At 47.0% G+C, this 72,089-nt stretch overlaps 1 pseudogene; it reads left to right on the top strand.

The window, feature by feature from the left end:
• The first annotated feature begins 30,728 nt into the window (after positions 1 to 30,728).
• Positions 30,729 to 54,905, top strand: LOC146205319 (uncharacterized; annotated as a pseudogene).
• Positions 54,906 to 72,089: the final 17,184 nt, after the last annotated feature.

The following is a 72,089-nucleotide window of genomic DNA, read 5'->3' as shown; positions in this document are numbered from 1 at the left end:
TAAAATGACTGTTGAGAATAAACGCCATGAAATTTCAATAAAAAAGAAGTAAGCGAGTTTCCAAAGATATCAAGGTGAGGACAAACAGAATTTAATAAGCTTTCGAATTCTGCAGAGGGGCGTGAAAATTCAGCACTGGAGAAACTTGAAATGGTCATAATCCTTTGTGTTCTTCCGCGAAAATTGCAGTGGCAGTTGCAGTTGCAGTTGCAGGCAAGTGCCTTTCCAAACAACAGATGCATACTCCAGGAACGGCAAGCACATACAAGTGCCGCTTTAAGAAGAAAAGTGGAGTATGGAACTCTCTCGAAAGCCTGCAGATGAAACGAAGTGTACGCATAGCCCGCAGTCCAATGCATTTAGTACGAGAGAAGCGGCAGGCACGGTCGAAAAGTACACCGAGGTCATTAATTTCATCAACCCTGGACAGCATCACAGTAAAAAATAGAATAAGGGTAAAGAAGGCGAGTAAATGAGACAACCCCAGCTTTGGAAGAATTGAAAGTAAGCACATTCTTTGTGCATCAACTAGAGAAAGCAGATATGTCCGAATGCAAGTACAAGCAGTCTTGGGAAAAATGCATTACCTTGAATATTATATATCATCAGCGTAAAGGAGAAAAAGAGATTTTATGACCGTGGACTAAACATCTTTAATAAACACAGAGAAGAGACGCGGGCCTAATACTGAACTTTGAGGAACACCACTGTAGCAGGGTAAACGAAGGAAGTCGGTCCATTGACACTGACAAAGCAGGCGCGATCAAGGAGATAGCTACGTAGGAGGGCTACGATTGAGACCTCTATCCTGGAGAACCCACGCTTTTCGAGAAGTAATGAGTGAGTTACAACGTCGAAAACTTTGCTCAAATCGCAGTACACCAGCGTCAACCTGACCCCTCTGAAGGACTGCAAAAGAGGTATACACGTCATAAACGTCACTAGAATAGCTGTAGCAGAACATCCTAATATGAAGCCATGTTGATTGGGTATATATATATTTATATATGATGCCGTGTTCAGGATGGAAGGAAAGTTCCTTATGCAAGGCTATTACAAAAAGCTTAGAGGTTGCACACAGAAGGGAAATGGAACAAGAATAGGAAACATCAGGTTTGTTTTCTGATTTGTAGACAAGGAAAACGCGTACCATTTTACACACGTGAGGAAACTCGGAAATTTACTAGCAAGTATTAAATATTGTGGTTAAAATGGGTACGAAGATACTATACTGAAGGCTTTTATTGTGACAGCTGGAATGCCATCAGGTGCAGTGAACTAATTGGTCTCAGACGCTCGAGACAAGCACCTATCAACCTCTCATCAAACAACGGAATTATAGGTGCACCAGGTGCACGGGAGACATACGGGGTCGCGATATGGAGATTTGTATGTGGAGGAAAAGTGTTGAGCATGAGCTGATGGCAACATCTCGAATTTCGACCCATTAGGGTCGACTAAATTAATACGCGAATCAGATTTATTAGAGCGCCTGCCAGCGTACTGCCAGATTCACTAGGGTGATTCGAGGCATTCTTCTCCAAAAACTCAAGATAGGTGTCATGGTCCCACTTACAAAGGCGTTTGCAAAAAGAGCGCTAGCGGGAAACTCATGTGCCTATATCAAGCCTAGTGCGTTGGCTTTATGGGGAGCCCTCCTTAAGATTTAGCGAAGTTCTCAGTTTCTCGGAAAGCCAGAAAGGAAACTTGTTACAAGCAGGAGTATGCAGCGGTATGTACTGATGCATACCATTAAAGAACTATTTCAGTGAAGCCACGGACTTGTTCATCGGCATCACTGATTTCGTATAAAAGGGACCAGTTCAGAGAAGAAGAAGAAACCAGAGACCAGCCTATTCCCCACGTGCATACGTGAAATAGGGCGAATTCCCCACAGGCTCCGAATTAGGAAAAGGTTGTGCGTAGACTGAGGTCATATAAGTGGAGAATGAAATTTGTCGCAGCGACTCAGTGATATGTCAGAATTCGGGACTTGAACGCTTTCAGTATTACATAAAAGAATATCAAAATATCAATAATATTACCGCAACAGTTTTCGAATAGGTTGTGTTGCTGCAAAGAGTTAAAAGCTAGAAGGTCTAATAATAATAATAATAATAATAATAATAATAATAATAATAATAATAATAATAATAATAATAATAATAATAATAATAATAATAATAATAATAATAATAATAATAATAATAATGTCTTATTGTACAAAATGAATACAAGGTTCCAGAAGCGGGGCTGTCAAAATCACCAATGGCTTGAAGGACTAAGCCCGGCAAAAATATTTGCAATATATTTGAAATATTTGCAGCGTTGTTGCCATGAAGATGGTTTACCAGTGACCATGTTTTAGCGGCATCCCTCGACGACTGGCGAAATTTTAGGGAAAAGTATATGCGCTTCGTGGATCTTATCAAAGCGACTACTCGATTCCTTGTGGCTTTGTATTCGAGACGTAGGTCGAGACGTAGGTTTTTAATTTTTGAGGCAGGTTTACAACGTTTCCAAAGCATGTCTCTGTATGAGATGGCACGCAACATATGTCCTCGGTCAATCCTTGCTGTGTTTCTTTTATACAGCGTGCTTAGAATTATTTCCAAATTTTTTTATTTGGTCGCAGAAATCATTATAGACAATCTGTGGGGAAATAAAACTAGTTAAGACCATTCAATCAATCAATCAATCAATCAATCAATCAATCAATCAATCAATCAATCAATCAATCAATCAATCGATCAATCAATCAATCAATCAATCTTATTTTCGATGGCATAATGAAAATTAATAATGAATATTGAAACGAAAACTGTTGATCAGGTTATCTCAGACCCTCTGGTCAGTTACAGTGATGTAATAACATATTGGGTTGAATGGACAGAAGTGCAGTTGGCAAAGGAAAATGTGGAGACGATCGGTGGGCGACGAGGTAGTGGTCCCCAAAACGTTCCAATATAACACAAGAAGCAAAAGATAGGTGTTCGCAAAGCGACGCGGTCTAGACACGACGTTGTTAAATGGTCACCAACTATTTATTCACGAATGGGAGCTTTTCTATTTGCAACAGTGTACAACGATAGGAGGGACAAGTAGTCAGATACACAACCAGATGTATAGGGCACAATATATTTACATTCAGGTCTCCCGCAAGACAAAATTCTTCCACTGAATTCTATGACATAAACATTTACCCGAGTTCCAACAGGAAGCGGGAAACACTGTTGCTGAGTGGCCGATAAAGAGCTACAAAAGTTAAATACCAGGCGGCGCAAGCTATCGTCAGCGCTAAGCATTCTGCGGGAGTGAAGTTGAATCAGTGGGTGAAATATCAAATGTGTCTGTTATGAAGACAGCAGTTCTTCCTCCTCGTAAATGAGGCCGCGTCACAAAATGGCACTGACAGCCCGGAACTGAAAACGCGTGCATAGAAAGCTGAAAACGACGGAATAGAAAATTATTAAGCAGGTCTCAAAATAGAACACGAAAATCCTATAGGCGGAGCCTCTGAAGGTGTATACTGTCGTTCACCGAGTCGAATGTCTTGGTAACGTCCAAGACAAGCGAGCAAGTAAACAGGTTATCTTCAAAGCTCTTGTGAAGGAGGTCGCAAAATTCTTCTAGAAGGGACACTGTGCTTCAGCCTGGCACAAAATCAAATTGGCGTTACGATATGATCGAACTATTGATCAAGTAAGTATAATATAATAGTCCTCAAGTGCTTCTCGGGGATTTGGGTAATGGATGGTAAAATAGAAATGGGCCATAGCGCTCAATGTTACCTCTTTGCCCACCCTTGAAAAGAGGTCTAACAATGGTCTAACAGAGGTCTAACAAGCAAGCCGATATGAGACGATGAAATCAGAGGGGAATAAGGAAACACACACACACACACACACACACACACACACACACACACACACACACACACACACACACACACACACACACACACACACACACACACACACACACACACACACACACACACACACACACACACACACACACACACACACACACACACACACACACACACACACACACACACACACACACACACACACACACACACACACACACACACACACACACACACACACACACACACACACACACACACACACACACACACACACACACACACACACACACACACACACACACACACACACACACACACACACACACACACACACACACACACACACACACACACACACACACACACACACACACACACACACACACACACACACACACACACACACACACACACACACACACACACACACACACACACACACACACACACACACACACACACACACACACACACACACACACACACACACACACACACACACACACACACACACACACACACACACACACACACACACACACACACACACACACACACACACACACACACACACACACACACACACACACACACACACACACACACACACACACACACACACACACACACACACACACACACACACACACACACACACACACACACACACACACACACACACACACACACACACACACACACACACACACACACACACACACACACACACACACACACACACACACACACACACACACACACACACACACACACACACACACACACACACACACACACACACACACACACACACACACACACACACACACACACACACACACACACACACACACACACACACACACACACACACACACACACACACACACACACACACACACACACACACACACACACACACACACACACACACACACACACACACACACACACACACACACACACACACACACACACACACACACACACACACACACACACACACACACACACACACACACACACACACACACACACACACACACACACACACACACACACACACACACACACACACACACACACACACACACACACACACACACACACACACACACACACACACACACACACACACACACACACACACACACACACACACACACACACACACACACACACACACACACACACACACACACACACACACACACACACACACACACACACACACACACACACACACACACACACACACACACACACACACACACACACACACACACACACACACACACACACACACACACACACACACGAGCGCGCGCAATGCACACGCACACACGAGAAGCTACCCAGTGTTTTTATTTTTTATTACTGTCACGTGCCTTCTGGACAGTTATGGGTCATCAAAGTAGCAAGTGCAGGCTAACCTGTGATCGAAGCTAGGAAGAAAAACAGAAATATAAAAAGATCAGAGCTATACACCGAAAAAAAATGCAGCAGAAGCTGGTAGCTAGCGCAATAAAAGCGCTAGCTGCAAGTAAAAACAAGAGTGGACGATCCCTGGTGGGAGTCTTTAATTAAAACTCTTAACAAGATGCAAAACGTTATATGAAAGCGTCTTCATTGTTGCCTGTGTTCGGTTTAATTAGTGGCACAGCAGTTACCGATTATACGGGCGATCGTTAATGCTCTGCCTATGAACAATAATTCACCTCACGCCGCGATCGGCGGTGCGTTCGATACCGGCTGGCTTCTGTGCAGAAAAGGCTTGTTTCCATCCGTGGCAGCCTGATCCAACCGCCACCCTCCTCCCCCTGGTCGCTCCCTTCGCACTTTTTTCTTCACAGGCTGCAGCGAATATTTCAAAGGCCAGCGCTGTTCGAGGAAAAACGCAGGCCTGACCAGCTACGCCTGTGCGTGTTAGATTTTTGATGCTGCAGAATCTGTCTGCCCTTTTCTCACCATTTCGCGCTCGATGTGTTCACGTTCGCTCTTTATTCTTCAAGGTTCTCAAGGTGCGCTGCATACTGCTGTTCTGCGTGTGACGCTGTGTTCGCGGAATACCTCTCATGTGTGATCGTGTGGTTTGCGTGATCTGCGCACCAGACGGTAGCCGATCTGGGAAGGCTATTTGAGACGGTGGTCCGATCCCGATGTACAACTATAAAGCTGCAGTGTGCCAGTCGGTCACGAATGTCTCTCATTTGATGGAAGTCTCGCAAATCTAGCCTTTCCTCCCTCGACGCAAACACGAAACTGACATTTGCTCAAAGCATGTGCAAGGTTACGTGTATACAACGATCACAATATTGCAAGACTTAGGAGATAAAAAACAGGAGGAGAAAATATTTATTATTGAGATTCAGGAAGTGACTGCTGGAATTGAGCGCGGAAAAAATGCATCCTACGCCACCTAACCTCACACTCGTGCCCCCTCGTCCCTCGCAGCTAGTTTTGTACTCTCGCTCCTATGCGTATTATCTTACACGTGCCACACATAGATAGGAACTGTCATCAGGTGCCGCTCCGCGGTATATCTCGCGCATCACTACGATCTTCGCCGATGCAATTTCGTGGGACTTAAGCAGTGGAACTCCTGCGTCAGCTTACGTTTATCGTTTTTTTTTCTTTTCTTGAAATACATCACTTGCTTACACCCCATTTTGCTCTTCATACCGCATGCCTGTTAGCTCGACTTAGCTCGACCCCAGGATCTATACACCACAGTATACTCCCGTTTAATCCAAAACATCCACAACCAGCGAGTGCCGTAAGCGAACACCGACTTCTCGTACACAAGTGAGCCTGTTGTGAAGCAATGTTTTTGCCCCTTTTTTTGAGTGTGATATAAATGGTACGTTCGCTTTTGTTCTTTGTTTTGCTTGATATTTCAACCATCGTTACGATCAGAGCAGCTTACTATATTGGCATTCGGAGTCTTGCTACCATTTATTCTACCGGCAGTGGAAATTGAGGGTTTCGCCCGTGATGACCTCAAGATCAAGCTGCTAGTATAAGAACGCCTGATTACACGTAAGCTCTTTCCCCTTCTCGAAAATATCGCCGCCCCATGCATGTAGGTGGTCTTAATTCTTCGGTGATTACAGCTGCTCGAGCAGAGGCCCACCGTAGGGGGCCTCGGCCTACAAGATATATCAAAGAGACATTTTTTGCTGGTTCCTATCTATGCACGACACGCCTAAGATAGTGGTGAGGGTATAGAAGCTGCCTGCGAGAGAAGATAGACAGCAGGCGTGGTGCCGTTAGATAGCATGGAGCGTGGTTGCCACGTCCCACAGCAATGTGATCACGACAGTACTGAAGCAGGAATGTTTGGGTGTCGTGTGACATGGTTAGTCTATATACTGCCATCATCATATAGTGGCGAAGTTAAAGACAACATTCTATCTTGCTGGACCCTTTGGCCGAACCGGACCGTTACTGGCCGCCATAGGCAATTGCCACAACGGTTGCGGCGTTGCAATAATTCAGCTATACAATCTCGAAATGAACGCCATATATTCGCGTCGTTTTCGTTTTTGTGAAGAAGGGAGGAAAAATCATTCACCACATGGTCAGGTTGGAAGAAGCCTGAACCTCGGTCAAGAGCTGCGGATGGGAGATAAGCTCTGACTTACGAACACGAATCAAATTGCTATACGTAGGCTTAAGTGTTGCAGTTTTTTCAAGAATCTCAACGTTGTGCAGGATGTTCAGTGAAAGCGTCCTTCAGTGAACAGTCCCCGAAACATGTTTTCGTCTTGTTCGAGCTGTTAGTAGATATAAAAACTCCCTATGCACCGCAGACTGAGCTGATGGCTGCAAGGGTTTTCAACATATACATGCACTCTCAAAATACGATTTCCTATATATATCGTGTTAGTGTCGATGTAAGCTTTTTTCAGCATTTCGTTTTATTTCAGGAAGAGTTTAAGGATATTTTTTTCTTAAATTTCTCATGTAATGCATCCTTGTTGTCAATTGCTTCAAATATAGTTGATGTATACATGAGGCGGGGTCTCCTTGCTCGGTGGGGCTTTTCACTTTAATAAATGGGAAGTTACTTTAAGTGTTTAAAAACAGACAGACTAGAGTGTATATTACGCCGAAGTGCTGGTATCGGTTCCGCAAATCAAATTCCAGGTCTCCTGATTGTTGACACATCGGAACGACTGGATATTGCTCATGCTGCCGCGACTTTGAAAGTGATGCGTCGCATTTTTATTTAACTGGCATTCCACGATGGTTGCTGCTATTAACGTAGACTATGCCTGCAATCAGTAAATGAACGTTATAGTAATGAACTTTTATAGTTAGGGTCCCACTCGAGGTTCGTGTGGCTTCAGGGGCTGACGACAGGAAACCAGCTGGTCGAGGCGAGCGGCAGCCATCGAAGGCGCCAAGTAGAGGGTCCCATCCCCTCACGTGCTGCGGCGGTCAAGTCGCCTTCACCTCGCCTCGTCGAAATGGGGATGAGGGAGAGTGACCGACCCATTCATGTATAATTACCCGCCTAGCGCTCGCAAGGGTGACCGCGAGGAAGTCTTCCTTTCTGCAAACAGAGGTACGTAGCTTTTCGCTCGGTTTGTTTCAACTTGGTGATGAATTCCCCCACCGGCACAAGGTCGCTATCGCCACCAAGGAAAAAACTGCAAGCAGGTTCGTGTGACGCCTTCAGATATGGCAGTACTGAAATTACTGTAACAAAATTACTGTAATTTAGTTACTTTTCCGGTAATTCGTAAGGTAATAATTTATTTTTCTAGTCTGATAACTTGAAGTAATGAATTAATGTAGAGCAGTAATTTCGCACCAAAAGTAATGAATTCCATTCGCAATTACGTTTTACTAAATTTAACCACTGCTCTTTCTAACAACACTATGTACGCCTCGTAGGGTGCCTCGAAAGCAGTAACGATGCGCCGCAAGTCTATAGGTCAACTTAACGAATCGGTGAAAAACGAGCAAAAAGCAGCAGGATGTACGGCGTCGAGGGGCCGGCGAAGGGAGAGATGGTGCAAAACGTTAGAGTTTAAAGCTAGTTGACAGCGCAGTGGCACACTTCTGCTGCGTCGGCTTAGGCACAGCGGGGCCAGGTTACACTCACCGTTTCGACGCGAGTGAGGGTTCAGACAGGCGGATGTGTCCCTGTCCTGAACATTACTCAGCGCAAGGTTCCGCGTTCGATTCTTGGGACCACGCAATCAATCAATCACCTGCTTCACCGCTTCATACAATGAAGACCCCGGGCCAGTAGGGCAATGGGTAAAGATGCCGTTTCTGTCTTGAGTGTAACGAAATTGACGGGCGTTGTACCATGTTTGCAACACTACGCCAGCCGCTCCGCCTCTTCAGCGTGGTTGCACCTCCGCTGTAGTGCCGACTCCACAAACGACCTTGAGCCAAGAAAAAGAAGATAGGAAGAAGAAGGAACCGCTGGTGTTAACAGCTCGGTAATTGCCACCCTGATAGAGACGAACAGCAGCGAGATGCCCGCATCGAAATCTTGCACTCCATATCCGATTCAGCAGCATTGAACCCCTCTGATTATTTTTGGTTTTACTGCTGTTGCCTTATCTTTAAAATAGCGCTTTCTGTAGGAAAGAGGGGGTTGGGTTAAAGGGAGGGGATTATAAAGTTGGGTTTGGTTTATGGGGTTTAACGTCCCAAAGCGACCGAGGCTTTGAGAGACGCCGTAGTGGAGGGCCCCGGACATTTCGACAACCACCTGGTGTTTTTTAACGTGCCAGATATCGCACAGCAGCTTTTCGCCTTCAAGGCGGCCGTTGCGGCCGGAATTCGATCCCACGTCCTCGGGCACAGCAGTCGAGCGCCTTAATCACTGCACAACCACTGCGGGGGCCGGGATAAAGTAACTTAAGAGTCATCCCATTACTTTGCAGAAGTAATTTATTGTAATGTCGTTACTGGGGGGGGGGGGGGGCAGTAATTAGTAATGTAATTTAATTACATTTCTTCGATTTTCGGCAAAGTAATTATTAATGTAATGCAGGCAAGCACGTCGACGTTAAAGCAACCTTGCAACCCTTTTGATAATCGAGAACGAATTTTCGGTCTGCAGCCGTTAAATCTTGCTGTCACGAACATTTTTATTCTACTATGCGTATTACTACATCTCAGTGCGAAGCAGAGAACGGTGGATCGGCGCGCTTGGAAGCTGGATTCCCTTCCTTTGACTCTATAAACCTCGCACGCACCCTTCCCAAGTAACGCGTATATATATATAGGCATACATAGTTGTCGAAAAACAGCGAAAGTTAATATAAAATAATGAGCAGATAAAAAACTGCCACTTAGCGTCGGTAGCCCGGCCAACCATGTGGGCCATGACTGGAAGCAGCTGCCTCTCGGGAAAAAGGAAAAATAAAATAAAAAGGGTGATGGGGACACTTAACCTCCACCTTTAAGGACACTGCGCGAAGGAGTTATTGGCTCTTGTTTGGTGGATCCCTTCGCGGATTCTCGTTTTCGTATGCATGTCTTTTGCTGCTCGATTAATCGCTGATGACTTAATTAGCAGCATTGTTATTCTACACCAGGGACATAGCGTCGAGAGAGAGGGGGTGGGGGGTTGCTTCGGTGTCAAAAAACTCCTCGAAATTTTCTGAGCGCTGCCTCCCTCAATCTTCCCTCCCTATTGACTTTTTTTTAAAGGTAGCGTAAACACCCCCTGTAAAATATTCCCGGCTACGCCACTGTGCTATATACACATATCCATTCAATTATTATTATTGTCCTAAGCTACAGCGTTAAGTGAAGCACCACCTGATTAAGGTATAACGCCCTCCTTTAACTACTCCGCATATCAACGCGTCTGCGTGGCCTTGGGGCAGCATTTCTATAACTCAAGATCCTGGAGTCCAGGATTCCCATCTCACCTTTCCATACCAAAGGCAGAGCCCGAGTTGGCTGCTCCCTCCAATTCGACCGGAAGAGCAGCAGTCAATTGCCGGCTATGACACCTGGCAGCTATATAGTGCCAACTACCGGATTTCCTGAACCTTTAACACTACCGCACTAAAGGTAGCACGTATGCGTCTAGAATTAGGTTTCAGAGGTTGGGATAAGTTGAGAAAACTATTCGATTCGAGCGTGCTATGTAGGAATCGCGAGAGGAAAAGGGAGTAGGGTCAGCGTCCTGATACGATGCACGGGCTATGATGGTCGCCGTAATGAAGGGCCCCTCATTAATTTCGACTAAGTGGAGTATTTTAAGGCCCGCTGACATTCCAAGGTAGTATAAAGTGCTGAAACGCGGCCGCTGGGGCCAAATTCATTGTTTCGAAGAGGCTGAACGCTAACTTTCGCAAGCGCAATTTTTTTTCTTGCCTGTTATACATTGCCTTTTGAATTATCCTGCGGCTTCGGACATACCTTCCGAATGCAGGTAGCTGAAATACACTCGGCAGCCACGTCCGCACATCACTACCAAGTTTCCGCGCGCAGTGATGCCGCAACCAGCATACGGTGATACTGCATTTCAGTAAAATCACGGCAGATATTTTGACCCTGAAAACGTTCCGAATACAAAGAGACATAAACGACCACCATCATGCAGAAAAGAAGAGCATCCGCTATAACCTCTTGGTTTCCAAATTGCTTGCTCCGTTTCGGTTCATATATACGACACAATATCTAACCTGCTCTTGACACGGCGCCGTCAATATATGTACTGGCATCCCGTCAAACCCAAGCATGTATTTTGAGCAGTGACGCCTACACGCCACGCAAGAACCAAGAATTACAATGACAATGAAAACTTGACCTTAGTGCGCTATTAAGCCTTCTGTTCCAAGAGTGTTGTTTTGTCCTTCTGAGAAATAAAAGAACGGCACACTCGTGGCCGAATTTCTTTTCCCTGCTTGTAACGCCAAAAAGTGTTCGGAGACTTTTCACTTAGAAGCACCCGACAACGCTCGCAGCCCGCGAGTCCGGCGGCGCGTAGGATTCCCAGTTCAGCCGCACAGTACTCTGAAAGCGCGGGTTCACACGCCAGCAACCACGCTTTTCTTCCGAGCCGAATCGTTCATCTCTACGGAGATGGCTACACAACACGCAGATGCACTGAGAGTGCAGTGCAAAAAAAAAAAAAATAATAATAATAATAATGGAAGAGTAAAACCATTCAGCCGCCCTTGGGTTACTTTCAACTCTTTTTTTTTCTTTTTTTCACGCCGGTATTGTTGGAAGACGAAAAGAACATGACAAGATCAGCAGCCGAGGGCTCTTAAGCGCGCGTTGCTATTTCATTTTTTTTTTTTTTTTGCATTTGTTTCTGCGTTATTTGAGCCCGTTATAAAAGGCATAAATGGGAGCAGGCAAAGAGTGCGCGCAGCCCGAGCGCTCGAAAAACGAGCACAAAGCAAACGCCAGCTGGTGCCAAGCGAAAGGCGTCAGGGATTCGCATTATTATGCCTCCCGTTTTTCGCCGGCCCGTTTCTGTTTAGCTTCTCCGGCAGCGCCCGGGCGATCTCTCTTCGCTCGGCTCTCGCGTGCAGGCCCCCGGCGTGAGCACCGGCGGCCGCTCGCTGCTCGGCGTGATCTGCGCACGCTAAAAGCCTGGCCGCCGTTTTGTCATCTGTCACAGCTACAGCGCACTATGATTTGCTGTCGTCGCGGCAAGAGTCAAGGGGTAAATGCATCCGCCACCCTTTTCCGGCGCTTGATGGCGTTTAAACCCCATCCAGAGTGGAGTTAAAATGTTCTCTCGCGCCAGTGGCATGCGGACGCTCACGCTCGGATGGAGCGCCGAGAAATGGCCACCGCCGGGAGTGACTGCCATGCATGCCGAAGCGCGCCCTGCTCCTCCTCCCGTCCTCGGTTCCTGCGCCCGCTTCAGCGCCCCGCGACAAAGCCACTGACCGAAACAACACTTTCTGCGGCACCGCGCGGCGTTGCTCGTGCTGCGAGACATTTCCGCTATGTCCGCCATTAGAGGGGGCCGCCCTTTGCCGAACGTGCTCCTAGCATCGCGCAGCCCGTACTTTTTCGTTTTTGCCGCACCTTTCCTTTGGATTTTCCCTTGAGAACAAGCACGCCAGAAATCTGATTTCCCGCGCCAGCAACAATGGCTCGGGTTGTATTCAGGTGCATTATCAGAGTAATTTACCTCTTTATGAACAGTTTCTGCGAATTATTCGTTTTGGCGTTAATTTTCTTCTTAATTATTGTATTGTTCCGCGTTTTGAAATGGTGTATTGTCTTATTGTCTTGCAGCTGGTGTTTCTTTGCTGCAATCATTCGTGTGTATATATATATATATATATATATATATATATATATATATATATATATATATATATATATATATATATATATATATATATATATATATATATATATATATATAATGCGGGCTCAGCGCCAGCCAGATCTGTGCAAACAGCCACAAAAAATAAATTTAGTCAAGAACCGCCGCAGAAGCCTTGTTATTATTATTTTTTTTTTCTATCGTCCAACAAAGTTGGTGTTCACACCCTGTGCCACTTATGCAGTGATTGCTCATTTCGCCTCTAAATTCTGCTTCCTCATTTGTGAAGAAAACAAAATTGAAGTTCGGTTCGAATAAAGTGGTTGCTATTCGCAGCAGGCCAGTTCCAGTTCGATGTTCTTACGTCAGGATGGCACGATATATTTTAACTTCACCGCTTTCATTGCTAACAAAAGTGCCTTACAACAGTAGGTGCAAGATCCAAACGCTGAGAGGAGTCTCTGGCCCGCATGTATGCTTGACGTGGGGATTGCATACTTTACTTCCGGCACATTCCGCCAGTAATTAACATCTCCGAAGAGCTCATAGTAATTTTCAGGCATTCATTTCTAATCACCATTGAAAGCTGTGTTTAGATACAGAACAGTGGGGAAGGGGGGTTTAAGTTTTGACGCGTCGTTTTCTTTTTTTTTTTATGCATATTGTTGTCTAACGCATCATTATCCTTGGGTTGGACAAAAACCAAGACCTTAATTTTACCTTTATTAGATCAAAAGATCTAAGTATCAATAAAACATTCTGCTGGGCGAGTTGGTTAATCGTTGAAAAGAAATGCTTTTAGCGCGAAACAAGTTGGAAACGGACGAGGACATAACGCAAGACACGAAAGAGCGTTTCTCTCAGCTGAGTTTATTAGCAGAAGAAACAGCCTTTTATATACCGGCCTGTTGCGCAGAACCTGCATACATGACAAAGAATTCGTCCATGCAACACATGCCGAAGAGGCTGTTGATCACACACCCTCTTCGGATAGCCTATCTATAACAGCTTCACCGAAGGGCTATTCACGCAATCAGACCCCTTCTTTCTGATGTAGAATGCCTCAGTCAACACCCGTCATAACCCGGGTGTTGCAACGGTGCACATGTTCCCGGCTGATCACATGACTTACAATGAACAACCAAGTTTGTCCCGTTCGCTGCTCAAGGCATCTTTCATGTTCCCAAAAGCGCTGATTTAAACAACGGCCAGATTGACATACACTCTTCCGCAAGTGATAGTTATTTCTTAAATTATTCCAACCTTGCAACCCGCACGTCTGAAATTATGCTTCGTTGGGCATGCTCTCTTTTTTTATTGACCATTTTACTCTAGGGTATAGGTTTTTCAGCTTGTAGGGCGCTGAAAAAACAACTAGAATGTGGCATTTGTTGGCCACGTTTTTTAATTTGTGGTCCTCGCGGTGAGAATACGGTATTACCTGAGGCCTTTGCCTGGTTCTCCTGTCATTCTCTTCCCTATCTGCTGCATCCACTGCTCGTTCTTTGTTCTTAACTTTTTTGCAACATTGTTTCTGCCACTGCAGTTAAAAGGGTTGAAGGAAAGCACGCTGATAGCAGCCTAGAAATTTGTTGGTTGAAGCTTTCTTCAATAGCACGGCAACATCATGCCACAGGAATGCAAAGCGCGGAAACGGTGTCAGATGTTGTACCGGCAGCAGGCTGTCATTCTGTCTGCTTAGAATCCGGAACGTTCGTGTTCCACCGTCGGTCTTTATGGATGGTTGCATGCGTGATACGCGATGTCACACAATCACCAGGTAACTGTACGAAGGAGGGTGAGAAACCCTGACACGACGTTTGACGAATTGGGAAGCTTCAAATTGATGTCAAGAGAAGTTCCAGTGTATCTCTTTCAATTTTACCTGCTGGTAGGGTTTCGGATGTTTTCCTATTTGATTGCTATCACACTGCGTGTCAGGCGTGGACCTTTCTACAGACACAGAAGTCCGCCTCCGCAGAGGGTCGCAGGCGGACTTGTGTGTCTGTAAAATTTGTCCGTTTCAAGTCGTTGTTATTGCTTTGTAATAGTTCGTGCTTATAATTAATTTGTCTTTGATGTCTTTACAGTTCTCTCAAAACCCGTAAGTTCAAACAAGAAGAAAACTTGGAAAAAACAGATCTTTACTGCATGGGGAGTACAGAACCCTAGAGAGTCATGAGCCGCTCTTGGACCCGCGAGAGCCATAGCTTGACCACAAATGGCGTGCAATATTAAGAATGACCTCTTCTAACAGACGCATATATCACGGCTAAAACATTGTAGTCTCCGTAACGCTGAATGGGAAAGGTAAAGCCAACGCGAGCTCAAGCTCGAGCGCCGGTCTTTTGAGGCCTGGAATTCCACGCCTGAAAGTGTGGGCGCGCGCTGACCAACTTATGTGCAGGTATCCTCTCGTAAGCGAGTGCGATTCGGTCGTTTTTGCGACCCAGATATCGCAGCTTGAGCCATTAACAGTGGTCGCAGCGCAAAGCTCAGAACTACCACCCGTGCAGAACAGCTCGATCGTGGGCAGCTGCAAGTTTGTTTTTTAACTATTATACCAGTTCTATTGAAATGACATCCTCGTGAATGTTCAGTCATATGCATACAATTGCTGTCGGCCATGAGGGCGTGGAGGTTTACGCATTGCATTCCTCCTGGCTGCCAGCCAGTGCCGCTGCAGCTGTAAAACGTGAAGGAACAAATGCCGACAGACCGGAAGGAAGGAGCAAGATGACGTGCAAGTACACGCTGTGCACAACGAGAAGAAACTGCTGGAAGACAGAGGGTATGGCAAAACAACGTGAACAAGGAAAGTGGCGAGGACGGCATCAGGCGCGGTGAGGGCCGGAGCAAATAGGCGCAGGCAGCCGAGGTGCGAACACGGAGCCCATTGTATTTTACAGCCGCAAGAGCGCCAGGTGCGCCTCGGATCAATCCTGTCGGCGACACGATATTGCTGGTCAGCGAACGCGCCCTTTACGAGCACCGTGGGAGCCAGCGCGCGGTCCCCCCGCCTATGCAGCGGCCCGGCGGACCTGCCGCGCGTTTACGGTGCTTCGAGAATGGTCGCCTCTTTTGGGGTTCGCTTGCGCGCTGTTTACGCACAAGTCGACAGGTCGGCAGCTCCGCTGCCGCTTTGCAAGGACGTGGCGGATCTATGGGCACGCAATAACGAAGCAAGCCTGTACATGTCTAGCGTGGACATACAGCTTCGCCCAGCTGCTTGCCCAACAGGACCAGGGCAGCCTGTGAAAAGGAAAGAGAAGGCACAGGATGCCCCATTTGCGCGAGACAAATTAAGCATGAAATATCTCGGAACGCATTCGCCGTCATGAATTGTGTAACCTATACCAGTCACATGCGGGCAACAGCAGGTAGATATACTTTGTGTTCACGCTTTCATTGCTTACCGGAACCTGCGCTGAAGTTCCCACAGCGATTGCAATGCTTCAACACACTGCAGAGTAAGATGTCCTGATCAGGACGCAAAATGCTTGTAAACTAGGCCGTGTAGAGAGCCCTGAAGCACTGAACTCAATCGGTCAGGTGCCATGCCTCTCATAGTGAAAACTGTACGTGTCCTCACTGTTATCGCCACCCCATCGACTGTCGGCAATAGTTCTTGCTTGCGCATTCGAACATTCATAGCACCACTCAGCCCGTTCTGTAGTCTTTCACTCCACAAAGACCGAAATTTGATTCCTTTTCGACATGGTGCAGTATATGTAACCGCGAAACAACAGCCCATCTCTTTGGCGTCTTTTAGTTTAGTTTAGTTTATGGGGTTTAACGCCCCAAAGTGACCCAGATTATGAGAGACGCCGTAGTGAAGGACTCCGGAAATTTCGACCGCTTGGGGTTTTTCAACGTTCACTGACATTGCACAGCACACAGGCGCCTTGCTTCTCGCCTCCACAGAAAAGCGGCCGCCGAGGCCGGGATTCGATCCTGCATCCTTGGGCACAGTAGTCGAGTGCAATAACCACTGCGCCTCCCCGGCGGGGCTCTTTGGCGTCTTTTCGCGGTGTCAAAACGAGACGAACGGGTGCGCGCTGGTGCTCGGTATGATACGCTGGTTGTGAATAAAGCGGAATGGTGAAAAATAAACTTGAGGCTTCAGCTCAAACCGGTCGGGGCATGACCATGGCGACGTCGAAAAGATACTGATTTCGCAGTGCTAAACTATATATCTTTTATCTGAAGGATGAATGACCTGGGAAAATATTTGGGTAGATGGCGTGAGGGCGGGGCGACGTAATAAAGATGATCATCACAGGCAAGCAGGGGTTGCTTCGACGCCGGGCGTAGGAGCGTATTGCCTGTTGTGCCACGGTGTTGTGCTCCGTGTGGAAAGGGCATCTTTTACCAGCGTCGAGGGCAGAAGAACTTGGTTGCCGAGGACCTGCGTTCTGTGTACCGCCGCGAGCGTGTTGCGCGGTGCTTTCTTCTGTGCACATGTGCGTGTAATTCCCTACCGTGGATTAATGTGTTGGATCATCGCTCTGCATTTGCTGCCAGTCGTCTCTTTCCGGTAACGAGCCACTCAAGGACCAAGGACCGTGCAGGGGTCCTAAAAATTTCACTCAAGATATTTCTTTGTTTTGTAGGCTTCTATGGAGGAGTCCTCTGTACAAGATCCACCTGACCGACACTCCCAGTCTCCCTCCAAATGAGATTACGTTGTTTAAAGGCACCTATGGCCTCCGGACCTATGGCTTCAGAACACCGGCGATCCTGTGCTCTAAAGTGTATGATTTTCATGCATCCCAACTTGGTAACTGCCCGAAAAATTCCACTAAAATTCAAGCGGAGCGTCGCCAACCTTTCCTCTTAACATTTTTTACCATTGTTTGCCAGATACCGTCCACTCCCTCATGTAATGTCGCAACCGAGACCTTTGAGGAAATAAATAAATAAAAAAATAAATAAAAAGCTTCGGAATAAGAGCTATCTTCAAGACTTTACCTGTTGTCAGTGCAACTTAGTGGTGGTCGATGAGTTGCAATGATAATTAAAATATAGTCTGCATATGGACCATGATATCGCCGTTACATCTCATTGGCCTAGCCCCACCCGCACAACTACACCAGGATGGAAGCTTGTAATGAAGCCTGTTTCATACGTATTTTCTTAGTCGGACTCTTTCATGCTCATGTCCGCTCCTTTCGTTTGTAGAAGAACGTATTTCTGATTTGTAAACTATTTATTTTCAGCAAATTCTACTAATAGCGTGAAGTTAGAGCTGCACGAAGGAGAGACAGCGAAGGAACGAGACACAGAGAAGCGTAGTGTGCCCGCGCTATTGTGCGTTTTTCGTCTTTTCACTATCCGCGTCTCATCCGCGCAGCTCATACTTCCAGTTTAAAAGGAACCAGCTAGCCTGATAGGTTTTATTCCATTAATAGCCCTTTCCAGCTGTTCTTAGGATATGTCATCATTTCTACAGCCTGGCCCTCATGCCTATCTTCGCACTTAGGTCACCAGGAAATATAAAGAGTACTATATGTTTACTTTAACTGTTGCCTATTAACTCGTTTTGCCCCTCACTCCTTCTGCAATTTTTTCTCGATGAAAATCAGGCTTTAGCGATTACTACTTTGGCTTGGTTTATGGGGCTTACCGTCTCAACAGACGCAGGCTATGAGAGACGCCGAAGTGGAAGGGTCCTGAAATTTGGACTACCTGGGGTCCTTTAACGTGCACTGACATCGCACAGCACACGGGCGCCTTGCTTTTCGCCTCCATCGAAAAGCGGCCGCCATGGCCAAGATTCGATCCGGCACCCTTGGGAACAGCAGTCGAGCGCCCTCACCCCTGCACCACCGCGGTGGGGCATGGTCCACAATATATCGTAATGACTGAAAAGCTTAGAATAAAAAGAAAAGGTGCTGAGTTCGTTGCGTGTGTGATAGTTTTAGCATTGAACAGCGAATTAGGGAGAGAAGAATGTGAAATTGTGATTTACCTTGTTACGAAACCGGTCGCTAGGCGCGCCTCGAAAGCTAGGCTGGTCGACGCTCGCTGAATAACCTTCAAATTGCGCTGACTGTACAAGGAAACACCCCCGTCAGATCCCGCAGCCACGGTGCCCCAATGGCACTGCGCATGATCCTCTCACGCATGTACAAACTCGCACACGGCTGATAATGCTATACGTCAGTTGTCAGCTGAGAACGGCCTATCGGGATCCAGGCCGTCGGCTAAAACAAAATGGTGGAAGACGAAGGCGGAAAGCGCAGAGGTGTATTTCTCAGACGCCGACTCACTTTCGTTATGGCGCCACCTTAAATGCTTATCGGCTGTAGCGGCCGCTCTCTTCTCGTGCGCGTAGTGGCTTCGTCGCTGCTTAGTCGGCGTTATATGCCTTCCTCGCTCCTTGTGCAAATATTTCAGGAGAAAATTCTGCAGCCCTTCGACTATGAAAGTCAAGTCCCCGAGCAAATACTTTGTTGTGGCTGCTCCAACACGACAGTCGCACTGTTCAACACGTTTGAGCATGAGCTGAGCTTCAACCAGTGCATCAAGTGATATCGATACATGGGTGCCTATATCATTTACTATTGCGGATATACTCATCTGCTGATATTGGTGTATGCATTGCTGCAGTTACTTACTTTCGAGGCTGGGAGTATTCCTAGTGACAGAACTGTGGCTCGTACAGAAAGCTTCAAGGTGCATTAGAAACAGCTGGGAGAAATGCATGCTCCACAGCATAACATCCAAGGTGTGCCTGAATAGACATACATTAGTTTTTTAACATTTCTAGGATTACAGGGTGCATCACCTGACCGAAGATAAATCAATAACAGTACACATGTATAATCACTGCTACTCTGCAAATTTTAAACAGTGAGACGTTACATTGTCACGTTGAGACATTAAGTTATCAGTCAATGTTTTCCTACATTAGTAATGCGAAATACACAAATAGACATGACGACACAACAGTGATAAGACACAAGTTTTAGGCAAAGATGTGGTAGTCCCGAAAACTACTTGCAGACTGCACTGCACCAGGCCGGACTATAGTGCAGTGCAATGGTAAGGATCCCATGTTCGCTGTGAAACTGCTTATAGCTATGATCGGCTACGAAATGAAAAAAAAAAAAAAAAAAATACCGGCAGCATTAATGTGCTGGGAATGCGAAAGTGCGCTTTCAAGAAAAACGTGTTCGTTTGATATTACTAAGACCTCCAGGGTCACTTCACTGTTGTGAGGAAGAGTATGAGCGGTCACCTGCAGGTGGCGAGCGCCTTTCTGCATATATGAAGGGCACATAGTAACAATAGCATGCCACACAAACCTTAACTGCACATTTAACTCTTTTCAGCTAAAATCGCGCAGCCAGAGCGATATCTTATGTGTAGGCTTGCGTTTCTCCTACAAGGCATGATCACAAGCTGTTGCGTCGCTGAGAAAATGTAATGTAAGACAGGTAAACTATTAGAAAATAAATATTTTCATTATCATTTCGTTCAGCTGAGCACTAGTTACCGGTTTCCAAGAGTGCTGCCCTTTTCTGAGAACTTATGGGCACATCAGCGGAACTGCTGGCCAAATTTCGATAGCATATATCCTTTTCATTTTTGCTTAATTGCCATATGAACATTTCTCGCAAAATACTGACCTTCACAGTGTCGGTGTTTGTGCATCTCTGGATCACCAAAAACCGCCATAAGAACAAAGCAGCAAAGTCACCATGCAAAGCATGAGTGCAGCCTATTACTGGTACTGCTATATATGATGCAACTTACAGGAATGGAAACGATATGTGCAGTGAAATGGTGATACATATGTAGACCTGTGCACATGAAGTTAGCTCGTCACCCATGCTCTGGCCACTGTAGCATGTAAACATGTGGTGACTTTTAAACAAGACGTACAGGTGTCGCTTTAAACGTGTATGTAGGCCATTCATTGAACGGTTATAAGTATTCTTGCATTCATATGCCTTCAATGGCAAGCATCAGACCAGCTGAAGCAGGGCTAAATTAAAATTTACAAAGTTCCATGAGCGATACCTCCATTTCCTGCTGTGATGGTCCACCAATTTCAGTAGGCCAAATTGCGGCCTCACTGCAGCTGTATGTACCACCTGCGCCGTAAAATGTAGTGAGAAATGCTAGGAGTAACGATACTTGTTTCAGCGGGAAACACACACACACACACACACACACACACACACACACACACACACACACACACACACACACACACACACACACACACACACACACACACACACACACACACACACACACACACACACACACACACACACACACACACACACACACACACACACACACACACACACACACACACACACACACACACGCATGCAGTTGCCACATAGACGACTGTATGCAGCACACTAAGGTTGACGGCAGATTGCCTACAGTCCTCAAACCTATACTCGCTGCAACAAATAAAGGCAGTGCAAGAAATTTGCACGAAATCCAGCCACGAAGCGGCAATTCCACGGAGGATAAGCGCACGCAGAATCACGTCGCTTGTTGGTGCGTTTCCCGACTAATTCACTTCGTTGGCTACCTTCGTGTACACCAGGTGCTGTTTTATATGATTGTTTGCACACTAACGAGATATATCAGCCCCCAAAGAGAGCATGAGAAAAGGTACACCTGCGTTGTACTGTGACCGTTTTCAGATCTATTGCAGTACAGTTTCTATTTAGAATCGAACTTATATTAAAAAATAACGATACCAGGCACCTTCACTGACGCATATTCGCATTATTTGTTATGGAATTCTAACGAGGCCGAGCAGGCCACGTTGTAGCATTCCTTGGCTATGCCGCGCTGGACTCAAAAGCATGCGGCGTTAGTGACGGCCGCCATAATCACACCGAATGTCTGATTTGCATCAGCGAGCAATATCAAGCTCCTTTACGGGGTGCGTATTCGAGCAGTGTATTATGGAGCCTGCCAGTGAAACGACAATTCAGAAAACTAAAGACTTCGCTGCATCATTTCTGGGCTCGCTGAGGTGCGAGATTTCACCGCTGTCTAGGAACCGTCATTTATCACGTACCTTTGAACAAGTTCGTTCAACCCCTTCGGGCGCCAATTAAAGTTTTTTGAAAGGAAAAATCTTTTTTGCACCAGGCATGATCAGTAGGCCATGCAGAATTCAAATATAAAAATTATGCAAAAGTATTTATATTTTATTTGCGTCCACATATGTGGACGCAAATAATGCTACATGAATAAAAACATTTTAGCATTTTCTGCATTTTATACATAATTATTAAGCATGAATAAATGTTTTCCTCTCAGAATACCTTTCGCTTTCAAGACTATGACACCTGCACGCAAATAAGCGTATTACGTATACTGCTTTGCACGAAATAACGAAGTGCCGCGGCCACTAACAATTTCGGCATTAAGACACCGTGTCCACATTTGTGGACGCGAAACTTTGAAAGTCCACTGAAGCACTTTTTCAATGTCTAAGATAACGAAATCTGGCACGTAACATCTACATTCCCTTATTGACACCTTCATTACAAGAAATAGTATTATTAGGCTCGGTTTAGAAAGAGGCATGCAATAATTAGAGCTGCTGATTCGTCCTAGTGTAAAACACTGCGACGTCCATCTTTGCTTGCAGTTTACGAAAACATTTCGTTGTAGCAACAAGATATGGCGCCATGTACTCGACAGGGCGGGTCTAAATGTTACTGGTGCCAAATTCAAAGGCAGAAATTCGCATTCCATGGAAAGATACAGGGAAATTTGGGTCGCCTCCACATATGGTGACACAGCGCCTGAAGGGGTTAAGGTAACCACCTTCACCATGTAATACTATCCTTCACGCACCAACCCGCCAGTAACAACTCCTCGAGCAAATCTAGTTAACGCATGGATGATGCGTGCAGCAAAGGGAAGAGGTGGAAGGCTTTGCAGTATACTACGCACGTCATGAGAGCGACAATATGCATCGCGCAGGTGTGCATCCACAGCACATGACGTCACGTACCTTGTTAGCGGAAGAAGTGCTGACGCAGCACCCCCGGAGGGTCCAAGGATTTCTCGATACACAAAGTTCACCGCCTAGATGTCATTACGAGCCTTACTGTAATCAACACAACGGCATACGAAAACGTTTGACACACACAACCAGTGTTCACGTTGTGCACAGGTGTTTTGCAAATAGCGACACGAAAACAACTTTGAACCATCGCGCCATACTGCCAATGCCTCCCTGCACGCAAAACACAATTTCGTTTCGTAGGCCCGTGTCAGCTTGCAAAAGAGGTTGGTTGACAATGTAATTACTGCTAAATAACAATACCGCGGTCGTTCTACGAAACAAAAAAAAAAAACTTCATTTTATCTATTTAAGTACGCGATTATGGCATCTTGTTTATTTTTTTACTCACTAGTACTCATTAGCTTCAATATTGCAACTCACTGCGTAGATGTCCTTCGAAGCGAATCGTTTTGGTTGGCGCCATTGGCAACAGGTTTCTGGGCGAATTTGGTCCCAAGCATGGTAATCCTAAGCAACGCAGCCATGCGAAGGGGCAAAACATTAACTCTGTTCAAAATTTAAAACAAAAAGAAACAGCTCGACCGCCACAGGCGTACGATTAAAAGTGTTAGCTCGACTGAAAGTGATGGCGATGCCAAAATGTATCAAAATATAATTATTCGACCGATTCACGCGTCATCCAACATACTCGGCCACCTCTTCCTCTTCGATTTTGTTTGGACGCTTCTTAACCAACGTAAACACAGTGGGATCGTAGCTGAAGTAGTTGGCGATGGAGTAAATTTTGTCTGCTTATGTGCTCTTGTGATTGGCAAACGATCTAGAGGATGACACCGCTCCTCAATTTCGGCGGGCACGCTTGGATTCTTGATCCACTCGTATAAAGTGATATTGTGTAGCATCCGAGGATCGTCAGACGCCGCTCGGAGGCGGCGGTATAACGCCGACGCACTGAGACCCGAAGGTCCAGCCTCCGCGTCCATTGCGCACCGCATCTGAGTGTGTTCCCCTGCTTCCCCGGGGAGGAGCTCTTACAGCGGCGTTTATCACGTGAAATTCCAACTACTTCGTCATAACTGACGCTCAAAAGGTCGTCCCCATTACGGTTTCGAGGTATAATGGTCGTCGGTGCGAATCGCTTACACATGTTGCATCTCAACTCGAATAATAATTCTGTGCTCCATATTGTACCAAATTGTTTGCCACCACTCCGAACCCTCTGCGACAAACGGGTGGGCCGCAATTTTGACAGCAATGATAGCTTTGAGTGGCGCAATCTTGGCGCCGGTTGGGCCGGCATAATATAGCGGAACGTCAACATAGGGTGAAACTGCAGACCCGGCGTCCGCGTGCGCGCGAGGAGGTAACCGTGGTGACGTCACATCTTAATATCAGAGCGCTTGAATCATACCAGTTCGACGAACGGACGGAAAAACGTTATGGTCCAATGGATACAGGTTAACCACTTACAGGCCACCCCTCGCCTAGGCAACGGCAGTTAGCCCTTGAGCTCCGGTGGCGTCTTCGGTCAGTCATATTATACCCTTGTCACACGGGCATGCTTAACCGCGGTTACCGATAACCGTAGTTATCGGTAACCGCGGTTACGGTTGTTCACACGGCAGAACCGAACGCGGTTAGCCCGCTAACTACGGCTGGCGCGAACCGAGCTTGGCAACCTCGGTTTCATCGCTCAAACTAGGGTCTACTCAAACCGTGAACCAGAGTAAAGATGGCGGCGTCTCTGAGTGGTACGTGCGTTGTGCCTCCTGCAACTCTGTCATCTCCGGCTGCAGCTACGAGACTTCTGTGGTCGCATGAAGCAACGATGATTTTAATACGGCTGTGGGAGGAGAGGCTCCACGCTTTGCGGGCCTGTACGAGAAACGCACGCATTTATGCGGCGATTGCTGCCGACCTCAACGCTGGCCTGCAAGCCATGGACGAAGGGCCCTATAGCGCATTCACGTGTAGCTGCACAACGTGCATATACCTTGTGGATAAAAACATTACCGTGTAGTGTTATTAAGTCGTTTATTGTAAGAAATTAATGGCAATTTGGTTGTCTATTTGGAAACCACGTGATCGCTGTCAAACCACCGAACGGGGGGCCTAATTCCCGTGTGGCAGCGGCGAGATGACGGTTTCCTGTAACCACGGTTCTTCCGGCTAACCGTAGTTAGGCATAACCGCGGTTAGCGTGTCCGTCTGACTAGGGTATTAGAGAGATTTAGCATACCGTGAACCGCGATCCGCCACCGTGACTCTCTACCGCTCGTGGGCGGGGCGCACAAGCTGATTGGTTCCGATACGGCAGGTCTATGTGCTGACATCCAGTATGTTGCGCCATCTATTGACATCAAAGTGATCTGGGCATGCGCAGTGGAACGCGCGGTGGCGGATCACAGTGGCGGATCGCAGATCACGCGGTATGCTAAATCTCTCTATTAGTTGGAGTTGAGTATACGGGTCGAAGCTGGAAAGTAGCGTCTCCCAGTGTTCAGAGTCTAATTAATTAACTCGCTTGTGAAGCTTGAGCGTAGTCCCAGGTAATATACGATTTAGATCGGCCCTATCATTATATTTTTGTATTTGTCAGAGTATTGTTCCTCATAGAAGCTGCATAATTGGGGGTTTGGAAATGAATTAGTTTGGAGTCGTCTCCAAACCGATGCCTGTTTTTTAGTAAAAGATTTGTCTGCGGGGGTCGGTATCTCAGTCTGGCAAGCCTGTAGTGCTGTAAAATCTCTGTATACTCGAGTAGCCTCTTTTCTCATGAAACGCTCTGCTGGCTCCAAGTGACCATGTCGGAAAGTAAGACCTCGCTGCCTCGTCATGGGCTGCCTCGTTCCCAGTAAAGCAGGAGTCTATACAATGCAAATTTGCCAACCAATTTGGACGTTACGTAGAGTACGCTCTACCTCTGGGAAAACTAGTCTCATGATGTAATTTTTGTTGATTGATGTTTTGGAATCACTGACGGCGGTTTTTGCCAAGGATCTTACTATGGCGAAGGCGACAGCGACCTCGTCCCCCGTCTGTGTAGGTTCCCCTGTTCGTCAGTAACGGCTGCGATACCATTCTGTCTATCACAGTCTGCTGCGTCAATGTACACGACCGAGTTGTCTTATGAAAGAGTTTCCTCAGAGTTCTGGCTCTCAGAGTTCGCTCCGTACAGTGTTCGGGGTGGATGTTCTTTGTGATGGGTAGAATATTATTTGTTCGCTGCGGATCTCATTCGGCAGATCCACTGTAGTTCCACGCTGTTTCTCGCATATGATGTTTTGCTTGGAAATGATGAATCGGTCAGTTGGTGTGGCAAAAGTGGCGTTCATATTGCGAGATCGTAACTGCATGCCTCCATGATCTCTCCTAGCGTACTGTGTACGCCTGAACCTAGTAGTTGCTCGTTCGACATGCCGATTAGGAGCCTGTTGCTTGTTTAATGCAATTTTAATGATGATGTTGACATTGTCCTTCTCGGCCGCCATGACTCGGATATATGGACAAATGTAGGCTATGTGGTTAATCGCGAAGGGCTGTACTAACCTGAGGAGGTTTGTTTCTCTCATGCCGGGGTGTCTGCTAAGTCTTCGAACGAGTCGCACCAGTTGCTGTGCAGCGTCTTAAAAGGCGTTAATTGTGCCTCCGTTAAAACAATTCTCTTGTAGTATGAGACATAAAATCCGGATTTTGAGGAGCTAAGGTATGGGTTTATTTTTCAGGTGACTGTAAATTTATCAACAATGTTAAAGTTTACGACTTCCCCTTAATGGCTGCGGGCGCTGCCCCTATTCGTAAACAGTTCAATTTTGACCGATCGAACCCGCCGTCTTTCGATACATGGGCCCTATGGAATGTGTCACAACTGGTAATATTGAAGAGCTCTGATGGATGGATGGAATGGATGGATGGAATATAGGAGCGTCCCTTTTGAAACGGGGTGGTAGCAGTAGCTATCATGCCCATTTTTCTCCCTATATCTTAATTATTGATTTAGAATGGTTAACTAAACCATCATTCTATTTATTAAATTTTTGTTCCTACATTACTAACATTATGTCACTTCTCTGCTTTTAAGCCACCAATCTTCCAGTCGTTTTTTTGCTAGTTTCCACCGCCGGTTTATTCACCCGGCCACTGTTATCTCTAAACCCCAGAGCTCCAGGAAAAGTGATTGTGCCTGCATCAACTTCCGGATGGATACCATTACATTCGAGTATAATATGGTCAATTGTTTCACTGGAGTTTACACATACAGCACATGCGTCATCTCCGTTGTTAAATTTCTTTTTGTAGCTGCGTGTTCTAAGGCACCCTAATCTAGCTTCAAAAAGTAGGGCACTGCCTTTTGAGTTATCAAAGAAATCTTCCTTCCTGATCTGCATTTTCCACTTTCGGTATAATTCCACACTCTGTTTCTTTTCCATCGAATTTATCAGTATGGTGGCGCGCCATCTAGTGGTCGGGCTTGGTGGTCACGGGTGGCAAGTGATCACGTGGTCTGCCACCATCTTCAACCCTTCGAAGACAGACAACAATTGTAGAATATGAGTAGTAAGCGCTAAAACATTTAAAAAAAAGTAACTAGCTTTATGGTGATAAATTTATTTTATCTCAAGGGCTATGATGAGGGCTGCAGAGAGCAGGTAAGAGGCAGACTGATTTAATCTGTTCAATAATTTTAAATTCATTAATATCTTCTGGAAAATTTATTGGGGTATGTTGTATTAGCAAAACTGGAGATAATTTTCAACAGTATATTGCGAAGAAATATTCTTTAATTAATATTTATTTATATATTATTTATTTATTTATTTATTTATTTATTTATTTATTTATTTATTTATTTATTTATTACAGATCCCTGCAACGCCCGAAGGCATTATTGCAGGGGGAGATGACAAATAGCATTGCCAGAAACGCCACTAGAACAATAAAAATACATAAAAATGAAGAAAATAACACGACACAAGTGATAATGCAGAATAAGAAACATGCATCTAAAGGGGGCAACTGCGCGACGAACAAGGTGATGAAAACACTCAAAAACGAAGTGATGAAGGAAACACACGCAAGAGAACTGGGCGCTAAGTCACACATTGATAAAAAAGCCCGAAATGTAGCGAGCGTTATGACGCCCACAAATGCCATCCTAATAAACGTCTTCACACTGTAACACACCGGCAGTCGCCTGAGTGACTTAAATCACTCCACCAGGTATTTCGTCACTCTGCTAGCGCCACGTGAGAGCCAAACAGTTTCACGGCATTCCGTTGTCAATTTCGCTTCGACCGCGGCCTCGCGCAAAAACGCAGCGTCGACACCCAATGCGCACAGTCGTTTCGCAAATAATCCGGCCTCAAAGCGCCAAGGCGGAGCAATGTACGCCGGACGCGCCCGCTGGCGCTTTGGTCCTTGCAACGGGTGCTACAATTTTTTATGAATAATTTTAAGGCGAAAGCCTTTATGCGGTCATAGTCGCGGTGGCCATCCGTCCGTTACATCCAAAAGATGATAGAAGAAGAAGAAGTTTCGTGCGAGGCGGTAGCTGGCATCTGCCATAGCCGAGCAGTAACTAGACGAGGGGCTTCCTGACATTACGTTGAGCAGGAGCTCCCAACTCAGGCCTCTCCTTTTATATGAGAGGGTGATATCATGATCAACCTGCCAAAACCTTTGCATTTATCCCTAGATTGCGCAAGCACGTTCATACGGCTCGGTTAAAGCGGGGATTCGTATGTTGGCTGGTAGCTTACGCTATCGCGTCATCGCGAAGGTGAGAGTGAAAACAGAGAGAAAGAGGTGCCATAGTGAGGGGCTTCGTATCACCGCGCGATAAAGGCTTTCGCCTCATCGCAGTTTAGTGATCCAAAGAGCCCCCTAGAATTCCTTTTTTTTTTTTTCTTGGCTACACTGTTTGGAGGACGAGCTCTAATTCTATTCTGCCCCGCCGGAGTGGTGCAGGGATAAGACGCCCGACTACTGTGCCGGAGTAGCCGGGTTCGATCCCGACCGCAGCGGCTGCGTTTCGTGGAGGCGAAACAAAGAGGCGTCCGTGTGCTGTGCGATGTCAGCACACGTTAAAGATCCCCAGGTGGTCGAAATTACTCTGTAGCCCTCCATTGTGGCTCCTCTTTCTCTCTATCCACTTTCACTCCCACCTTCCTCCCTTCCCTTAGGGCGCGGTTCAGGTGTCCACAAAAACAAGTGTGATAGATACTGCGTCTTTCCCTTCCTTTGAACCAATTATTATTATTTTAACCACAAGGCTTAGCTCATGAGTGTCCACAACGTTGAGGAATTTCACATCTACACGAACATAGATGGCCCGAGTAATAAGGTACTGAATGGGAATCAACGACGCAGCAACGCAGAGACCTAGCTGCCTTCTTTTGCCAATGTAGACGTGTGTTTACACGAAGAGGTTGGCCTCAGGGTCCTATCAAGACTACATTGACCTCGTCGAGCACAATCGGTACCCCAAGAAAGTCAACTAATACAGCAGAAGCATCATCTTCTGAGTATATTCTGAACTGAGTAGTGTAGTTGACTGTGGTACCCACGAACGTGGCTTTGGCCGGTGTTGAGTTCCTGAACCCCGCTGTTTGCCGGACGATTTCCACCCGGCCGAGCGTTCCCAGCAAGCCGTACCACGTGGCGCCAGCAGCCGGCATTTGTGGTTGCAGTGAAAACACCATTCTTCATGGCTACGTTCTCCAGCAGCGCATCCACAACGCCATCCGAGACGGTTATACAAATATTGGGACGATGTGTACCGTTGCGGCGGAAGCGGCAGAACACATCCCCATCTCCCTGCGTCTTGGACCTACGAAACTCGGATACTTGCCCGAGTAGCGATTGCCTCCTTGCGTGAAATTCTTGAGGCACATGACGGCTGCGCGTATGTTCGTGTGAGAACAACAAATTCTAAAGAGCCCCCAGCAACGGTCTTGGACCTATCCGCCTCTTCGACTGTTCGCAGCGCAGCGCAGAAGAGAGAGCCCCGCTGATTGGTGGAAATGGGTGTGATCTGAAGGACTGAACTCTATATAAGATTGACCGACCCCATTGTTTTCCTCTTTCCCCTTTATGGTCTCTGTCATTTTCATGTGACGTCTACTTCTACGCTTCTCTTTGTGTTAATAATGAGAATAAAGTTCTCTTAATATTCTCTGGTCCTGAGCCCATGTCTCTTCTTCGCTACTACGGGTCAGTCCCCCAGAAAACCCGAGCCACAGCCAATACAGGACCCTCGACACGCAACAGCTGGTTGGCAGCAGCTGGGATGGACCGGACGACGTCGTGCTGCTTCTGTGGGTGAGCGTTTGGTTTTCGCTAAGGATTCGCCAGGCTTCAGATTTTGAGTGAATAATCTTGAACCACTGGGAATTGAGCGTTCGTCAGTTGAGACAGTATCCAACGACTTCACTTGAGAGCAGAACCAAAGCGGAAAAGACAAGAAAATGGACCTAATGAAGTTGTCGAGGGCGGACTTGCTATTGTTGTGAGACGAGTTGGGAGTAGAAGGGCAGAGCAAAAAGTCGAAGATAGACATGTCTAGGAGCATTCCTAAACACGTAGAGAATAATGACCAGCTCGTAGATGCTTGGAAAACCGTTCAGGAATCAAAGGAGAAAGCTGCGCGGGAGCAAAAACGGCTTAAGGAGGAAGCCGAACGTGAGTGGGAAAAAGAAAAGGAACGTGAAAATTGAGAATCTGAGAAACACGAAAGAGAGCTAAAGCGTTTGCAGCTTGAAAAAGGAAGACAGGAAGCCGCTAAAGCGAGAGCGGCGACACCTGAAAGAGCAAGCGAGGGAGAATCGTATCGCATGGACAAATATATGCAACCATTTAAAATTGGACGGGACATAGGATTGTTCCTGGGAAATTTTGAGAGAGCCTGTGAACATGAGAACTTTGCCCGTGATACCTGGTTACAATGGCTTTTGACCGTCTTGCTCTGTGAAGTAGCTGAAGTTATAGCAAGACTTAATGCAAAGGATGCAGCCGATTACGAGAAAATCAAAGCCAGCCTTCTGAAAAGATACAGGCTTTCTGCCGAAGCCTTCCATCGGTGGTTTAGAAACAAGCGAGTGCGAGGGCTATCCGGAGTTTGCGTATGCCCTTAAGGCCAACCTGCTCGAGTGGCTTAGGAGAGGGGAAGCTTATGAAAGCAGGGACAAAATCTTTGAATGCATTTGCCTTGAACAATTTTACCAAAGCATCCCCCATGAAGTGAAACTGAGGGTTCAAGACAGGGAAAATGTCGACACAGTTGAACTTCGCGGAAGAGTACGCGACGCGAAGAAAGCTGAGTAACGAGGGTGTAGCGTCACCAGTGAGGAACGCGGTGAGAGGCCTGTCATCTCGCCGAAGGGTTCCGCAGGTAAAAAGTTCGGAGCTGGTCGAGGCATCCAGAAAAGCGCCAGAAAAGCGCGAAGAGCAGTCGAAGAGAGAGGGCGTTGAGAAAGCCGCAAAAAGAGAGTTTGAGGCTAGCAAACCACTTCGCAGCTATAACTTTAATGGTTTCGGACACTTTGCGGCTAAATGTACGAAGTCACGAGTGGTGTCCTCATGCGTCGATGATAGCGACGAGAACCTAGAGCTCCTTTAACGTATTTGCACCAACTGCAGGTAAATGGGAAACCCTGCAGAGCGCTTCGGGATAGCGCTGCGACGATGGATGTTTCCCACCAGATGACTTCAATCGTGAAGTGGCCTGGATCAAACAGGCAGTGGAAGAACACAGTGTCTGCCTATCAATGGCTAGGGTGAGGATTTGCGGGCTATTTAGAGAGCTCATAACATGAGGCCGCTGTTTCAAATGCTCTCCTACTTCAATACCCTTACCTTTTCTCGAATCGGTCGGATCCATTGCTGCGCGCGAGAGGTCAAAAACTCGGAAGCGGATCAGTACAGGCTCTGACAAGGTCCAAAACCCGCTTACTCGTCCCTCAGCTGAGCCAGATCCCTGAACGAGAGGAAGCGAGAGAGGCACAAGTTGAATCAGCACTAGAAACAAGCGCTGAGAAAGAAGAAATAACGGGATCTCAGATTCAGATCGACACACGTACGGAGAATGCGATCACACCGCAATCAGATGAGGAAGAAAGCGCTGAGGGAGCGCTATTATCCCTGGCTTCACAGAACTTTGACCGTCTGTTGCAAGTGAATAGAGAGACTCTAATAACGGAGCAAAGGCAGGATCATACCTTAGCAAAGTTACACACCACAGCCAAAGAGGGCATTGCTAGACGCAATGTAACCTTGCATGAGAAAGGAGGATTATTGTACCGATACTACCTGGACAGAAAGGGCAAAACACTTGATCAGTTGGTAGTACCTGGAAAGTACAGGGCTGACCTTCTGAGTTTGTGTCATGGGAACGTCTGGACAGGGCATCTAGGCATTAACAAAACGAAGGAGAGGCTATTAATGGAGTACTATTGGCCAGGAAGTTTCAAAGACGTAGAACGTTATGTGAAATCTTGCGCTGTGTGCCAGCGAGTGGGCAAGCTGAGAGAGACTTGGAAGGCACCTTTGAAAACCGTGGCTTTGATCTCTGGGCCTTTCTGCCGCCTTGTAATAGATGCTGTGGGTCCTTTGCCCAAGACGACGTCAGGCTACAGGTATCTTCTTACTATGCTATGCCCAGCCACAAAATTTCCCGAGGCCGTTCCCTTAAAAGAATTGAGCTCTTCCGAAATAGTTGATGCTCTGTTGTCAGTGTTTGCGCGGACAGGGTTTCCGGTGGAAATCCAAGCGGATCAGTGTACGGTCTTCACTAGCAATTTAACGACCACGTTTTCAGAGAGATGCGGAGTGAAGCTGATACACAGTTCCGTGTATCATCCTGTGTGAAACAGCGTGGAGAAATGGCACTCTGTGCTTAAGCGAGTGTTGCGCGCTCTTTGTTATGAGCACAAAGAGGATTGGAAGCACTGTCTGCCTACCACACTGTTCGCTTTACGAACAGTCCCCCACGAAGCTACCGGGTTCACTCCCACAGAACTCGTGTACGGAAGAACGCTCCGCTCCCCACTTCGAATGCTGAAAGAAATGTGGGAGGGCACAGGCGAGAGCCAGACAGTCGTAGAGTGCGTTCTTAAACTGCTGGGCTGCCTTAATGATACCCGAGAACTAGTGTACCGGAATATGAAAGCTGCCCAAGAAGCTGTCAAAGTCTATTACGACAAAGGCGCCCGCGGCCGACAGTTCAAAACGGGTAACCACTTCATTATCCTCAGACCATCGCGAAAAAATAAGCTTGATGTCCACTGGGATGGTCCAGTCGAAGTTGTACACAAACTATCATAGACGAATTACGCTCTGAAGGTTCCAGGCAGGGGAAAAGAAGTGAGGATACATCACTGTAACCTGATGAAGCGGTACGTTAAACGGAGTGGAATCGTTCACTTAACGCTGAATGAACCTGAGGAGCCAGTTTGCGAAGTTCCCGATTGGGAGGGAGATCCTGATGGCCATAGCAGCGTGGGCCAAATCATGGCCCTCTCGGTAAACACCGAGCTCCTTAGTACCTGTCAGGTAGTTGCTCAGCGAATTTGGTGACCTGTTTAGCAGCCGGCCAGGGAAAACGCATCTCTTGACACATGACATTGAGCTCACGTCAAAAGAACCAATTAGATCAAAGCCCTACAGGGTCTCACCACGACAGAAATAAATACTGGAGACCGAGATTCAGCGTATGCTAGCATTGGGGGTTATCGAGCCAGCGGAAATGGACTACACGTCACCTCTCATTCTAGTGGAAGCACCGGGAAAGGATCGTCGACCATGTGTCGATTACCGGAAATTGAATGCTGTCACTAAGCATCAGCTCTACCCAATACCAAGCATTGAAGAAAGAGTTGAAAAGGTGAGCAACCCGAGGTACATTTTCACGCTTGATCTCGTGCGGGGATATTGGCAAGTTCGCCTCTCCGGAGCGCAAGCAGGTCTGTCGCTTTCATCTCCCCAGTAGGCACATTTCGCCCACTCGTGCTTAGCTTTGGCCTGAAAAATGCGCCATTGAGTTTTTCTAAACTCATGGGCATCGTCCTGAAGGACATCTAGGGCTTCGCCCTCCCTTATTTAGATGACGCTGCATTTTTTTCTGATACCTGGGAAGAGCATCTGAAAAGCGTGTTTTCACAGTTGCGTGATGCCGCGGGGTTAGCAATGAAGGCGGAGAAATGCCGGTTTGGCCCATGCGACTTACTTGGGCCACATTGTAGGCCAGGGAACACGGCGTCCGTCAGAGTTAAAGATAACCCCGATTGTCGACTTTCCACAACCACGGACGAAAACGGACATTCGATCCTTTCTGGGAATAGTCGGGTATTAACAGCGGTACATCCCAAACTACTCCCAACTGGCTAGTCCATCAACCGATGCCCAGCGGAAAGGATCCCCCAATAACGTTCTTTGGGATGAAGCGAAAGAAAATTCCTTCAAGAGCCTGAAAGAAGTGCTAGTGTCGCGACCCGTGCTTAGGGCGCCGGACTGTGCAACGGAGTTTGTAGTTCAGTGCGACGCCAGCGATAGAGGAATGGGTGTTGTTTTAACCGTAAATTAACCAGCAAAAAAGAAACCTACAGCGCATCGGTTAAAGGAATGCGCATGCTTGGTATGGGCAGCACAGAAGCTCTCGTGTTACCTGTACGGGGCAAATTTCGTTTTTGAAACTTACCACTGCCCTCTGACATGGTTGCTACAAATGTCCTCCAAAAATGTTCGTTTGCTCAGGTGGAGCCTCGCACTCCAGCAATACAATTTTGCAGTACGGTATAATAAGGGAAAACTGCACGCGAATGCCGATGATTTGATGGTTGGTTTGTGGGGTTTAACGTCCCAAAGCGACTCAGGCTATAAGAGACGCCGTAGTGGAGGACTCCGGCAGTTTCGACCACCTGGGGTTATTTAACGTGCACTGACATCGCACAGCACACGGGTGCCTTGCTTTTCTTCTCCATCGGAAAGCGGCCGCCGAGGCCGGGATTCGATCCCGAGTCCTTGAGCACAGCAGCCGAGCGCCTAAGGTTTGAGCCGGCTGTTATGAGGATATAGTTATCTACAATCACCTCCTGTTTTGACTGTTTGTTTCGGAGCGGTTTGTTTATCGCAACTTCGGCGGGACCATGTATTTGTGTTTTGGTGTCACCAAACACCATATTCAGACAACAATCAATTACTTTCTTGGGTCAAGTGTTTCTGTTTTTTGAAAAGAAAGCCTGGTGGGTCGTGCGCGAATTCTGGACGCTTGCACGTGCAGCAGTGCGCTGGTGCACGGTATGTCCTACCTGTGCTTTCCATTGTTTGTGTTTTGTAGTAAAGGTTTTACCCGGAGCTACAAGCCAGGGGTTTTACCCGAGCCCGGGCATCACCGTGAAGGTATCCCCGTCTCTTCCGGCCTAGCGGTTGTGAACGCTGGCCCTTCGAGATTCTCCTGGCCGCGGAGAGCTGTTGAGTTCGCAGCGTCAGCGCAGAAGAGAGAGCCCCGCTGATTGGTGGAAAAGGGCGTGATCTGAAGGACTGAACTCTATATAAGAGCGCCCGACCCTATTGTTCTTCTCTTTCCCCTTTGTGGTCTCTGTCGTTTCCATGTGACATCTACTTCTATGCTACTCTTTCTGTTAATAATGAGAATGCAGTTCCCTTAATATTCTCTGTTTCTGAGCCCATGTCCCTTCTTCGCTACTGCGGGTCAGTCCCCCAGAAGACCTGAGCCACGGCCTATGCAAGACCCTCGACACGCAACACCGGTGACTGCAGCGCATTAGGCTGGGTGACATTGAGTTTTGCTTGCTTCCATTTTCTCGAGCGGGGAACCTCAGCAAAATCTCCTTCCTTTCCACAATAATGGTAGACTGAGTTCCGAGCTGGGCACTGTGAGCGAGCCTGCATGAAACACATATCTGCATAATAAACAAACCACCGAGTCGCAGTCGCGTTCAAACTTCACGCCCGTCCGGTCAGTTGTCTTGGTGTCCACACGCTGTCGCGAAGGGAGCTTCTTCGGCTTTTCGACTTTGTGCGACATCAGTGTTGACCGGACTCTGGGAAGTAGCTGGTGAGAGTGCCTTCACTGTGGTCCTCTACGAAGCGGCGATATCCTCGCTTGTTCCAGCCACAAGTCGTAAATCGTGCTTCACAGGCACCGGTCAGGCGCTGTGGCACACCATCCCAAGCAGCATAAATCCTGGTTCAAGCCAATGCGCCTTAATGACCAAAGGACGACACGAGCAGCAGTCTCTCTGAATCCACCGCCGCCTCCCTGAGAGCAATTAACGAAGCAATCTTCTGCAGCGCAGTCACAATACGACGGCGTGCAGCTGGTCCGACTCGTTCCGCCACCCCACTCTATTGTTCAGAAGGTTACAGCCACAAGTCAGGTCTTGTTTCAATGACGCCCGCAAGGCGATAGGGCACCCATCTACCCGTCGTGAAATTGGAGCCCGGGAGAACCACCTCCTGTTCTAAGCCAGTACTCCTTAATGACCGTCGAGTGACATAAGCAGCATTTTTAAATCCACAATCGCTTCCATAAGAACACCTAAGGAAGCCATCCCCCGCTGCGCGGTCACAACACGACGGCGTGCAGCTGCTCCCGTTCGCCCCGCCGTCCTTGTTTATTGTTCGGAGGAGTGGTGGGGAGGATCAAAGGACGCCCGTTTCGTTTGCCAGCTAAAGAGCTCGACTTTAATTAACTTGTCGAAGACGCGTCTCTCCATGTCGAGGTCGAGAAGATATGGATCCGTGCTTTTTTGTACTGATGTCTATGGTCAACACGCCCCGGTCCGCTGTCTCATTCCAGAAAACCCAGACTGCTCTCCAGCGGCCCTGTCCGAATGCGCGGACTTTCTGGAACGATTTATGGCCGATTGCTCGGGCTTAACATCGGAGAACCGTTTGACAACTGCGTCGTAGTAGGCTAACGAAGCCTCGTGGAGTAACAAGTGTTCAGAAGCGAACGAGCAGTTGAGTTCGTGCAATAAAGAAGCATGCGTATACTTGCACATCTTGAGAAGGTCATCATATCCTGGCGAAAGCAACATATAGACTTCGAAACAAGATTTCTACGAGCTCCACTTCGCGGTTATCGAAAAGCAGAACGAGTCCGATGGCTGTAGAGCTAGGCCTCGCTCGATGTGACGTTTGCTTCCTGGGTCATCATCGTCTTCTTGATGGCCTCTGATGGCTGATAAGGACAGAACTGCTTCAGGTAAAGTCGTGAGCAAATGTGGTATACAACTTCAGCCAGTGACAGAGCTCGGAAAACTGCTAGCGACAACGTAAAGGACAGCGAAATCGGCACATGCATGTAGATAAAATGAGGCGCCGCCACTATTGTGACGATCTTGTGGTTGCTATATAAAGTCGGGTTGCTATATAAAGTCGAGCTCCGCCAGCGGCTGAGTGTTGTATACCACTTTTGCTCATGTCTGTACATCCCGCTTCGTACACCGTGTTGCGCGGGCGTTCCCGAGCAGTCCTGCCGTGAGGACACTACGGACCGCAGTCCGAGCGAGACCAATCCATTCCAGAACAGAATTGTAAGTGCTTTATTCACAACATTCAACCGAACTCTTTGAGAGCCAGGGGGTGCCACTAATGAGCTGATATGTGGCGATTAATAGTGTTAAACAGAACAGGAAATTTTTAATAGGTTACATTCTTCATATACAATTCTGTTTGACGCAAGATTTCACACGACTGCTCAAGCTGTATCTACCCATTCTAAGTTAAAGATGTGAAGGTGGTATCTGGTGTTTGTAAACAAACAAAATGGTGATGCAGGGCGGTAACGCGAAGCGACACCATCTCAGGAAATCACAGCCACAAGGTGAAGGCAGTTGCTTGAGACAGAACCATCAAACATGCGTTAAATATAATGAGCACCACAATTGTGTCCAAATATGTGAAGCGAGGGAAAAGGTTATCGACAACCCTCACTCTGGTGCCTGTGAGCCAGCGAGGAGGAGGGTAACAACTCTCTTGATGGCTAGCACAATATCAGTTCAAGCTGATGTGTGTGTGTGTGTGTGTGTGTGTGTGTGTGTGTGTGTGTGTGTGTGTGTGTGTGTGTGTGTGTGTGTGTGTGTGTGTGTGTGTGTGTGTGTGTGTGTGTGTGTGTGTGTGTGTGTGTGTGTGTGTGTGTGTGTGTGTGTGTGTGTGTGTGTGTGTGTGTGTGTGTGTGTGTGTGTGTGTGTGTGTGTGTGTGTGTGTGTGTGTGTGTGTGTGTGTGTGTGTGTGTGTGTGTGTGTGTGTGTGTGTGTGTGTGTGTGTGTGTGTGTGTGTGTGTGTGTGTGTGTGTGTGTGTGTGTGTGTGTGTGTGTGTGTGTGTGTGTGTGTGTGTGTGTGTGTGTGTGTGTGTGTGTGTGTGTGTGTGTGTGTGTGTGTGTGTGTGTGTGTGTGTGTGTGTGTGTGTGTGTGTGTGTGTGTGTGTGTGTGTGTGTGTGTGTGTGTGTGTGTGTGTGTGTGTGTGTGTGTGTGTGTGTGTGTGTGTGTGTGTGTGTGTGTGTGTGTGTGTGTGTGTGTGTGTGTGTGTGTGTGTGTGTGTGTGTGTGTGTGTGTGTGTGTGTGTGTGTGTGTGTGTGTGTGTGTGTGTGTGTGTGTGTGTGTGTGTGTGTGTGTGTGTGTGTGTGTGTGTGTGTGTGTGTGTGTGTGTGTGTGTGTGTGTGTGTGTGTGTGTGTGTGTGTGTGTGTGTGTGTGTGTGTGTGTGTGTGTGTGTGTTATAAAAGGCAAAGAAGTCATACTTTTCTTTTATGGCACGGTTTCACTGAGCGGCTACTAGGAATTCCTCAATATGTAAAAGTGCTCTGCTGGTCAACCTGTCTGGCTTTTTGAGTTTGTTTGAGGGATTACTTGGAAAGAAATCCCGCGCCTTCTGTAGTCTCGGCAATTTAAAAGCTGCAAACAGGCTAAAAAAACAAGACGTGAGTCAAGACACATCGGTCTAAAAAACTAAAGGCCTCATGCAGCTGAACATCACCACACAAGGTGGATTTAGTTCTTCGACAGCTGCACGGATCACCGGCCTTTCAAAGCAAAAGTTGGTCGAAGGCCCTTTTCCCAAACATTTCATCCTTGGGACAGCCGAACATCACGCTCGGGGAATGCTTGATCCCATTGTATGACCGGTGAGTGCCCAGTGGCAGTGGAGATTGAACCTAGAACCTACCGCTTGCGAGGCTGCTGCTCTAACCACTTGTCACCGCATTTTTATTGCACTCATATATACAATATTTATGTAAGAAACCTCAGCCGTATTTGCTTAAGTAACCTGACTAAAATTCTTTCAATTGCTTCAATGTTTCAATGTGCTAGAGCCAATCAGGTGCTGGAACTACAAATTTAATATTTTCCCAATATCTTGAAATGGGGTTCCTTCTCTTACTGGACGTGCGTCAAGATCAGCGTGACGCACCGCCATCCCCCTTCTTCGCATTTTATGCAGACCCAACGAACGCCATGACAAGGTCATAAGGAATACCGTCCTAGTCTACAATAGGAAGATACCTGATATCGCGAGGGTTAAGCGGAGAATCTTTTTTAAGAGTTCTCTGGAGGACGTCCCAGAAGAAAACTGCGTTCTAGCCGCCCAACAAATATGCCCAATAGTTTAATTCTTTTTTGCATAGTACACACTAGACTCTCCAAGGTACAAAAATTTTTCTCTTGCAACCTTGCTTTAAAAGGTAAAGTCCCACCATTAAAGATGTTTTGGCTGCAGGAGTAATGCCCATATTTTAACTCATTTTAAAACATCTTAACCTGGGCCTGCACTGTGCATGGTCCTATACAATGGTGGAGAAAGCAATGAGTCACATATTTATCACTTCTAAATGTTTTTCCGCGTCACATAAACTAAGGTAATCTAATGAAAAGCATGTATGAAGAAAACACGCTTGTACAACGTCTCTAATATACCCACGAATAGCTTCTTTGATACAACCGGATGTAACAACCAATTCAGATAAAACTCTGCCCAGTCTCAACTGAATAACAATCCTTAAAACGGGGCCCTTATTATCCCCTCCCCCCTAAATAAAGAAAAAAAAAGAGCGGTTAGCTAACTGCCGTACAAATGGCCTAAACCAAGACCTCAAGCGCGTACGCTCCGAAACAGGTTGGTTTGACTTGTCCTATCCCAAGAGGAACCCCACACAAACACTGCAAACACCCTATGCAACTTTTGCAAATTTAGACGAGAACAGTGTAGCACTTGAATCCCGTACCAAAGATTGCTGACCAAGGAGAGATTGTAAAGCGTCACACGCCCAAAATTTGGGAGGTCCAATGCACCAAACCCTGCTATTTTTTCTCTCAATTCTACCGCCTTATTTCGTCGATAAGGTTCACTATAATTATAACATTCAAGAGGGACACAAATATTTGGTGCAGTTGCTATCCACGATACATTGCTGAAGACACGTAGAGTCTGAGGCCATTCATCAATGACAAAATCCCAAGCACTTTGCACAGTTGACAGCACTAGCGCTTGCTCCGCATAAGACTAACTTTTCTAACGACTTTCAAAAGGCTTTAATAATTGGAGAAGAAAACAGCAACGTCATCAACATATACCTGAATACGAACTTCCTTTTTGTGTAATAGAAACTTTGTAAAATATTGGCTGTGGACGATAGTTAAGCAGAATGGTTCACTACAAATGCAAAATAACAATTGTGAAAGAGGGCACCCTCGCACAGACCGTTCTACCCGAATTCTGTTCCCAACCTTTTTGTTCACAGTCGTGTTGTACATTCACTAAAACCCTTTTCGCTCGATGGTGAATTCTCTTTGTAACACTGAAATGCTCCAGCAAAGACAGAATAATATTGTGAGGGACACGAGCAAACACTTTTTCCAACTCCACTTGCATCATTGCAACGCGTGCCTGCGTAGCATCGCACACTTCTAGAACACTGCGCGCCTTCTGCATGTTTGTGACGATGCTACATCCTTTATACCGCAGATATGATGACTTCCCACATTGTCTCTCATCACCCTTTGAAGCCTTCTCGCCAAAGCTTTCATAAGAATTGTATAATCAACATTCGTTAGAAGAATCAGGCGATAAGCTTTGACTTGCTTCAACATGCATGGTTGGATCACCTCTTTTAGGTAACAGTACTGTATGGGACGATAAAAAGGAAGGTGGAAGGAGATTTATGTCATAGGCTTCATTAAAAACATTTGTTAAAGTGGGTGCGAGTTTGCCTTTTAAGGTTTTATAAAGAGCCGCTGGCAGCCCATCCGGGTCTGGTGATTTATGTATGGTGCTTAAGGTTGTCTATGGCTTTGGAGACTTCGGCAACCGAAAATGGTTGTTCCAAAATGTATTTAATCTCGTCGCCCACTTTCTGCAGTAAGGGTAAATAATCTACCTGAAACAGACCATCGTTTAGCGGCTTATGGGCAAAGAGCCCGCCGTAATACTCTTAAAACACATTTTCAATAGCCATAGCATTCCTCGCTACTGACCCATCGTGTTCAGTGTGACTTATAATATTGTGCTGCGAATTTCTCCGTTCAAGGCCTAGAGCACGCTTAATCGGCTTCACGCCAGCTGCCATTTTTTCCGCCCTAGCTCTCATCAGTGGACATTTGGGTATTTTTCTTCATCTAGCACCTATAGCTTTTGTTTCAGAGAGCAGATGTCAGTTTTGCACTTTCCAGGCCCGACAGCCTCCCACTCTATGAGCGTCTCTCTAAGAACGCTTTCTTGTATACTATTTACGTGATTTAGTGCACTGGATCGCTCTAGGACCTTCATCTTAGTGCAATATATAGAGCCCTACTATCGGACAACATGACTTTCACATCGTCTTTTCTAATTCTTTTATTAGCTCTTGAATACTAGATTTAAAACTATCACCACTTGAAAGCTTTGTATTCAGTTTTCATATGTCTGAAGTAAAAACTTTTTTACTCCCTTTCTAAAAGCATAAAGTAAAGGATACCAGACAATGATAACTAAAAGAAACTAGTGTCGTGTTGTAATCAGCACACATTGCTAAAAGTTCTATAGAAACGTTCGCTCCGCCTAAATAGGCGTGATTGACTCTTGAAAGTGTGTGTTAGATTTTGTCTTGTGTTAATGCAGTCCCCACGGTCTTGTAGGTCAAATTCACTAATCAATTTTGGCAGTGCAGTATTACTAGCGTCAATTAATGGTGTATTGCTCAACTTATCGTGAGCTATACAAATACATTTAAAATCTCCAAGCATGGTCGTGGAGCGTTCGCAGTTACGGTAGTTGTTAGGACTTCTGAAAAAAGTCGCGCCTTTCTTCCGTATGCACTAGTGCTTAGACGCATATCACACATCATTCTGAGGACGAGAATGAGAAGTCAGACTATTAGCCTACCCGAAATAGTTGTGACCGCTGAAACAATCATGCCCAATCCTGTTACGAGCAAACACAACACATCCCGCCGATGTCTTAATTGCAGGGCTTAGATATGCGTCGCACCGCGTGTGAATTAACGCCGCATACTCGCGTTCCGGTCATCGTTTTCTAGTTTAGTCTCCTGCACCGCAATAACGTCGAGGTTCCGATCCATAACGAGTCGACACAATGCATCTGCTTTTCCCAGAGGCAAATTCTCTCACATTGATCATCCCGACTTGCAAAGATCTCTCAAGAGGTGCCACTGCCCAAAGAAAACCCACCGTAATCATGCTGCCCCGTTAGAGCCTGCATCTAGCGGACATGCTTCTCCCGCGGGAGCGACGGCGGCTAAGCGCCGTTGTTTCTTTTTTTCTGCCACTCACTTTCCACCATCCACCGCCCTGTGGAGTCTGCGTCTTACCAAGTTCCTCTCGACGTCGCTTTGTAGACACCTCACTTTCTGTATCCAGCCGATCCGCTTCTGCCTCTCGCTCCGATGTGGCGTTCTTCCTCGCTACTGCACCACCGTTGCTGGCGGTGTCCTTGACCAAGGCATCGTCGCTATCTGGTGTGGCACAAACTGATTCACGAACGCACTGCACTGCTGGTACAGGGGATACCGCAGGGTCCACGGACGAAGATGGACTAGATGCGGCATGACTTGCCTTTTCCCTTTTCGTCTCCTGGTCGATGGCTGCTGCTGCTGGCACTGCCACCAGATCAGCCTCCTCCTTGTCCATTAAATGCTCTTCGTTGTCACGCTCAGAACCTCGGCCTGTAGCATGGGCGTACGAACGCGTGCATTCTACCCGCTAGTGGCTGAAAGTGTAGCATTCTTCGCACTTTGAGTCCCTGCCGTCTTTTTAGAATGTGCTTCGTTATTTTGACACATAAGACAGACGATAGGCGCGTCCAGGCACCGCAACAAATGTCATGCCGCTGCCGATGTGGAGCTGGTGCGGTATCCTATCGATAGCAGTCTCACGTATAGAACCAGGCGACGAGTCGGGATGTTGATGGCGTTCTTAAAATCTGCGCCTTCCATCGGGGTAAACGGTAATTTCCTTTAAGTGCCATAGTCGGCGAATTTCCGCCGAATCCTGTAATTTGTAACATCGAACGCGAGCCAGTGAATCTGCATGTATCTTGTGAAGCAACGCAACGGCACAATGCCAGAGGAAGAAAGGGACAAACGCAGCGCTTCACTAGATACGTCAGACCAACTCGCTCACCAGTTCATGTTGTACAACTTTGCACGTAACTCTTCTCTCGTGGAATTATTGACTAAGCACGTCCTATTTTTCGTTTTCTTCTCGTCTGTATGCATTTTTGACGTCGATATGCTCTCACTCAAGTAGCTTCTTCTTTGCTTCATCAGTACGCACATTCATTCAGATGAACGAAACATGACTCATCTGGTAGGCACCGATCGCACTTACTTGTTGAATAACTCCTACGGCCTTTTAGGAGGCGGCAGAAGTAATCGATGCGGTAAGGCCTTCCCGTCGGGACACATTGCAGAACTGCTTTTTTCATCGTTTCTCCTGAAGGTAATTTAGGGTAATAATCCTGTAATCCTCTGGTACTGCTGAAAACGGTCTACGGCCTACGTCGGCCGATGTCACAACTCACTTGGAGCCAACCATCCTGCGGCCCCACTCGACAGTGTCCGCACTGCCGTAATGCTACAGTGGTGACGAGACGGTAAAAGCAGTTTCAAGAAATTAGCAACGTGAGACTCGTACCGTACATACCTCGTCTGAGTGTGCCGAAAGGTATAGGTAAAGTTATCGCGTTACTTACACCAAAGATCATGGGTCCAAACTCGGTAGCTCATAGGATCGTGGACGAGGGCTTATAGGCGGCCCCTGGTGCGTGAGGACTAAATTAATTTCACCGGAAATTACGTAACACGTGACATCACCGATAGTACTTTTTTTTTTTTTGTCCTGGATATGAAAGAAATGTTTGCAATCTGCGCACCTCCTGGCCGACCTCGTAGATCGTTGCCCTTTAGCTGACGCCAACTGTTTTGCTCTTTCAGTTCAACGAGCTTTTCCAAGCATGTATATTTCGCGCCTCTTATGATATTTATAAAATGCAAGAAACGAAGTATACATTTAACTTGCTCGATGCTGAAACGTATCGACAAGTCAAAGTTCCAAAAGAAAAGTGACAATGGTGAAAGTGCGCTTGTACCTATTTTATTGGCGGGCACCTGGAAACACCGAAGTGTCAAGCACAGCAGTTGTGGCTCTTAAAGGAGTATAGGCGTCTGTTTTTTTGCTCATGTTTTGTTCTTTGTAATGATTCGCAATGCTTACTGTACACGGCTCAGAACGTGGTATTTGCCTGCGATCGCTAAATGAGTTATAACTGGGCTTTTTTTTTTTTTTTTCTACAATCGGTTTCGGTTTGAACAGCCGAACAATTACTGTCACATCAGTGTCAAATCTTGGTCACATGAGGTTTGAAAAAAGCCAACCTGTCATGAGAACAGGAAACATAAGGGAAGAAGCAGCGTTATATCAGCGCCATTTTCTTCCTCCATGTGACCTAGACATTGACGTCACAGTCACCGCTCGGCTGCTGAAGCTGAAACCGAAACGTGTGCGAAATTAAATTATTCATAATTTATTTAACGGTCGTAGACGAAAACAGCCTGATGATTCATGTTCAAAAATGTCTCATGCATCATTAACAAGAAAAATGCAACAGAAATGTCGTGCCTATACTCCCTTAAGGACACCTATGGTTGGGCATGAAACGCCCTACAACTTATGTAGGAGAGTGCACCATGGGCCAGCGATTAAAAAGGGACCCTCCTGTGCGGTCGACCATCTGAACGCAGGACATCTTTGCTCACTCGCATCGGTGGACTGCAATCGACAGTATTTCTGGCCCTTTTACAGACCAGACAGAGTTCCTTTTTTTTTTCTTTTTACTTCTGGGCCTGTTGCGGGACTGATAGAGTTTTGAGCGTTACAAAGTTATTTGAAAGAAGATCTTCAAGCTGGAGGATTTGCTCGTACCTATGGTACCACAGGGTGGCTGTCAGGGGCCTCCCACAGGGGACAACAGACGCTTCACAATGATGCTATTCTAGGTGCGAAAAATGAGCCCAGTACTTTATTATAGACTGTGAGCAGGGCCATTAGAGGTACTCCTTGAAGACGCGAGCTCTTCAGAAGGCGTAGAACCACGTCAAAAGACGTCTCTAATATATGAAAACAGTTCGGTTACCGATAACATCGAGGATGGCAATTACAGCTGGGATGACATTTTCATACTGTCAAAGCCAGCATGTCCCGCATACAAGTCCAACGCTTTACGACTATAGGACATCGCTAGAGTTAAAAGGTGGGCATATTTTCCAGGCCAAAGTAAATTGTCTGTTTTCATGGCTGATACACGGAATGCAGACGAAGCATTCGGTTCAACATGAAACATGACCGAAGAAAAAGCTTCTTAAATCACGAATGTAAGTCGAATTTATTGACCTTAAATAATATCGTACAGTTGGCCATTAACGACATTAGATGTTACTTTTATTCGAACCAAATGTCGCTAAGTTTTCGAGGCGACAGGGTTATAAACATCGGTAAAAAACGGCAAGCTTTGCACTGATGGCAGTAGCAAGAAAATGAGCCTCTTGATGTTAAATACAGTTGTTATCAGTCACAAACTTCTGGCATATGATCCTTGCTCGGTGAAAATGGCTCTGAAGGGAAGGTTAGCATGCACTGAAAGGGTTGGGTGAAAAAAAATGTTTGAGTTTTTCCAGGCTTGCCTTCTTAACAGGTGCTTAAAAGCTCGACCAGCATGGAGGATTTTTCTTAGGCGTCAAAGTTTTTCGCTAGCGAAAATTCGCGCATTGGTTCAAGTACAGGACAAACTGAGGCAGCCGTAGATTCTAAAACGTAAACTTTTATAGGACTTCTGTTTTCTTAATAGTAAGAGAGTTGGTCGTCGCTTTCATCACGAGTTGGTTTCGTCTATGCAAGGAGTTGTGCACGAAAGCTAGGGCATTAACGCATTTCGGTTAATTGAAGAGAGTAGTGGGCCCTCTCCTCAACTTCAAAAGGGGAAAAATAGTGCACGTGAAAAGACCGGACGAGCGAATGGACACACACAAGCGTTAACTTTCAATAAATTATTTATTGCGAAATCAGAAGCATAAATATAAACGTGTCCGAAAAATACAACGAGAGGAAAACAACGACGGCAACGTCATCTTGTGATGGCACCGGCTGCCAGGGCCACAAGTTCTCACTGAGCTAAATTCATGACACACCTAGTATGCCGGCTCGCACAATCTTAGAAGCTTCAACAATCTTTCTGGTAAGTTGGCCACGGCAGCGATATATTAAAACTGTACTCTCAAACATTGTTCAACAAGCAAGCAAGACTGTCACACTTTCTGCAATGCGAGGCCAGATGTCCGTCACTGCTCACGCTGCTAACTTCATTTACGTGCTCTTTCAGGTAGGCTTGCGCCTCTTAGCAGGGCAACTCAACCTGCGCAAGCTCTGTAACCGATCAGGTGCTATAAACAGAACCTTCATATGTGACCGCGCTGGCCCGCTTTAAGATTGTCCAATACTTTATGCATGTATATCACAGTTAACTTTGCTTTGTCCCTTTTTAATTTTTTTCCTTCTCCTGTCCTCTGCTCTTCATCGTTCAAACGTGACACTTTCTTCTGCAGATTTTCAGCGGCTGAAGCTATCACGTGTCTAGGAAAGCGCGCCGTCTCCAACCGCGCCAGTTGCATGTCGATACTTTCAAGTCACACTGGCATGAATTGTCGAGAGCGTTGGACAGGAATGAAAACACGATATTTATTTTAACTAGCTTCAAGTGCGCGGAACTGTAAGGCAATGGGGTTGTTGGTTCCATAGGTTCATATGTCCAACACACACGCAGTCAATCTTAAAACACAGCGAAAAAACCTTAAGCTGTCATGATCAGGGATATCACACGTGAGCGATAGAGGGTTCAAATATTCAACAAAACAGTATAAAATGCGTTTGACAATCGGGTCATTAGTACAGAGTTAGTTGCCCCTTTCGACAATATGGTTGGTAAAAACGGACGTAGAGAATACATAAAATACCAATGTCGGCAAGCCGCTCATGAAGAACCTTGTCGCAACGAGCTATAAAACGGGCCATATAATATGGAAGCGATACAGGACCCGATGCAGACACCCTGCTTTTGCAGGAAAATATTGTCAAAAGTTATTCATCATCATCACCTGCCGGACTATACCCACTGTAAGGCGAAGGCTATCTGCATCCACTGACCCCTGCGAACTTCTTAACCTCATCTAACCACTAATTTTCTGCTGCCCCCCGGTATACGCCTTCCTTCCTTTGGAATCTAATTAGTTACTCTTAGAGACCATCGGTTATCCTCTCTCGCACTACATGTCTTGCCCATTTCTTCTCGATTTCGTCTAGAATGTCTGACTTCGACTAGAACGTCAGTACCATTCAAATCACTACAAAAACTCTGTCGTTCCATCACAAGCAGTTTGAAAACGTCTGCCACTATTCTCCATGTCCAAGCACAGCAAATCCCTTCCTTATCCACAGAAAAAACACAGATGATGGTCCTCAATGGTCGACGCCAAATGGCGAAATTTACACGCCCCGCTCAAGCCCATTTGCTCCTTGCAATATAGGCCAAATTTTCTCCACCGGTTCGCTTTTAGACCCCTTTGTGATGAGAACAGTTCGCTGCGTACACACCGTGGCTACAATTCAAAAAACGCAGGCAAGTACAATGGACATTAATCCTTTGCGTGAATGACTCTAATGATGTTATCCAGTATAAAGGCATCGGTTTCTGTCTGGCGCAGGGCACAAAGTCCGGCAATCTGTGTAATTTTTTTTTTGTAAATATCTTCGTTGGTCTCAGAAGCGTTTTCGCCCTCTCCCCTTCGAGACATTGTGGCTTCGTTTTCTTTGTCCCCAGTGGGGTCATTTTGCATTCCTATCGTAACAGCAGGTATTGCGTTGGCTGTGGAGCTTCCGGGTAATGTTCTGGTTAAGTAGGGGCCGCTGGATGTCCCATTATCAAAATTTAAATTGGTTGTCAACCTTCCGGCAGTCACTGGCTGAGCCGTCGGTTCCATGGAGAAGTGTTGCAGTCCTTCAGATGTCACTGAAGACGCAGCAGCCTCCCTTGCCTGCTGCCTGGTGAAGGGGCGGTTGGTGGGGTCGCTCACCGGTGCTGTAGGCTGACTTGAATCATCTCCGAGCACTTGAGTCGTCGTTGAAGCGCCAGTAGCTTCATCAATCTGTTGATGTTCGCCTATTTGGCTCTTAAGCCAACGAGCAAACCGTAAATGGTCGTTCAACCGACATTCCTCGAGCTCCATCACGGGAAACACGTTCTTCTTTTCCGAAAATATTTTGGTGAAGGCGATAGCCAACATTCTAATATTGGGAATGCAATTAAATCCCCTCCCAGTGTTCTTTTTAATTTTACTTTTATCAATTGCACCAGGCCATCTTTTGTAGACAAGGAGGCAATACGCCTCACAAGATACAAGATCTTTCAAACATTCTACTTTTAGTCCTGTCTCGCTGTTGACCCACTCTAGTATCTCTTGGAGGCCGACTTGATCCACAAATCCAGCGACAGACAGCCTGCTTCTCCTGTTTGCCATTGTAGAGTATAAGTGGGGCCTGAACACTATTTTTCCTTCACGTATGCGTTGGTATATCTGAAATACAAAGAAGCAATTAAGGGTATTAGGTTTGAAATTTGCGTTTGTAACTGGTTAGGGCACTCTGCTACCAATATATCTGAGTGAAAAGAATAATATGGTAAAAAGCCAATCATTATTTTTGCCAGCTGTGTCAACTAAATGTTACCAGGGGTTTAGAAAGACGAAGTGCCTTTGGATAGAGAAACCAACTGAGGGCTGGCGGGAGTAGCGCGGCCTAGTTCTAATCCTTTTTGCTCACGAAATTTCAGTTACTAGCGAATACTAAATATATAACTTTCTAATTATAGACTTAAGAAAAAATTTTCAAAGCAGAAGTTGTAGCTGGTATTAAAACGCGTGTATGCCTAAGGCCCGCTTGAAAATAGGCGAGCCGCTAAGTATATGAAATGGTGAAAGGCGGAATATGAAATATGAAATTAAATATAAGTTTTCGATAATAAAAAGGAGTGTTGCAGAAATGCAGCGCTCATTTCCCTGCGATGACAGTTACGGTACTCAGCTCTGGTCAAGCGCATTTTTTCAGCGCAAAGTTGTCGATGAACTCTTTTTTTCTCACATCGTCAGACTGCCTCATGAGAATATATTTACGATGGAGAGTTTCTCGGGAGGCTTACAGTTTTCTACTGTTTGTTAAAAACATACTCCATTGCTTTCCTATAGCAGTCTTAACTACTCGGTGTGAGTGCCGGACAAACGTTATCAAGATTTTGCTACGCTGTTTAAAGGAACAGTGTACTGATTGGAACGAGAATTAAAGATATTGTGATATTCTCATAATCTGATACATACATTGCCAAAATCACGAGCGCTAGCACAGGCTCACACATACAATTGTTGTCAGCTTTTGGTCGGCTTTGGATTCACACACACTCGGGCTCACCGAGCTCGTGAACTCGCTCATTTATGCTCACTCACATAGTGACTCCGACTCACGATTCCACCACTTGGTGCGATTCACAACGCACTTCAACTTGCGGCTCACCTGGGCTCGTTCGCTCATTTCGACTATCAACTCTTCTGGACTCACTCACTTCGACTCGAGTAATTAGGTAGTAGTCAGCGAGTTAAACAATTTGTTTAGCACAAGTGACTTTGAAACAGGAGGAGGGTTTGTTTTAACACGATTGCATTAAAGGCCCCGTTCCCCTAAAATCCGGTGTGGGCAGCCGTCCGCTGGCGTTGGCATTGTGAGCGAAAAATCACGAGCATGGCGCTGGTGTAGCTGACATGGCCAAGCACTAACTGGGTCGCCTGACAATACGCTTGGCAGCAGCGGCTTCTCCTTTCACATTTCAGGGTGATATCAGAAACACGTTACCTCTAGGCCACGCAGGCACGTGACTTGGCAGCCTACGTCATCGCGTGATACCCTTAAAGCTGAACTGTTTCCCATAATTATTGTGCTTTGGTTTGGATGGTCACCTTTTATAGGAGTGAAGGCCCTATGCTATTTAACTTTGCTTTAAATCACAATCAGTTTAATATCATAAGTCATCAGCAGGGATAAACGAAAAGTCTTAAAAGGCTTGACTGAGCCTTCATCAACCCTAAGTTGTACATCAAGTGCAGGCAGGAAGACGTTCCACACATTTCTTTTCCAATCACCGAGAGAGGTACGTTGTCGATTAAGCCACTACATCCTCGAGCACCCTTTTCGCGACCATCACTCTTCCTGCCTCTTCGCTGTCGCTAAATTCGAAAAGAGCGTGCACCGTCGTCATGAAAACACAGATCATGATCTCAGCCTCGACCCAGACATGCGACTGAGATCCGTGAATCCTGAACGTGAATCCGGACTTACTCACGACTGATATGAATGCGAGCGTGAATAAACGCCAGCGAGTCGACTCATGATTCTGTCAGCCTATGTTCTGGTAGACCTTACCACTTGGTGACTGTAATGAGAGAAAAAAAATCTTGAGGGTTTAGGCAGGAATTTATATTTCACGTTATTCAAGAAAGTCACGTCTGAACGAATTGTAGTGCCATCCTAAGTCGTTTAGTTGTGACCAGCATGGCAGGCATCTGGCGCTACTAGTGAATATGCATTTCATGACAATGCGACAGCGCAATACAGTGTTATTTTGTGCATATCAGCTTTCGGTAACCTATTTATCCTTCTTTCATTAAACTACAGGTACTGTTATTCTTTATTCCTTACTGATCCGCTTTAGGATACTTTGGAACATAAAAACCATAGTAGGGAAAATGATGAGTTAGTTATGAGATATATGAAAAGGGAGCCTACAGCCAATGGCGCCAAGGAAAGCACGGAATCTTTTTTGTTGCGAAAGCAAAACTACGCCAGCCAGCTCGGCTCTTCACGTATGCTCGTATGCCGTAGCCACAAATTCCAGGCGCAACGAAACCGTGGCAGGAGCTGCCAACTTGCATCTCTCGTCTCACATGGGACGGTTATGTCGGAATCAGCCTGCCAGGACCCTGGCATTCACGTTACCCCTACAGGTCAGTAAGGCACGTTCATACGGCTTGGTTAAAGCGGGGCTTTATATGTGGGCTGGTAGCCTACGCTTAAGTGTCCCCCTCATTTATATGCAATAAACGTCTTTACCACTACCAACTAAAACACCGGTGAACTTTGGTGCGTTCAACAGAATGCTAGTTTAACGGAACGTGCTCCAACATATGGCGCCGCCTTATGCTGCTGCCATCACTGTGTAAAACTGTGCGAGACGCGGGGTCGTTCTAACCGGGGTGTATATATCTCCCCAGGCCAGCGTTAAAACTGCGTTGGACGTTCTGGCTACGGGAATGCCTAGCCTAACAGAAAAATAGTTGGATGACTCGATGGAGAACTTTAATAAAGACAAGGACTCCGTCTTCATTCAAGCTGCAAAAGAGCGGTTTCTACTCGAGTTGAGCCAACACCAACCACAAACTACCACACATTGAGGAAGCATTTTAGACTTTGTTTTACACAGAGCCTCAGCAGATACAGAGCACGTCGTCAGCAGAGTGGAATCCAAGTACCACTACTGCACTGATCATCGCAGCGTCCTAATTGGTATAAAGAATAAAAGCTTCAGCTTCAGCTCCTCACCGCTGCTTCGCTCTTTCATGTTCTGCAGCTTTCGCTTCGCGTTCTGCAGCTCTCTCTTCCCTTGCCTTTTGCAATTCTTTCTCAACCCACTTTCACAACTCGACTCCCTGCAAACCTAAACGTTCCCCGACCGCGAGCAACTCTGGTGCACTCATTTTTCTCCGATCTCTAGTCGCGGGAAAATGCTGCTTGGCCGATCTGGTCCTGCCGTGGACGCCAAAATTGTGAGGTTCTTTCCTTTAGATATACTGGCCACCTTGTTCTGTGGCTTATTCAAGGACACCAATCGAAATACATGACCAGATCGACCAAGTTAGCGACGAATAATTTTATCTACACACATGAACGGGGCGAGAGTATGACGAGCAAGTAAGACGAAGACTAAACACAAAATTGTCAAGACTCACTACTTCATTGGGTAAGGCAAGCCGGTGCAGGAGTTCCGGGCAGTCCCAGTACAGGTAGTCACAAATGCCTTAGCAAGCCCAGCGGAAGGCTAGACTACCGGACGGGGCCCAGTGGAGGCACGAGGCCTCGGGTTGTCGTTCCACAGCCAATGAGTCTGGCCTCCCCACGTGCCTGGGTCCAGCACGGCGCCGAACGCCCGTGCCGAGGATGAGCTGCAGTCACAGCCGCGGCAATGAGCGGCAGCTGTAGTGCTCACTTTTCAGATTAGCGTAAGAAAGCAGGAGGAGCAGGAAGGGATGCGGCAGGCAAGCCCCAGGTCTGGATATCCAGGTCAGGCGTCCAGCTGCGCGGCTCGCCTGTTCTCCTATCCTCGTGCCTCGTGCTCCTCGAGCCACCCTTCACGTTCTCCTCTTTCTTCTTTTCTCCAAACGTGGTTTTGTTCTTCTTCTTCGTCTGTCCTCAGTTTTTCTCATACAGGTTATTCACACCTAGTCGTCGCCTGAACAGTTTGTCTTGGGTATACAACAGTGCCGCGAAACCTTCAAAACTTTATTTGTTGTTTTTGGCAGCCACCCGCATGTGGCCTTATCACTATGATTCTGGCACACATATCAATTCTGTATTCCTTGTTTGTTAATGCTCGATGTCGCGAGACGCACCTTTATCAGTTTATTTGTCGCGCAAAATGCGCCGAGATCAGTCTCGAAGATTCTGAACACTCGCGTATGTTTCTAAAATGTTCCAGGTTGTGCTAGTAACAGTTTGCGACGTTATCTAGATGGTTCTAAGCAGCCTTTAAATTGAGTGTTGACGAGTGCAACGGCCATTCATTAATCGACAACCGCTGAACACGATTGTTGCTATCGCCGCCGCCGAACTGCTTAATTATTTTGCGGGCGCAAGTCATTCCAATGAAGAGTTTCCTCAGTGCACTCACAGACTCTTCAATTGTGTCATGGACCTTGTTACCACCACGTGACATCTGGTGCAGGTGCTGTCCTAGATTCTTCAAGCGAAGACCTCACTCAGGCTTGTTCGTGTCGCCCTAGGGGACCAGCATACAGGACACCTAGCCAGCCGCCGACTTCAAGGGCTCCAACCCGAACATGGTCTGCTGCCTGGCCTGACCCCATTCGACACCAGAAGGCATCCACTTTGGTAATAGCCCAGTCATAGCCCCGGTTGTCTTTGTGCAGAACCAGGAGCCCCCATCTTCCAAGGACTGCCCACGGAAGTTGCGGAAGACTGAATGGACCTTTTCGACCATGTGGCAGAATTCAACGGCTGGAACAACGCTGCGAAACTCGGGCAAGTCTACTTTGCTCTTCAAGGACATGCCCGAGTTTGGTTAGAAAATCCCTAAACTTCTTTGAAGGATTGGGAGACGTTCAAAGCGGAGTTTTTGATGGCCTTTGCAAGTTGCGTCCGAAAAGAAAAAGTTCAGGCCCTCCTCCAATCAAGAATTAAGCTCCCGAATGAGTCAGTCCTCGCTTACGTAGAGGAAATGAAGCACCTCTTTCGCCGCGCCGATCCTCGAAATCGATGCGCCTACCATCGAGAAGACGATGGACACCCGAATACGCCACAACGATCGACAATTCCAACCGGTCTACATACACAAGCCTCTACAGCAGCGCATCACCGAGCGGAGGGAACATTCGGGACCTCCTCTGGAATATCGTGCGAGAGGAGATTTGCCGGCTGCTGCCCTCATCCCACCAACCTCATGTGGCAACGCTCGCGGACGTCGTCCGTGAAGAAGTCCAGCAAGCATTGGGCGTTCTTCAGGCGATGGCTCCGACAACTCCAACACAAGAAGGAACAGATATGAATTATGCTGCTGGTTTACATTATCCTGCGCCCAAACGTGACCTTCCAAATTCTCACTGCTACCGCCCTGTTCCCGAAAGCCACCCCTTGGCCCCCGCCCGCCAAGCCTACCAACGACCACCAGGCCCCTGAAAATGCGACGCCTGGAGGACGCCTAACAACCGACCGCTCTGCTTTCATTGTGGTGAGGCTGAACACATCCTCCTTCGCAGGCGGATCGATCTCCATGGTTTCGCCGATGACGCCCCACGACCCCATCCTGGCGAGCGACCACTGGAAATCAAAACCTTTCTAAGCAAGGGAGAGCACGCGTCGCCAAGGCGTCTGTCACGCTCCCCATCACTGTACAATTGTGACGGCTCGTGCACCTGCACGTGCCGGTCAGTGCTGTATGGACAGCCACCTGCGGACGCCGGTCAGTGACCCATGGACATTGCTGACCGCGCCACACCTGCGGGGAGTGGATTGCTCTCCCTCTGTGCAAAGGCATGGAGCGAAAAGGCTTAAAAAGAGGAGGCGAATGGGAGAACGGAGAGGATCGCAAGCAGCGGACGAGACAGTCGGACAGCAGACGAGCAGGGCAGAAGACTGGGGTTGCGTCTGTAACCCCAGCGACTGGACTGTAACCCCAGCGAGAGGAGCTTGAAGCATTGACAACTTGTTAAAATGGAAGGAACCCAGTCGAGGGCACAGCCCTTTGGGGCAAGTGTCTTTGCTATAGCTGGCATGGTTGAGAAATTCACGGGTGACGATAAGGGGCCGTCTATCACACAATATTTTGATGTGTTAGAACAAGTAGGAATGATGGGCGGTTTAACTGAAGACCAACAGCTGGCGATGGCGAAATGTTGAATATCCAGAGCAGCACACAATTTTTCTTGGAGAGATGAGGGAGTAAAGAACGCGGGAGCATTTGCTGAATATATGACACTAGCGTTCAAGTACTTTGACAGGGATCCTCCCAGTGTAAAGCTCCGGCGGTTTCTCGACGCAAGACAGAAGCTGGGAGAAGATGCACGTGCGTTTGCTTCTCGTCTTCGCTTCCTTGGTAATGACACTAGCGCGAGAGCCAGGGCCTGATAGCGCTAAGCAAAAGAATGCCTAAGAGCTGCTTTTTGAGCATATGAAGTGCCAGTTTATCACCGGGCTGAGAAATCCAGTGCGCAGGTTTGTCCTGTCGAAGGCGCCAGCTACTTTTGAAGGGGTTGTTGAGGCAGCCATATACGAAGAGCGCAACGAGTTGTTCGTCTCCTGCAGCGACAGTGAGGAAAAAGTGAGATTGGAAACAGAGCCAAAAGGCATAACCGCAGACGCAAGTGTAACCTTGCTAGCCGATACGCTGGACCGACCCGAGACACTCTTTCAAAACGATTAAGATCAAACAAGAGAGGTGATTTCCGGAATTATGAAAGGCAGATTCGCTGCTATGGTTGTCGCGGCTACGGGCACGTTGCTAGACACTGTTCCAGGATAAGCCGCAAGTTTGATCGGACAAATGAGCATCAGCTTACTCTGACGAGGGCGGAACAAAAAACTAACATCCCAAAAAACGCGTAGAGTCCCCCGCAGCCGAGCCGGTTGCGGGGAAGAGACCGAATAGCTGTGCTATTGTAAGCGTGTTCGGAGAGTCCTGTCCAATTGCCAAATCTGTGGTGAATACGGTCACCTGCAATCCGTTGGTCGACTCTGGCTCCAGGATAACGCTCATAAAGCAAAAGCTTTTCAATGTGCTGACGAGGAAGGGAGATAGGCAGATACATGAAGTCCGACAATATCCTAATGTTAGGTTTTGTGGGGATCACAGAAGCGGATGTCGAAACTGGGGCTTGTAACTTTTCCTGTTTTCTATCGGAAATGAAAGCTTTGACCATCCCAGCTACATTTGTTCCAACGTTGTGTAGCTACCGGATGAGATAGCGGGTCTCGTGGGTGAGGACATGCTGCGGCAACATGGCATCGACCTCATACTAAGCCAGAACTGCCTTTCCTGTCGAGGGAATCTGATACCATTGCAAAACTGAGAAGCTGAGTATGTTGCACGGGTGGACTGTGTGAGCAACGCGCAGAAGACGCCAAAACACGCAAAAGTTAGTGCTCGGACAACCAGAGAAACAGTGGTGCCACCTCGGTCAGAGATATGTGTGGGCGTGGTTTCGGCTCATATTAATGAGGGGCACATAGGAGTGCTTGAACCTATAGAAGGGCTCGCAATAGGACTGAGTGTGGCGGGCTGTGTTATCACTGTAGGGTCAAAGGAAAGGGTTCCTGTCCGGTTGTGTAACTACTCGCAAGAAGAGCTCCGCCTGCGAAAAACAAAAACGTAGCTACATTTACCATGGCTGAGGTGGATGAGATGGCTGCCGCAGTTTGCTCCACAAGGCTCGTCAGTGAAGGGAAAGATAAAGAAGCGATCCCCCCTTTCGACCTCTCTTGGGCATGGGCTCATACTTCAAGCAGAAGATCTCAATTCTTCAGCACGGTTTTTTAAAAGGTTGATCTGTGGAAATGAATTTATGCAGCTTTCTTGATTATACTGGCCCACATGTATTTAATCGCGGTCAGGTAGATGCAGTCTACTTTGACATGACTAAAGCGTTCGATACCGTTTCCCATAAGGTACTTCTGATGAAGATGGAAAAATACGGACTTTGCCCCATGTACTGTAGGTGGCTCAAAAGCTACCTTGGCAGCCGCCCTAACATGGTCCGATTTTCCGGCTGTGTGTCCAACGAATTTCTATCATCTTCGGGAGTGCCTCAAGACTCCAACTTAGGACCACTGTTGTTTTTAGTATTTGTTAATGATTTGCCGTTACATATCAAGAACTCGAGATATTTGCTCTCCGCAGATGATTTCAAATTATTCCGTAATATTGGAGATATTGAAGACTGCCTCCAATTGCAAGCTGACATAGAGAAATGGTGTTTGTTGAATCGCTTAAAGGTGAATATTAGGAAGACTTCCGTCTTGTCTTTAACTAGGAAACGCGACGCAGTTGTGTTTGATTATACATTTTTGGCGGGTCAGATTTCACGTGTGGCCCATGTACGAGATCTTGGTGTTGTTGTTGATTCTAGTCTTAATTTTAGATCGCATGTAAATTCAATTGTGTTATGCGCATTGAGACATATTGGTCTTATCTCCAGACTAACAAAAAATTCCAACGGCACAAATGTCTACGCACTCTATACTGTGCCCTTGTGAGACGACGTCTTGAGTTCGCGTCAGTAGCCTGGAATAGCGTATCTGCCACCTATTGCACAAAAATTGAAAATGTCCAGCGTAAGTTCATACGCATCTTTTATGATAGATATATTGGACGCCGGCGTTTCTACGACTGCAATTCTCTCTTGGCAGACCTTAATATGTGCACTATTAGTGACAGGGGACTCATACGTGACATGCAGTTTCTGCAAAAACTTGTGCGCGGTTTTATTAACTGTGGGACCTCACTGATGTCACTGAATTTTCGTGTGCCGCATGCAAAGGCCGCAAAATGTTTTGACACATTTTATCGAGACTTGCACGCCAACTGTCCAATGACTCTTATACAAATATTGTATAACAAAACTTTTATTGAATTGGACATATTTGCCTAATTGTTGTTTTCATGTCTGGTTTTAAATGTTTTAAGTGGTCATTCTGATGTATCTGACCTAGTGTGCGCTCCTATAGGCCAATTGGCTGTTGAAGCACACTAAAATAAACACTATCTATCTATCTATCTATCTATCTATCTATCTATCTATCTATCTATCTATCTATCTATCTATCTATCTATCTATCTATCTATCTATCTATCTATCTATCTATCTATCTATCTATCTATCTATCTATCTATCTATCTATCTATCTATCTATCTATCTATCTATCTATCTATCTATCTATCTATCTATCTATCTATCTATCTATCTATCTATCTATCTATCTATCTATCTATCTATCTATCTATCTATCTATCTATCTATCTATCTATCTATCTATCTATCTATCTATCTATCTATCTATCTATCTATCTATCTATCTATCTATCTATCTATCTATCTATCTATCTATCTATCTATCTATCTATCTATCTATCTATCTATCTATCTATCTATCTATTTATCTATCTATCTATCTATCTATCTATCTATCTATCTATCTATCTATCTATCTATCTATCTATCTATCTATCTATCTATCTATCTATCTATCTATCTATCTATCTATCTATCTATCTATCTATCTATCTATCTATCTATCTATCTGTCTGTCTGTCTGTCTGTCTGTCTGTCTGTCTGTCTGTCTGTCGGTCTGTCGGTCTGTCGGTCTGTCGGTCTGTCGGTCGGTCGGTCTGTCTGTCTGTCTGTCTGTCTGTCTGTCTGTCTGTCCGTCTGTCCGTCTGTCTGTCTGTCCGTCTGTCTGTCTGTCTGTCTGTCTGTCTGTCTGTCTGTCTGTCTGTCTGTCTGTCTGTCTGTCTGTCTGTCTGTCTGTCTGTCTGTCTGTCTGTCTGTCTGTCTGTCTGTCTGTCTGTCTGTCTGTCTGTCTGTCTGTCTGTCTGTCTATCTATCTATCTATCTATCTATCTATCTATCTATCTATCTATCTATCTATCTATCTATCTATCTATCTATCTATCTATCTATCTATCTATCTATCTATCTATCTATCTATCTATCTATCTATCTATCTATCTATCTATCTATCTATCTATCTATCTATTATATCGAGAGCCAAGAACGTGAAAGAGTTGAAAGTCTCTTAAATCGTTACTTCGATGTATTCGCTGCATCAAAGCTGGACTTGGGAAGGTGCGGAGTGATTAAGCACCGGATTTTCACTGGCGACTCACCGCCAGTGTACCAACGGCCCTATAAAATACCTTACTCCCAAAGAGAGGAAATGGATAGGCAGGTCCAGGAGTTGATCGAGAAAGGCATTGTAGAGCACCCCAAATCAGCGCCGGCGCTTCTATTTGAGAAACCCAACGGTTCATTTCGATTGGTAATAGATTACCGGCGATTGAATTCTGTTACGAGGATAGACACCTACCCCCTACCAGAAGTACAGGAAACCCTCGCGCAGCTAAAGTCAGCCAAATATTTTACGGTTGTCGACCTTGCATCAGGGTTTTGACAGATAAAAATGGATCCGCAAGATGTCGAGAAAACCGCATTTAACACCTCATCTGGCCCTTTTCAGTGGAGACGTATGCTGATGGGACTTGTTAACAGCCCTGCCGTCTGGCAGAGAACCGCGGACGTAATCTTGGCTGGTATGCAGGGAAATAGGTGCTTTGTCTACGTAGACAATATCATCAATTATAGCAACACATTCGCTGAGCTCTTGGAGGCAGTCGAGGAGGGGCTGATCGGATTGCGAGCCGCTGGCTTAAAATTGAAACTTTCGAAGAGCCAACTTCTCCAGCAGCAGGTCAGAAACCTTCGACATATTGTTTCTGCGGACGGAGTAAAACCCGAACCAGGTAAACTAAGTAACGTCCGTGACTTCCCGAGACCAACCGGAGTTCGAGGTGTGCGCGAGTGTCTTGGCATAGTCGAATATTACAGAAGGCATGTTCAAGACTTTGTCCGAATCGCGAAGCCACTGACTGCATTAACTGCAAAAAACACCGAGTTCCTATGGACGGACGAGACACAGACGGCGTTCGAGGATTTAAGAGGAAAACTAGTAACGGCCTCTTTGCTGAGATACCCTGACTTTAGCAGACCCTTTATTGTGGCAACCAACGCCTCCAAGTTTGCCGCAGGTGGGGTGCTATCTCAGAACTTTGACGGCAGTGAGCACCCAATCGCGTTCACAAGCCGGCAATTTAGCCCAGTCGAGCAGCGTTACAGTGCCACTGAGCGCGAGTGTCTTGCAGTAGTTTGAGCCGTGCGGCACTTTCGGTGCTATCTCTACGGTCGCAGGTTCACGCTAGTGACCGAGTGCCAGCCCCTTAAGTGGCTGCTAAATGTGAAAGGCCCAAGCTCGCGCCTTGCGCGGTGGAACCTGCCGCTTCAGGAATACGATTTTAAGATAGAACGCAAACCAGGTAAGGCACATACTAACGCGGACGCATTAAGTAGAAACTTGGCTCGTATGATCAGTAAGTTTTGTCCGGCCATAGACATGGAAGATCTCCGCACTGAACAGCGATATGACAAAGCACTGGAGAAATTCTTTCGTGCTACTTTGGGGGCGATCACCCAGGCACGGACAATGCTTATTTGGTGGACAACCAAGGGACACTGCGAAAGCGCACACGGCCTACTTGGTCAGAAGGAAAGGCTGGCCAGGTATGAGGAAAGGTTGTGGTGCTAAGGTGAGTAGTGCCCCGCATATTGAGGGTTTTTCATGATGCTTCGTACGCGGGCCACTGTGGAGTAGCAAATACACGGAGAAGGTTGGAGTGCTACTACTATTGGCAAGGCATGCGTTCTTTACGTGCGAGACTACTGCGCTAACTGAATCTTGCCTAGAAAGAAAGACCCGGAAAAACCGCAGGCCAGCTCCCCTTCAGAAATTTGAGGAGGTCTCGATGCCTTTTGAAAGGATGGGAATGAATATCATGGGCCCACTTCCAACAACGACGACAGGAATTAAATATGTACTGGTGTGTGTGGATCACTTGAGGAAATACGCTAAAATAACGGCACTGCCTGACCAAAAAGCCGAAACCGTGGCGAGCGCCTTCGTAGAAGCGGTCGTTTTGCGGCACAGCGTTCCAAAGCAGCTGCTAACGAATCAAGGGTCAAATTTTCTCTCGAGATTGATGAAAGATGTCTATCGGCTTCTTGGGATTTCAGACAACCCCTCACCACCCGGCTTGTAACGGGGCTGTGGAGAGGCTTTACCAAACCGCAAGCAAATTGTTATCCCACTACGTTTCGCGATGTCAACGTGATTGGGATTTCTGGATACCGTTTGCTGTCTTCGCATATAATACGGCGGTACATGAGAGCTCCGGTGACTCGCCTTTCTACCTTTTATTTGGCTGCGAACCATACACGCCAAATGCGGTGGTTTACGGAGAGCGACGGATGCCATACAGGTCGCTGGAGGATTATCGAACAGAACTGACATCTAGATTGCAGGTGGCTCATGACATGGCAGCGAAGCACTTGGGATGGCCCGCAATTCCGCACCACTGATGGTAACCTTATTACGCCATCGGGGCGACACACCGGAAGGATTACTAGGAACTACAAAACCTACGCGCATCCGCGCCCGCGCTGCGCGTGGCTGTCTGCGGAGTCTGCGCAGCCCGCTCGCTCGGAAGCGCGTGCTACAGGCAGCCGCACGTGCAAGCGGAGCGGGAGAAGGAGAGTGAGGACGAGGGGGGATGGTCGTGCGTCTGTGCGCGCCAAGCCGGCGCTCTTTGCCAGTGGTGTTTCTTATTTTTGCTTTTTTCTGTGCCCCGGCTGACATAGAGGCTGTCTGGAGGCACGCTTTTTATCGGTGCTTTCGAAAGTGAGAAATTATTATTAATTGATCGCCGCGGACATTGTTTTCAAAGAGCGCTTGTTGGCAGGCTCAGACAAAAAAAAAAGAAAGCGAATTCGGTACTCGAAGGCAGAGGCAAGCGACAGGTATTTTGAAGGACTTGAGGCGGCACCTCTTGATGTCTCTTCCATGTTGTTCAGAGAATGAAGGGTCCAGCCTTCTCGTTGAGAATTGATACGCGTGTACACAGCGACGAGTGCTCCGGGCGCTGGTTGGGGAGCCTCCTTTCCATTTGTGACTGCTCACTTGAAAGGGGCCTATTCAACTCTTTGGGGACAGACGTTTTAGGCGATGCTGCCGGCGCCGTGGTGCCTGCTTTCGGCGCGTTTAGGACTCGTTCCCTACAAAGGCACAAAGCATGCCGCCTTACCCTTTGGTTCCTGCTGACAGCGGTCAGGGGGAGTTCGCTGCTGTGGCGCTGCCATCCGAAATCAATGACTTATCTACCTTTAACGATGAGAGGTTTCTTAACGACTTGGATCACTGACGAGAAGCCGAGGCATGCCATTCTTTCGGCAGTTTGCTCTCTCCGTGAGACGAAGAGCGAGGAAATGCCTGACGACTTTTCATGCAGGCGGGGACATCTCTCCAAGTAAACCTTTGTCTTCTTAATTCCACAGTTACGCTGTGCAATCCCTAGTTCAGTTATCTCCTCTAGCGAATGCGCAGTTTTGAGCTTCCGAAGCAGGATCGCGTATGAGGATAGAACGATTGACGTATGTGTTTTCCCTTTATAAGCGCCGAGTGATGGCATTAATGACAATTATCTGTTTCTTGAGGCCGACTTGGTTCTGCGATGGCTGCTGCGGCACCGCCAGTTACAAACAGAGGTGCGAGACACGAGCGGTACGAGATACCTAAAAAAAAAACGACGACCATAGTTTCAACACGAAAGAGAGAAGAGAGAAAAACACTTTCACGAGTTTTGCGAAAAAGAGCGCAGTCACTTTTTTATTCCAGTTTTTTTTTTCTTGCCCCCTTTGTTGGAGTGCGACGGCGGCCAGAATGCGGCCGGAGGAGGAGAGAAACAACCGAGCGCGCGCGCGCTAACACGTGCTGGAGAGCAGCGCGGAGCAGACGACAGCATGCTTTTCTATGCGGCGGAAGCAGACGACGCGGCCGCACTGCGCAGAGGTTTTGACAGGATCTCCATGGAGGGCGCTGACGCACAGAGCGGCGCAGCGCCCCCTGGCCCAGGTTTTCTCCCCTATTAAGCGTGACCCGCATGGAGCGTTTTTCCCGACGATTCGTCGGCATCGACGGCAGCGAAGCGTTTTTTTTGCCGCCGGAAAGGACGATTTTGCCAATTCGTAGGAATCTGGCTGAACAGAAAAAAAAAAAAACGCCAACGACGCGCAGACGCCGGAAGTGGGCAGCGGCAGAGGGCCAATAAGAGCCGGAGCAGCCGTCACGTGATTCCGGCCATCACGTGACGCCGGTCGAGAGAGACTCGCTCGCGAGAGCGCATGGAGGAAGGAAAAGAAAGAAGGTTGTTTCCTTCCTCCATGCGAGACCGGAAAGAAAGAGGGGGGTTTGGCGCTCCGACGGCGCCGAGGGTAAAGTCCCTTGAGGGTTTCGGGTTTCGCGGCCGAAACGGCCGAAGCGCCCTCGACGCATTGTCGATGGGTCAGTTCTGTGGCATTTTCATGTCGCGGTCGCACAAGTTTGTTGCAGGAGAAAGAATTCGGTGTAGGTGGGCCGCCCGCTGGGGCCACGTGCGAGTGTCTACGCTGAGCTCGGAGGCTGTTTATGAGCTGCTGGCCTTGCCAGTGGACCTCAGATTTTTGGTATGGCTTCTGTATTTAGATCCATAGCTGTTGGAAGTGATGACTGTGCCTGTTTTCTGACACACCTGGCCCAGAAGAAAGAGAGAAAAACACAACTTGAAGCTCGCGGCGACGGGGAAAACAAGATGTGCGCGCCCTCGACGCACGCGACCAGATCGTGCGTCGCGCAACTGGGCGGCAAAAAAAAAAAAAAAAAAAAAAAAAAAACGCCGCTCGGCTGCTAGCCATGCGGGAGTGAAATCATCGACGCCGGCGACGGCGTCGGGCGTGCGACGCGTTTTCGCATGCAAAAAACGCTCCATGCGGCCCACGCCCAACAGCGCACCGACACCCGACGATACAACTTACGACGACGTCACGCAGAGTACAATCCCGGAGACCAAGTGTGGTTTGGACTCCAATTCGCCGCCGTGGACTAAGTGAAAAGTTACTGCGTCGATGCTTTGGGCCATACAAAATCCTCCGCCGTGTCGGACAACTCGACTATGAAGTCATTCCCGACGGTAGGACAGTATCAGAATGGCGACGCGCGAGTCTAGAACCGTACCTGATGTTCGTCTGAAGCCAATTACGCGTGTTTAAGAATCCGTGGTGTTTAAACTTTGTAATGGTTATGTTTAAGTTGCTTTGTTTATTTTGGAACATCGAGGCGATGTTTTTTTTTGGGGGGGGGGGGGGGGGGAGTAATGCCTCGAAACCTTCAAAACTGTATTTGTTGTTTTTTAGCAGCGGCCGACGTGTGGCCTTATCATTCTGATTGTGGCACGCATATCAATTCTGTGTCCTTTGTTTGTTAATGTTTGATGTCGCGAGATGCACTTTTATCATTTTTCTTTTGTCGCTCAAGATGCGCCGAGATCTGTCTCGAAGTTTCTGAACACCGCGTATGTTGCTACAATGTTCCAGGTTGTGCTAGTAACAGTTCTCGACGTTATCTAGATGGTTCTCAGCAGCCTTTAAATTGAGCAGGGCCTGTTTTCTGCTTTTGTTTTTCTGCTGTTGTACTTCATAGTATGAGCCAACCAAGCTACCCTTTGTTCAACGCTTCCTTGGGTGTTTATACACCTTAAGTGAAAGTTTCATGTTTCGCTGCTTCTCAGGACGCATATCAAGGTGAAGTACGGCTGTGTATGCAAGAAAGTGTTCGCCAAACAGCTCTGTGTAGCAATAAATACATGTGTGCTTAGACGACGGCGACATAACCGCGAGCAGTGATGAAATATAATATTCTAAGGTACCTCTACAAAATTTGGTGCCTAATAAAGATTCGGGACATCGATGATACCACCTAACAAGCAACTAAAAGATTTAACACGGTAGAGGGCAATCGTTTAAGGTCATGGCAGTTTCAACGCTTTAGGAAAATGTACAAGAAAAAGCGCACATACTCAACACAAGTATAGTAATAATAATGGGAACTATTTCAGCTCTTGGCTCGGCTCAATGGTTAACGTTGTCCGATAAATCTTCGAAATGCCGAAATTCAAATTCTCTCTCCTCTTTTTCATTCAGCTTTCCTCTTCTCTCCCGTGGTTGAGTGGTACAGAGACAGTCTGTACGAAATCCTCGCCCGGTTTCGTGCAGGTTCATGCGGCATAATACGCTGGTATGGATTATAATCCTCTATAACTTCATACAAAATTTTTCAATAAGGAATCAAGTCCGAGCAGAACTTCTTCCAAGGGTAACTTCAACTTCTTCCAAGGGTAACTTCAACTTCCTATGCTTTCCTCGCCTGTAAGCCAAGGCATGTCAAAAACGAAACCATGTTGGAATGCAAAGTGCATAGTTCTGAAGTTGCGAATCGCCGAAACAGAAACGTACGAAAACAAAACAGGCCGCCTGCGGCGCCGCCAAGTGCCAGCTTTCTTTTCGTTCTAACAGTTACGCTCTCTCTTTGCCGTCTTCTTTGCTTGATAAAATAGCCCAAGAAATTTACAAAGAAAACTTACTTCGCAATTCAGACATGCAATTGAATGCACATTTGTCAGCATCCAATATATCTTGCACGTCACGGCGCTTGTACTTGCGATAATTGGCTATGAATGCGATATTCGTATTTGTCTCCTTTCTATTTGCTTCCTCGCAAGAGATTTGTATTTAGTAAGAGTGCTATTTTCAAGAGTGCTTTCTTTTAAAAATAAGGGAGCTTTTGAGACAAAAATTCGTTAATTCCTTCGACTTTCTTCGAGAGCTCTCTACAGTATTACCGTGTGTAAGCAACTAGCGCCACACGGCGCTGCAACTCTCGGCACGGGGGAGAAGCGAGGAAGAAGAGAACGCAAAAATGGAGCGCAAGCTAAATTTCTATCTTTACAGGTCTGGTTTGGCGCTTTCTCCAGTCTGAGCATTTTGCGGTGAACAGGAATCATTAGATCACTTTTTATTGTTTTGCCGCCGCTTCACTACGTTGAGAAGACAGTTGATGGAAAGGTCATTGCAACAGCTTGACCTCAGTTTAAGTAGCCTGATATTGTTATCATTTGGCGCCACCATCCTTGGGCACAGTCACAGGTCTGTTTTCACCGCCATGCAAAATGTTTTACTGGAATCAAATAGTTTGCCTTGTGTCACCCGTTAATAATTAGGGGGATTATCAACGATGCGCCCTTAACGGTGCGCACACTCCCAGACACCCTTAGAGTGAGTGGGGGTAGCTGTTCCGGTCGCAAAGGAGATGCCCTCGACCTGCGTGGCAAGCTCAGCCTGAATTCAACTACCTTGTAGTGACAGAAGGGGGTGGCCGTTTGGTGCCCAGCTATCGCCGGTTCAAGCCAGAGTAAGGTTCGGAGTCAGAGGTAACAAACAAAACAAACTTTATACCCAGCAAGAGAAGATACAGAGGAATACACAAACACTAAAATTGCACAGACGAGAGGTTCAGAGAAAAACAAACGCTAAGCATGCAATTACAGAGGTATTCAATAACACACAGGATTTACAACACAAAACAAACACGAGAGAGTCACATAAACAAACACCAAACTGTTCCCCGGGCACTGTTGCAGTCCGACGCCTCGAGAGTCACGATGTGGCCGCCATGCAAGACGAGCGCCGCTCCCTCGCAGGTTCGTGGGCTTGCCAGCAGCGGGTGATCCCCGGGAGTCCAGTTGTCGCACTTGCGAGCACGCCGCAGCCACTGACTGACTAACTACACAAGCGGCGCGGCCTCAATAAGTAGGGCGCGCCGCGTCTGTCAAGGCGCGCTAAAGCTAGCGCGCACACACATTTGGCTTCGCTGGTTAAAGCGCTTCCTTTTCCTCCCGTCGAGCCGCGCGTCGACATTGGCTAGGTCCCGTAGAATTTTCTGGAGTTTTGTGGCATATTCCAGACTGACGAGTCACCTTCATCGCCGGGTGGTGAGAAAGAGGGCGACGGCGACGCGTACAAACTATGCGCTCTCTCGCGCGGGGAAGGAGGTTTTTCTCGAACCTAGTGGAAGTTATCATGCGGCGACGCACGGGCCTCGCGCCGCGCCGGCTTAATAAAAATGTGCGCCGATTTCGTGACACTGCCCCTCCCTTAAAGAATATTGTCCCACAATATTCACAATACCCGCGCACATCAGGCGCACATACATGCGCTCACAAATTATATGTGGCAAATGTCCACATCACACACATTGCACAAATTTCACAAACTGTAATAACACATTACAATTCACACATCAATTCCATGATGTTCACAAACATAACAACACACTGTCGTCAGATACACATAGGCATCAACAACACAGTTATTAAAATATGAAGCGCACGAACCCAAGGCATGCTTTCGCCTATATTTCCAAAATCGTGTTGTACCTCCTCCTTGGGACGTATCAATTTTTCTCCATCTTTCAGGCATGCCAGTTTTCTTTCTCAGAAAGCACTGACTTTTCTTTCTCACGCGGGTCCTGGCTCTTTTTCTGGTTCTAATGATACTTCTCATTCCCGATTTTATCTCGCTCCTCCCTCTACTCTTGAGTTCGCCTTTCCTATCGGAAGCTTGGCCAGAACGAGCGCTAACATGCCCAGGACCGCTTCTATTAGGCAGTCTCATTCCTTCCCGGCTGGTGATACATTCTTTGCGCTTGCGCTTCCTGTCCTTCATGAACATCTTCCTTGTTTGTATTCGTGAGCTTTCTTATTCGACTTCACTTGCCTTGGCAGGTTTGGATTCTTTTCTCTTCATTTTCGCCTTCTTTTTTCGCCCTGCTGGCCGAGGCAGGTTTGCTCCGGATTCACTTGCATATTCAGGACGTTGTGGTCTTGACGGAGCATCTCGTTGAGAATCATTTTGTTCTCCCTTAATTCTTTCCATTTTCTTCCTTTTCTTTACGCCCTTCAGTTGTAACTTCTTAGAGCAGGGCTCCTTTTCTACTGGGCGTTCATTCTCCTCACATTTTTTTACTTCTTGTTCCGCAAAGTTTTCTTTGAATTCTTTCATCGCAGTGCAGTCCTCGATTTCTTCCATATCTGAATTTATCAGCCTAGGATCTGCGCTGCCGTTCTCCTCTGAGAAAAAGTCTTCCTCATCTTTCTCGGTGGGAGGGGGTTTCCCACCTTCCTCAGTGCGAAGAACCACCTTGTTAGTAGAGCCTTCGCTCAAATCCTGCTCTTGAATTCCTGGAAGAATGCTGTCTTCAGTTTCAGCTCTATCTGAGCTTTCGGGCTCGCTGTTATTTGACAGCTTTTCCTCTAGGTCACTCATGCACTCAGGCATGGTGCAATCTGACGTCGAGCTAGAATTATGACCTTCCTCTTGAGGCGTAGAGCACATGTATGATCCTTCTGGCTCGACAACTGCCTTTGCAGCTTCTGTGCAACCTGTCGTCTCGGAGGACAAAAATCTCATTTTCCTGAAAAATTTTAGCTCCAGTAAAGTCTTCTGAAATTTCTGTTGCAGGAACATGCTGTTCCACAACCTCATTCTGGCTGCTGGAGTTAGTTCCTACAGCTCCTGTGGCTGGCAACGAATCACACGTTTCGCTATACCTCATAATGCAAGGAAAGGTAACCTCCAGAGGCTCGGTGATGCCTTTCAAACGCCGAACTTCAGCCAGCTTTTTGAGAAGGATATCTCTCTCTTTAAGGAATTCTTTTTCGTTTTCTGCCTGTTTCCTGAGCCATTCTTTCTTTCTGCTCGTTTCCTGAGCCATTCTTTTTCTCTTTCTTCTTCTTGTCTCTTTGCGTCTGCTTGTTTCTTCTGCCATTCTCTCTCTCTTTCTTCTCGTTGTCTCTTTGCCTCTGCTTGTTTCCTCTGCCATTCTCTCTCTCCTTCTTCTCGTTGTCTCTCTTTCTTTCTCAGCCCCTTCTCTTTCCTTCTTAGCCTGTTCTAGAACCTCCCTTTCTTTTCTGTACACCCATTATCGCAGTTCAGCTCCTTTAAGACCCTTCTCTAGGCCCAAGGCAATAATCTCCTTTAGATTCATCTTCAATCTGAACTGTCTAATGCTAACACATAGCACTGCTTAATGGACCTTCACAACCGCTTCAGCGCGGTACTTCTCGCTGTCGCTCTGCTGCTAAACTGTTTACGACCTCTTCGTAAACTCTTCCAACTCGTTCTCCGTCCTCTGTGCTTGATTGCACCAAACGTATTGTCGCGGATGCCAGAATAATTGTCACCCGTTAATAATTAGGGGGATGATCAACGATGCGCCCTTAACGGTGCGCACACTCCCAGACACCCTTAGAGTGAAGGGGGTAGCTGTTCCGGTCACAAAGGAGATGCCCTCGGCCTGCGTGGCAAGCTCAGCCGGAGTTCAACTACCTTGCAGTGACAGAAGGGGGTGGCCGTTTGGTGCCCAGCTGTCGCCGGTTCAAGCCAGAGTAAGGTTCGGAGTCAGAGGTAACAAACAAAACAAACTTTATACACAGCAACAGACGATACAGAGGAATACACAAACACTAATATTGCACAGACGAGAGGTTCACATGAAAACAAACGCTAAGCATACAATTACAGAGGTATTCAATAACACAGAATTTACAACACAAAACAAACACGAGAGAGTCCCATAAACAAACACCAAATTGTTCACCGGGCACTGTTGCAGTCCGACGCCTCTAGAGTCACGATGTGGCCGCCATGCAAGACGAGCGCCGCTCCCTCGCAGGTCCGTGGGCTTGCCAACAGCGGGTGATCCCCGGGAGTCTAGCTGTACCACTTGCGAACACGCCGCAATCACTGACTGACTGACTACACAAGCGGCGCGGCCTCAATAAGTAGGGCGCTCCAGGTCTGTCTGTTAAGGCGCGCTAAAGCTAGCGCGCACACACACTTGGCTTCGCTGGTTAAAGCGCTCCCTTTTCCTCCCGTCGAGCCGCGCGTCGTCATTGGCTAGGACCCGTAGAAATTTCTGGATGGTGCTGGCGTATTCCAGACTGGTGAGTCACCTTCATCGCCGGGTGGTGAGGAAGAGGGCGATGGCGACGCGTACAAAGCTACGCGCTCTCTCGCGCGGGGAAGGAGGTTTTTCTCTAATATTGTGGAAGTTATCATACGGCGACGCGCGGGCCTCGCGCCGCGCCGGCTTAATAAAAATGTGCGCCAATTTCGTGATACCTTGCTAAATATTTACACATCACTTCCTCTACAATTTTAGTGTCAATCTCCCGCGTGTGTTACCACTTTTCATTTTATATTTCACTTATTTCCCGTTTTGTTTCTTTTCCTCTACCCCCTCAAATCACTTTTTTATGCTAGTATACTTCAAACATTTTCTTTGCTACCCAATTCTTGGCCGATCCCCCTCTGTGGTTATGTGCCGTAACTTATTTGGTCAACAACAACAACGGCAGTGGCCCGATCAACAACGTTGCTGTGCTGAAGTTGGTTTGAATAGGCTAAGTATTGGGTGGCTGGTCCTCATTTTTTCCCCTGCGCCTTTGCGCCTTTTACAGTGTAGGTAACGCTCGCGGAGGAATTGTAACTGTCAAGTGATGTCTACGTAGTCTCCCGACCAGGGGACCTCCCCCTGATCGGCTTTCATTCTGCCCCATGATCTATACCTCTGGAAGCGTTCCAACGGTCTGGCGTTCGAAGCATTCCTGTAGCGCTGGTGCCTAAGGATGACAGATTCATCAAAATGACCAACCGTACTGTTCGAGCTGCTCTCCAGGTAGCTTCTTCCCTTTATGACACGATTACAGAAGTGAAGCAGTTTGGACGTGACGGGATACAGTGCTGATCACCAGACCTTGATTGCGTTTAGAATCTCCTTAAATGCAATTCATTTGGATCGATTCAGGTGAGCAGCTTCATCCCTTTTCATCTTGCATGCACAAAAGGAATGGTCCGAGGAGTAGACTCTTCTTTAACTCCTACCCAGACTATTGACCTTCTCTCGCCGGCTGGTGTCGTAGCGGTGTATCGTTGCAGCCGGGAGGTTAATAATACGCGGGCACCAACCGAATCAGTGATTGCCACATTTAGGGGAACTTCATGTCTGTCAGAGGTAAAAGCATCATCATTCATCTTTCGTGTGGATCCTCTTGAATCTAAGCCACTGCAGTGTACCAATTGCTGACGATATAGGGTCACAGTGCTAGTGGTTGTAAGTCCACCGCGCGGTGTTGCAAATGGGGCGATGGTGATCATTCGTCATGTCCGCAACAAAACGACAAATGCGGCCTTTCCGGTGGAGCCCATGCTGCAGATTCCTTGCATTGTTCATTTTGAAAACAAGAATTTCAAATTCTAGAAGTAATAGACAGCATAGCTGTTCACGCCGTGACGCTGTAACAGAAGTTAAAGAGCAATTACAAGGTTATGCCAAAGTGTCACCCCGATCAGGTGTGCCTCTGGATATATCAATCTCGAAGGCAATAATGACTGCTGTGGAAGCATCAATGACTAAATTGGTCGACCGAATAGTTGCTACTGACTAACGTTCTGGCGGTTCAGCTAACACAAGCCCTGCAAGCAGGAACAGCCTCCAAAGCAGCACAAAGTGGGCTATGGCATGAGGACCTGCATTGGTCCCGTGGGGGCAGCCCATACGGGCCCCATGCGGGATTTGCAACAGGTACCAAGAGGGGCCCCGCGTGGGCTGCCCAAGTTTCCCGCGATCGATCCCAATCTGTATCCTTGTGGGCAGCCCAAATAGGACTGCCCACATTCAGCCCAGTTAGCCGACTGTTGGTAGCATACCCTGCAGAATTACTAATGGGCCCTAGGTTTGTACAGGCAGTGCCGCCCCATTTATCAAGGTTTTATT

This window comes from Amblyomma maculatum, chromosome 1 (genome assembly GCF_055883805.1).
Source record: "Amblyomma maculatum isolate TAMU_Amacu chromosome 1, ASM5588380v1, whole genome shotgun sequence".
Taxonomy (NCBI): Eukaryota; Metazoa; Arthropoda; class Arachnida; order Ixodida; family Ixodidae; genus Amblyomma; species Amblyomma maculatum.
The sequence above is the reverse complement of the archived record's forward strand: the minus strand, read 5'-3'. Positions and strand labels throughout refer to the sequence as shown.